The 66,849-nt window shown below is 51.1% G+C and overlaps 5 protein-coding genes and 5 long non-coding RNA genes across 18 annotated transcripts; 7 read left to right on the top strand and 3 right to left on the bottom strand.

Moving 5' to 3' along the window:
- The first annotated feature begins 2,134 nt into the window (after positions 1–2,134).
- On the top strand, positions 2,135–5,469 carry HOXD10 (homeobox D10). Its single transcript, XM_069574289.1, has 2 exons — positions 2,135–3,154; positions 4,497–5,469. The coding sequence occupies exons 1-2, from the start codon at positions 2,200–2,202 to the stop codon at positions 4,772–4,774; spliced, it is 1,233 nt and encodes a 410-aa protein (XP_069430390.1). The 5' UTR covers positions 2,135–2,199; the 3' UTR covers positions 4,775–5,469.
- Positions 5,470–8,066: 2,597 nt separating this feature from the next.
- On the top strand, positions 8,067–10,636 carry HOXD9 (homeobox D9). The gene is made up of 2 exons (XM_069574290.1): positions 8,067–9,315; positions 9,668–10,636. Exons 1-2 carry the CDS (start codon positions 8,523–8,525, stop codon positions 9,907–9,909), a joined length of 1,035 nt encoding a protein of 344 aa, XP_069430391.1. The 5' UTR covers positions 8,067–8,522; the 3' UTR covers positions 9,910–10,636.
- Positions 10,637–15,429: 4,793 nt separating this feature from the next.
- Positions 15,430–18,553, top strand: HOXD8 (homeobox D8). 2 transcript variants are annotated; one of them, XM_069574294.1, is made up of 2 exons: positions 15,430–16,681; positions 17,067–18,553. In XM_069574294.1, the coding sequence occupies exons 1-2, from the start codon at positions 16,138–16,140 to the stop codon at positions 17,357–17,359; spliced, it is 837 nt and encodes a 278-aa protein (XP_069430395.1). In that variant the 5' UTR covers positions 15,430–16,137; the 3' UTR covers positions 17,360–18,553. The 2 variants fall into 2 exon arrangements, with proteins under 2 accessions (XP_069430395.1, XP_069430394.1); XM_069574293.1 differs by having other exon boundaries at positions 15,433–16,681; positions 17,064–18,553.
- Positions 18,554–19,878: 1,325 nt separating this feature from the next.
- Positions 19,879–22,605, bottom strand: LOC138432765 (uncharacterized). The gene is made up of 3 exons (XR_011253971.1): positions 22,429–22,605; positions 21,257–21,317; positions 19,879–20,815 (listed from the first exon to the last, which is right to left on the bottom strand). It is a non-coding gene; the product is annotated as an uncharacterized lncRNA (long non-coding RNA).
- Positions 22,153–26,168, top strand: LOC138432768 (uncharacterized). Its single transcript, XR_011253975.1, has 3 exons — positions 22,153–22,274; positions 22,443–22,809; positions 25,951–26,168. It is a non-coding gene; the product is annotated as an uncharacterized lncRNA (long non-coding RNA).
- A 9,923-nt stretch (positions 26,169–36,091) lies between these two features.
- HOXD4 (homeobox D4) lies at positions 36,092–41,642 on the top strand. The gene is made up of 2 exons (XM_069574295.1): positions 36,092–37,700; positions 38,244–41,642. The coding sequence occupies exons 1-2, from the start codon at positions 37,259–37,261 to the stop codon at positions 38,582–38,584; spliced, it is 783 nt and encodes a 260-aa protein (XP_069430396.1). The 5' UTR covers positions 36,092–37,258; the 3' UTR covers positions 38,585–41,642.
- On the top strand, positions 38,592–58,744 carry HOXD3 (homeobox D3). Of its 7 annotated transcripts, none has more exons than XM_069574282.1 (4): positions 38,592–38,679; positions 53,157–53,259; positions 53,814–54,440; positions 56,548–58,744. In XM_069574282.1, exons 3-4 carry the CDS (start codon positions 53,897–53,899, stop codon positions 57,303–57,305), a joined length of 1,302 nt encoding a protein of 433 aa, XP_069430383.1. In that variant the 5' UTR covers positions 38,592–38,679; positions 53,157–53,259; positions 53,814–53,896; the 3' UTR covers positions 57,306–58,744. The 7 variants fall into 7 exon arrangements, 6 of the variants coding, with proteins under 6 accessions (XP_069430383.1, XP_069430384.1, XP_069430385.1 ...); XM_069574283.1 differs by having other exon boundaries at positions 38,593–38,679; positions 53,154–53,259; XM_069574284.1 differs by lacking the exon at positions 38,592–38,679 and adding an exon at positions 42,515–43,062 and having other exon boundaries at positions 53,154–53,259.
- LOC138432769 (uncharacterized) lies at positions 49,682–50,737 on the bottom strand. Its single transcript, XR_011253976.1, has 2 exons — positions 50,390–50,737; positions 49,682–50,262 (listed from the first exon to the last, which is right to left on the bottom strand). It is a non-coding gene; the product is annotated as an uncharacterized lncRNA (long non-coding RNA).
- Positions 58,745–60,098: 1,354 nt separating the features above from the next.
- Positions 60,099–63,689, bottom strand: LOC138432767 (uncharacterized). The gene is made up of 3 exons (XR_011253974.1): positions 63,035–63,689; positions 62,283–62,688; positions 60,099–61,796 (listed from the first exon to the last, which is right to left on the bottom strand). It is a non-coding gene; the product is annotated as an uncharacterized lncRNA (long non-coding RNA).
- On the top strand, positions 62,387–64,100 carry LOC138432766 (uncharacterized). 2 transcript variants are annotated; one of them, XR_011253973.1, is made up of 3 exons: positions 62,387–62,628; positions 63,070–63,355; positions 63,525–64,100. It is a non-coding gene; the product is annotated as an uncharacterized lncRNA (long non-coding RNA). The 2 variants fall into 2 exon arrangements; XR_011253972.1 differs by lacking the exon at positions 62,387–62,628 and having other exon boundaries at positions 62,960–63,355.
- The last annotated feature ends 2,749 nt before the right edge of the window (positions 64,101–66,849 follow it).

Here is a 66,849-nt window from a genome sequence, read left to right as displayed (position 1 = left end):
CTCCGCTTCCTTAGCCGGCATCCCGCAGCCGGAGCAGTTAGAGGCGCCAGGCTTTTAACCTGACAATGATGTTGTATTTGAACAGCTGCGTAAAGGTTTAAAAGGTCTGTCTCATTGCCACTGAGGAGTTTTTTTAAAAGGGGTTATTGTTTGGGCGAGGGCACTGTGAGGGGACAGCCGAAGCGGTCCCAAGGCCGAAAATAATGTCCATCGACTTTTTCCACCAGGCCAGGGGAGATTCTTTTTGGGGAGGGGTGGACAAAGGGTTTGCTGGAAAAGGTTTTTGTGAAGGAGCGAGCAGGCTCCAGCAGGCTGAGCATCGGGCTCCCCCAAAAAACAAAAGGCAAGGCAGAAACCCAGTTTGCCCACAAGTTCAGTCTCTGGGCCTGAAATCCAAGGCCCGCCCCCGTGACAGGAGTGTGGGGAGAAGAAAACACGGACGCCTCCCCAGACAGAGAACTGGTTTACGATCAGAGTTTCCGGGGCCCTTCTCCTCTCTCGGATGCAGGAAAGGGGATCCAGGAAGCCTGAGAACGGCTCCAGTGCCCTGGCCGGGCCCCTCACCCAAGGCAAACCTTTGGAAATCAAGTTTAAAGCTCCCTGCTGCTGCCCCGAGGCCGCGGCTTCCGAAGGACTGCTCACCGCCTGCAACAGAGAACGAGGGAGGAAGTTGTTGAAGAAGTTTCTCATAAAACTCTGAGTTTCCATGGTGGTGATGGTGGTTGTTCTTTTAATGAGGTCGACCACAACCCCAGACCAAATCCTTTTTATAGAACTTTCCCTCACCAAAGGAAACAGAAGACTAAGGTTCTATCACCTCCTTTTTTCCCTCCCTTCCCTTATCCAAACAGAACCTTCTCAAATAATTTTAGGAATTGCCCCAAACTGTAAAACTCAACTTCTGACAAAAGTATGGCTTTTAATATTTGACAATTTGTGTTAAAACAAAAATTGACCTTCTTGGTTAGTAGCGAGGGGGAAAAATCAATAGTATAATTTTCAATAATTCATAAAGCGAACGCCATTATGCTAAATCTTAACTATTAATCTTATCCTTTACAAAGTCTCGATTGATTTGTTAATAAAATATCTTCCCGTGTGTGGCAACAGCGGGTATAACTCTTTAAAAACCTTCAGAAGCAAGAAAATTACCAAGTAGCCCAAGAATGTAGATGAGAATTTTATTGATCGCCCTGATTCTTCTTAATATGTATTAATAAATTCCACAACCTTTTGTACCTTGCACTTGTCAAAAACCAATGCTTTTACAAAATCCATAAAAGGAAAACATTTTTCTTTGCAGAAGAACCATATGACACCTTTGCATCACTCTCTCCTGCTTGGCCCAGTCAGTTTTCTAAAACTTCTGGAGTCAGAGGGTGAGAGTTTCCCCTTCCTAGAAAACATTCTTTTCTCTCTTCTTCCTTCCTTCCTCTTTGCCCTCTATTTTCAGGGCGTGTGGGGAGGGAAACCTCGGTTTAGTTGGTTTAGTTCTTCCGCTGAGAACCGGGGATAGGGGGACGCTTTCGCGGATGCCGCGCTGCTGGCGAGGGACTGTCTCCAGGCTGAAAGCTCCCAGCGGCCCGGCCCGCAGAGGTCGGGGTGTGGTTCCCTGAAGAGCCGAAGGCTCGAGTAGCCCACCGGGGCGCAGAGGCGCCGGGAGCTGGGGCGGGCTGGCGGGCCGAGGCAGAGGACAGTGCCGGGGCCGGGCCGGTCCTCGGGGCTCCGCGGGGCCGGTCAGCTGCGTGGCCTCTCGGCCCTCGCGGCCCTTCTCGACTCCACTCCCCAGGATATCTTGACGCGTCTAAGGCGCCAGAGCTCTTTCCTGTGGACTCAGGATGGGGTGGGATGTCTCAGAGTCTGGGGAGTCCAACTCACCTTCCCAGGCTGTCCGGGACAAAATGAACCAGGCTGGGCCCCCACCCACCGCCCTGGCCCCGGCCCTCTCGGGCGCCTTCTGCCTGGGTGTGTGCGGGGAATGCTTCTGTGTGCTGGCGCCACGGCGCCCGGGCGTCCCTCCCCGCGTGTGTCCTCCCGGAGACCCCTCGGGCCGAGCCTTTCCTTCCGCCCGCGGGCCCAGAGGCTGGAGTGGGGGACGCGAGTGGGGCGGGCGGGCAGAGCGAGCCCCGGGAGCCCGGCGGGCGGCGGAGAGCGCTGCGCCGGTTGTCTTCAGCGCGCACTATCGCGGGCGCGTAGTAGATGTCGCTGTTGTCCGCGCTTACGCGGCCGGCTGGCCGGGCTCTGGAGCACGTGACCTGCGAGGAGGCTGCGGCTCAAGGCCATTTTCAAATCTCATTGGCTTGGTTGTCATGTGGTCGGCAGAGGCATCCACAATTACACGGGGAATGTTTTCCTAGAGATGTCAGCCTACAAAGGACACAATCTCTCTTCTTCAAATTCCTCCCCAAAATGTCCTTTCCCAACAGCTCTCCTGCTGCTAATACTTTTTTAGTAGATTCCTTGATCAGTGCCTGCAGGAGTGACAGTTTTTATTCGAGCAGCGCCAGCATGTACATGCCACCACCTAGCGCAGACATGGGGACCTATGGAATGCAAACCTGTGGACTGCTCCCGTCTCTGGCCAAAAGAGAAGTGAACCACCAAAATATGGGTATGAATGTGCATCCTTATATACCTCAAGTAGACAGTTGGACAGACCCGAACAGATCTTGTCGAATAGAGCAACCTGTTACACAGCAAGTCCCCACTTGCTCCTTCACCACCAACATTAAGGAAGAATCCAATTGCTGCATGTATTCTGATAAGCGCAACAAACTCATTTCTGCTGAGGTCCCTTCGTACCAGAGGCTGGTCCCTGAGTCCTGTCCCGTTGAGAACCCCGAGGTTCCTGTCCCTGGATATTTTAGACTGAGTCAGACCTACGCCACCGGGAAAACCCAAGAGTACAATAACAGCCCCGAAGGCAGCTCCACAGTCATGCTCCAGCTCAACCCTCGCGGCGCGGCCAAGCCGCAGCTCTCGGCCGCCCAGCTGCAGATGGAAAAGAAGATGAACGAGCCAGCGAGTGGCCAGGAGCCCACCAAAGTCTCCCAGGTGGAGAGCCCTGAAGCCAAGGGCGGCCTTCCGGAAGAGAGGAGCTGCCTGGCAGAGGTCTCCGTGTCCAGTCCCGAAGTACAGGAGAAGGAAAGCAAAGGTCGGTATGAGCAGAGTTGTCACCCCAGCGGGGCGCGCAGCCCCGGAACCGGCAGAGAGAGGGAATACCCGGGTCCCCAGTGCCGAACCGGCAGCCTGGGGCCCCGACTGGCAGGTGCCTCTCCTCCCGTCTTTTAGAGGGGCAGTCTTAATCCCGAGATGGTTTCCTCTTCTACCGCGCTGCCCTGACCCTCCTGGCTAGTCCTGGCCCCAAGCTGATGGCGCCCGGGCAGAGGAAAGGCTTGCCGGGTTTATTTTTCCTGAGCTAGACCTGAAATGCAACAAAAGAGCGCAAATGAGACCTGCCGCTGGTAAACGCAGCCCAGAACCTCCTTTCTCCCGCTCAGATTTGCAGTCCCAGCCATGCCTTTCACTCAATGATGATTTTAAGGTGGTCCAAGGTACCGTGTTCGTGTTCAAGTGTATGCACCCCGCATCCTGCGAGCTTGGGGACAGCAAGGGGAATGAGATGGCTGGACCAGTTGGTGCTTGGGCCGGAGAACAGGGCTCCCTGCCTCTGCGGGGATAGGTAACCTTGGCTTTGTCTGGGGAAAGTGCCGAAAGCTTTGCAGTCCTTTTGCAAAGGGGGCAAAGGCAGAAGGGAGGGAGAATGGAATGTGCATGGCCCACCCGGCAGGGCCAGCCTTAGGGCTGGATAGGGCAGAGAGCCAGGGGCTCTGGCTTTTCTGCCCCGATCCTCTGCCCTAGTGCTCAGAGTTGGGCCACAGCAAGGAGCTACATTTCTCATTTCTGGGAGAATGCTTTTGTGTGGGAACAAGAAAGCACAAGAATTCAGGAAGTTCTGGGGCATAAAACGATGCCCAGGCAGGGCGGAGGTGTACTCGGTTCCTCTGGTGTCTTTTGAAAGAGAATTGGTATCTCTAAGCCTGGCTGTGGGGCTCCCCGCCTGCCTGGGAGAAGTGGGGAAGAAGTGGCAGGTTTGGGGATCTGAGGCAGCAGTGGGATTCGTCGGCTTGTCAGACTGTGGTTTGCTTCTTCCACTCGAGCCCTGTTGTGAGATGATCATTTAGAACGTTGCTGGTGAGATCCTGAAAGTTTACTATTGTACTAATATTTTGTGCAGGTCAGAAAAGTAGAGAGAGAGAACGCTGACACAGACAGCAAGAATACCCACCCATCTGTGTCATTTTGGGTACTTTAACTAACCTGGCATCATTTATAAATATCTTTCAGGGCCCGCCTCATGTGAGTAATGTTTAATGCAAGCATTTCCCAAAGCGGCCTGGCTGCCAGCGGGGTCATGGCCAAGGGTAAATTTGAACAGATTGAGAGAAAAAAAAAATTCTTGATTTTTTTTCTTCTTCTCCCTTTAATTTTGTTAGAGGAAATCAAGTCTGATACTCCAACCAGCAATTGGCTCACTGCAAAGAGTGGCAGAAAGAAGAGGTGCCCTTACACTAAGCACCAAACGCTGGAATTAGAAAAAGAGTTCTTGTTCAATATGTACCTCACCCGCGAGCGCCGCCTAGAGATCAGTAAGAGCGTTAACCTCACCGACAGGCAGGTCAAGATTTGGTTTCAAAACCGCCGAATGAAACTCAAGAAGATGAGCCGAGAGAACCGGATCCGAGAACTGACCGCCAACCTCACCTTCTCTTAGGTCCGAGGCCTGTCAGAGGCTAGGATCGGAGACGGGCGCCGAGTTCCAGGGCCGAGTGCTGGAGGACTGGGAAGGCGGAAACAAAACCTTCAATGCTCTTTGTTTTTTGAAAAAATTTTTTTTTTCCTGCTAGAATGTGACTTTGGGGTCATTCTGTTCGTGCTGCAAGTGATCTGTAATCCCTATGAGTATATATATATATATATATTAAAAAAACTAGCACGTGTAATTTATTATTTTTTTTTCATCGTAATGCAGGGTAACTATTACTGCGCATTTTCATTTGGCTCTTAACTTATTGGAACTGTAGAGCATCCATCAATCCACTCGTCCATCCAGCAATGTGACTTTTTCATGTTTTTCCTAACACAAAAGGTCTGTGTGTGTGGTTAGTCCATGAGCTCATGGCGTTTTGAATACATCCAGTACTTAAAAGTACTTAAATTACATATATATTTAAAAAGATTAAAACCCACAAGCTTTGGGGGGAGGGGGACTAAAAAAGCACATTACAATGTATCTTTTTGCAAATGAGTTTAGCAGTTGTCCTTGGTGAGATGGAATATTGACTGACTTTGCCTTGTAGCCTTTCCCTTGTGGTGCATCTGTGGTTTGGTAGAAGTACAACAGCAACCTGTCCTTTCTGTGCATGTTCTGGTCGCATGTATAATGCAATAAACTCTGGAAACGAGTGCACTCCCTCTGCTTTCTGAAATGGAAATATGTTGTGATGGAGATGAAAGACTTTGGAGAGATCATCTTCCTGTTAAACTGCTTGTTTGGGGCAGTTGCGGGGCTGGTAGAGAGTAGGGGGAGGAATATGGGAGAGAAAAGCTGAAGGGGGCCTTTGGTGCCGAAATTTGGCAGTGGTGGGGGAGTGATAATCCAGGCTGTGCCTGCTGTTTTCCTAGTTGGGAAGAAGGAGGGTCCTGTCTTCCCCTCCCCTCATGATAGTAACATAATTGATTTGTCAGTGGATGTGAACTTTCCTGTAGCCTGAGCCTGGTAAGTAAACCTGTGCCCAAACAGCATTTTCCTGGAAGCTCCCCACTTGTGTGTCTTCCTTTCTTTCGTTTCGGTTGTGTTATTTTTAATACTTTCAGTGGAGTCTTGGTGATTTCTAGCTGGTGTACCATCGTCAGGGAATAGGTCGAAATCAGTCTTGCCCCACCTGGAAGCCGAGGGGCCTGCATTACAGGAGCAAAGACAAGCAGCAGCTTAGCATGCATCGGATCCATTTCTGCTCCCCTGTTCTTATCCCTACCCCTATCCCAAGCACAAGATAGCCAGGCCACAGTGAAGCCAAGGATGAGTGAGTTTTCTCATCCCACTTTGCCCTGGTTTCCTTGTGGAAGGATTTTATGTTCAGTCATTACCTTTTGGTGGCCTACATGAAAAAAAAAAAATTAAAGGAAGGAAAGGTTTTCACCAGTTAATTCTCCCTCCATTTAATTACAAACTGCTGGTTGGAGCCATTGTATCTGGGAGGCAAGAAAATGTACGAAAGGTGACCCAAAGAATTTGCAGATGAACATGACTTCCCATGAAGTCCAATGTTCCAGTTGTTACCATGGCACAGAAAACTCCAGCTGTCTTTTCTCGGTGTATGAGTGTGCATATAGATAGATGGATAGATAGATAGATTGACTAATGGGTTGCAGGATCCTCAGCCCACGAGAGTCCATCCTTTTCTAGTCCTGGCAGGGAGAAGAGGAGAGGCCTTGAGGGGATGAGCTGACAGAGAATTCGTTACCCCAGGTTATACTGTGGTTTCAAAAGGTCTCCAGTAGACTCAAGCAGCTTCCTTGACAAATCCTTGGATTGGATTTGTCAAAGGACAAATGAAAATGACAAATCCTTTTTGTGCTCCCCCCCCCTTTTCCTCTAAAAACAATCTCTTTAAGGAGGTCTCAGCCTTAAAACCCTCTACCAAGAGTCCTTGGGAGACTCAGTAATTATTCAGAGTTTTGAACTTCCTGCCGAAAACAGAGATTATTTTCCAGGTCCAAGAGAGAAAGCTTTAGGGGAGCCATTTCCTAGGGTGGAAGATGGATGGCATCAGTGCCAGGTTGGGAACACTGGAATAGATCTGCCCAGACCTCCACTGGTTGGGCAGGAGAAGGAAGGCAATTTTAGCTTCTCAGTTTACCTCCAGCGATGTGGGGAGCACCATTCGTTGTTGACAAGGGGTCATGTCTCAGAGGAAAGTCTGGGCTACAGGCAGAGGCAGCTCCTCTGGAATAAAATCAGAAAGCCTTTGGCAAAGGCAATCAATCAGACCATAAGTAGCCATTTCCCCCCTTCCTTTCAGGGGCTCAAGGTGGGCTGGGAGCCCCGCAAGGGTGTTCTGGGCAACTTGTAGGGCGAGGAATATATCCTCCAGTCGCCGACGCCCGACTTCTTTTTGTCTCGGCTCCCAGCCGGGCTTCCGAGGCTTTGTACCATGGATTTGGGAGTGACAATGAGCATTTCCCTCAGATTCAAGGCTGCCTAGCCTTACCTTTGGAGACTGGGGGGAAAAAAGTGGGGAGGAGAGAGAGAAAGAAAGAAAAGAATTCGTAAGAGTAGCCCAGGGACCAGGGCATTTTTTAGAGATTTCTGGAATTCACTTGGAGGCATCCAAGTGCGAACCAAGGGGAGCGGCCTGGCCCAGGGAAATGCTGTTCCGATGGCCATTCTTGAGGCAGGGTCGGGGCGGCAGCGGGGTGCGGGCCTGCGCTGCCATTTGGGTTCTGCCCTATGGCATGTTCTCTTCCAGGACCTTTCCAGAAGTCCCGGAGAAGACAAGGCACCCTGGCCGCCAAGGTCCGCGCAGTGCTGACTGCCAGCTTGCGGACACTTCCGAAGGCAGACAGAGCCCGGGCGGTGGCCGCCGGCCGCGCCCAGCCCGAGGGCCAGGCCGCCCCAGCTCAACCCTCCGGCCCCAGCGTGTGCTCAGCCTCACGTCGGGGGTGTGTGTCAGCGCGGGCGTGTGTGAGTGTGGCAGGGGGAGGGGGGCCTTTCGAGCTGCTCCATCCGTCCGTTTTATTAGGGACACATTAATCTATAATCAAATACACCTCATAAAATTTTTATTGAAAGGCATAATATCATTACAGAGGTCTTCCACCTGTTTTAAACAACACGACAAGCTGTGAGAGAGCGTGTGTGGGTGTGGGTGTGCGTAGGCAGGGGTGGGCTGGGGCCGGGAGAGAAGCACCGGGAGAACTCCCCTCGGGCGCCAGGGGGCCGCCTCGGAAGGCCGGCCTGCCTCCGGCCGCGCAGGCTCGCGCTCCCCGCCCCCGGCCGCTCTGGGCTCTGCCAAGTGCTTGGTGCGCCCAGAACTCGCGGCCGGGAGCTCGGAGCCCAGACGCTTGAGGAGGCAGCCCCAGTCCGGACTGCAAGACCGAGGGCGGCAAGAAGAGGCGAACAAATAGTCCCCAGCGCCGCCTGCGGCCGCGGTCGGGGCGCGTGGTCCCAGTCGCCACCGGGTTGGCCGAGTCAGGCCGGGCCGAGCTCGGCTCACGGGCCGGGACCCGTGGGCTCTAATTGCTGCTCTTATGTTGATGATGATTTTTTTTTTTTAAATCACAGCAGCCCCCAGTTTAGCGGACTGATTTACTCCTGGTATTGGTAAATATGATCACGTGGGCCGCGCGACCAATGGTGGAGGCTGCAGCCTGCGAACTAGTCGGCGGCTCGGGCGCCGGCGGGGAGCGGCGCCGCGGCGGGCAGTGTAACCTTGGGTGGGAGCGCGGGGCGCCTCAAAATGTCCTCCAGTGGCACCCTCAGCAACTACTACGTGGACTCGCTCATAGGCCATGAGGGAGACGAGGTGTTCGCCGGACGCTTCGGACCTCCAGGGCCTGGCACGCAGGGCAGGCCCGCAGGTGTGGCCGACAGCCCGGCCGCCGCCGCCGCCGAGTTCGCCTCGTGTAGTTTTGCCCCCAAATCGGCCGTGTTCTCCGCCTCGTGGTCCGCGGTGCCCGCCCAGCCCCCGGCGGCGGCGGCGATGAGCGGCCTTTACCACCCATACGTGCCCCCGCCGCCCCTGGCCGCTTCCGCCTCCGAGCCCGGCCGCTACATGCGCTCCTGGATGGAGCCGCTGCCCGGCTTCCCGGGCGGTGCGGGCGGCGGCGGCGGCGGCGGTAGCGGCGGTGGCCCGGGCCCCGGTCCCAGCCCCGGCCCCAGCGGCCCACCTAACGGGCGCCACTACGGGATTAAGCCTGAAAGCGGAGCGGCCCCGACCCCCGCCGTCGCCGCCGCCACCACCTCCACCTCCTCCACTTCCTCGTCTTCCTCCTCCAAAAGGACTGAGTGCTCCGCGGCCCGAGAGTCCCAGGGGAGCGGCGGCCCCGAGTTCTCATGCAACTCGTTCCTACGGGACAAGGTGGCAGCGGCGGCGGCTGGGGGAACCGGGCCCGGGGCGGGGATCGGATCCGGGTCCGGGGCAGGCGGCTCATCGGAGCCCTCAGCTTGCAGCGACCACCCGAGCCCGGGCTGTCCGCTGAAGGAGGAAGAGAAGCAGCATTCGCAGGCGCCGCAGCAGCAACTTGACCCAAGTAAGTGCAAAAGAAATTGCCCCCTGATTTATTGCTGAAACCTGTAAGGCTCGAATGTGCAAAACTGATAGTTTTACTAACCTATAAAAACGTCTAGACGCCTACCCTAGCCTGGGCGAGCTACACGCATCCATAAAAAAAGCGTCCCATAACCACCTACCCTGGGCACGCGGTTTGTACGGTAAACAGAGCGCGGGCATTAAGGCTTTTTATGATAATTCCCCCCCAAGTTGTGAAAAGCTGCCATCCTTGGTGAAATTAATTTAACGATTTCTTCTCTCCCCCACCCCGTTGTCTCTCCCTGCCTCCCCTCCGCCCCTCGCTCCCCTTCTTCAAACCCCCCTCTTCATAGACAACCCCGCAGCAAACTGGATCCACGCTCGCTCCACCCGGAAAAAGCGCTGTCCCTACACCAAATACCAGACGCTTGAGCTGGAGAAGGAATTCCTGTTCAACATGTACCTCACTCGGGACCGGCGCTATGAGGTGGCAAGGATTCTGAACCTTACAGAGAGACAGGTCAAAATCTGGTTCCAGAATCGTAGGATGAAAATGAAAAAGATGAGCAAGGAGAAATGCCCCAAGGGAGACTGACCCGGCGCGCGCTGGCAGGACTGCTCTGCTTTGCAATGGCAGTGGGGTTTTTTTCTTTGTGGGTGCTTGATTTCCAGAACTTCTCCAGCCATTCGGACATTCCCCCCACCCCATTTTATGTAGAAGTGACTCTGTGGTTGGTTTCTGTGAGGTAATTTGGGGGACTCTGTATTTGCTCGCTTATGTGTTGGAGAAACCAAGTGGCTTTGGGGTTTTGCCCTATCCTGCTCCCCTCTTTTCCTGTTCCGTTGGTTCCTTAGGAAATGCCATATTTTGTGAGTGCACGCTGGTTTGAGGAGTCCTCTCCTGTGTAAATGTCTCCTATATTTCTGAAAAGTGCTGTAGTTTAGCCCCGAGCGCTGCTTAGCGCTGCTCAAGCGGGGGCCAAGCGCACCCAATTTCCGAGAGCGAAGGCAGCGACGACGGTGCGGAGGCCCGCCCGGGCCGAGCCCTGGCCGTGTTGCCCACCGGTTATGAAAGCCCCTTTTCCTCAGGGAGGCCGTGGGCCCTCCACTGAGATCTGGAATGAGGCCAAGAGAGGAGCCCAGGGCCTCCGGTGGGTCAGGGGTTTCTTCTCAGTGCACTGGAGGAGCCGCACTCTCCCTGGGAGGGTTTGGCTCGCGTGGGCGGCCGCGGGTGTAGGCCCTCCCGGTTCCTGCCTGAGGACCAGTTGTAAATGCTACCGCTTCCTACCAATAAATGCTTACCTGATCAAATGGAGCCCAGATGCTGGCCCTGAACACTGTGTGCTTGCTTTCTCTGCCTCTTTTCAAAATATCACCCGTATGGGACTTCTTCCCCATCTCTGGGAAGGATACTCTTCTAAAAATCCATGGCCCTTCCACCTGAGAGGTCTCTGATGTGCCTCTGCGTTTCGCTTTGGTTGGGCAGACTGCAGCATAGAGCACAGCTGCCCCCCACCCCCACCCCGGGGGAGCCCTCGGCGGTCCTGTCCCAGCCTGCTTCCAGTGCCTCGGCGAACTCTGGACCCTGGACCCAGTGTCAGCATTGCAGCAGAACCGGCAGAGCCCATGGACCCCAGAAACCAAGGGACCGTCTTTCTGGGGCTTTGACATACCGCACCCCATATCTCCCTCTGTTCACGGAGTCGCAGCCATTAACACCCCCGCTCCCCTTGCCCGCCCCCCCCCCGCCCCCCACGCAACCAGGGAAAGGCCAACTCAGCACCCTGGGGCAACTCCTCCAGTTGCGCGGGGCTGGCTGGCTCCGGGAGGGCTGAGCCGGTTAGGCTATGAGCTTCCGCCCCTCCCCACAGGAGCCCCGAAGTGACCTTAGAAGATCAAAATGGTCAAGGCTCTCCTCCGCAGCTATCCCCACCCCGCTCCTCCCTCCCCCACCCAGTTTCTGTGTGTTTAGCCCCCAGCTTGGCCCTCTGAGGGTCGCATTCAGAGGCTAAAATGAAGGTCATTGTAAGTGAGGATTTGGGCCCAACACGGCCTTTGCAGGCCCGAGAGGCGGCGGCGCCGGGCGGCCTGGGCTGGGCGGAAGGCGGGGGCGATGGCAGAGTTTTGGGGGGATCCGGATGAAAGAGGGGACTTGAAGGAAAAGCAGAGGGGGGCAGGGAGGGAAATCCAAGGCCCAGATCCGGCAGAAGGTGCTGCGTACCCCCGCCCCTGCGGCCAACCCGATACCTTGGGCTCTTTGAAAACAGGAAGAGCCAAGGTGTCATAAAGCCATCGAGTCGGCGAGACGTCTGGAGGTAATGAGTTTACAACAGGCCCGGCGCTTCGCTTTGAAAGTATCTCATTTTGATGTTTGTGTTTGTGGGAGGAAAGGAAAAATGCAGACAAAACTGGGTCTCTTAAAATCTGGACAATAAAATATAAACAGGACCCCGTTGGACTAAGAAGACGGGCTGGGGAACCCCGGATGAGGTGTGAGCACCTAGGAAATAAAAATGGTAGTAGGGAGGAGACAATACAATTCTGATTTTTAAAATAAGCTGGGTATAGAAGAAGCCAGTGGGTGGCTCTCAATAATATTTTACTATGGCCGCCATCTAGCTCCTTCTTTTTAAAAAAGGAAAATATGTCTGTTATTTGGGGGTGGGAGAGTTAGTGCTCTTGGGTCATTTACTTAGGCCGAGCATCTCCCAGCCGCATGGTGGACCGAAAGAGATGAAGTTACCACTTAAATGACCTTTCACAAAAATATGTAGCCCTCCACTCCAAACACGGAGCAAAAATATTGTTGGAAATTATGTTTGCTTATAGGTAAATTAATCGTTACAGCTGAATTGGAGGAAAGCATTTTTGAAAATGAGAAAAAAGATTAGCCTCTTAGGAAACACCTAAACTGATTAAAGTCTTCGCTTAAAAAAAAAAAAAACTCAAATGGAATGCTTAGCTAATTCATTTCACTCTGATTTTTGATATAAATTTAATATCTCATTTATTGTGCTTAGAAGTTCCAATGAACACAGCCCAACGGGGCCTTTCCAGACAGGCATTCAGAGATAAATCAAAAAAGTTTCTAATTTGCCTTCTATCCCCACCCCCATTGTCCAGTGAAATGGGCCTTAAGCATTAAGATTACAAAGTAGCAAACATTCAGGATCTAATGCTACATGTAACAGCTTTAAAAAAAAAATGAACGAATTTAACTTATGTAGTTTCTTAGCTTTCGAAGTCCATGGTTCCACTGTTAAAAAAAAAAAAAAAAGAGGCCTACAGCAGTTGATATTTAGAAAGTTCTGATCTCGTTGAATCTAGCCCATCCTGTAATTGTGGGCGATTACAGAATGGGGACTTACTGTATCTGGCAAATAAGGGCTGGAAGCTTTTGAAAAAGACACTACTGGAAGCTCTCGGGAGCAGAAATATCTTTGGCATTCAGGAGCCCCTGTTTTCTGCACTTGACTTGTCGACAGTCAAAGAGATGAAAGCATTATTAGTGTCAGCGATCCAAGCCCCAGTCAAACTAAAGAACAAGATTGGAATTGGTTTGAGTTGAATAAAGAGAAGTTAAGCTCGTTCTGTTAGAGGTGGCATTTGGCCACTAGAGAGCGCCGTTGCTCCATTTTGTGATCGTAAAGCTGGCGTTGCGGCGGAAGAAGGGCTTGATTAAAGATACAATCCTATGTTAGATTCCAAATTAGGATAAATTTAACCAAAAAGAATCAATGTGCACTATTACATTCTCTAGAAGTCTTTATTACGTATAAAATTTGGCTTAGTCAGGATTTCAGAAAATTTGGACTATAGCACAGTTGAAAACGTTACGTTAATGCATTGTATCAAAACAGAAAAGTGTAAAAGCATACATGTTTACGAAGTTAATCGCACTCTGTTCCCATTCAGATTATAAACGGAATGCTTGAAGGAAAAAAAATAAAACTGTTTTGTCCCAAGAGGAAATGTTGTCTTACAATGTTTTCATAATTAGGCCAGAATGTGTGTAGAAATGAATTTGGTGTTTGTGTTTCTTTTTCGCCCCCTCAGGAATCACAAAGTTCTAGAAAGTGCTTTGTATTATTGAGATCTGGGCTCTCTCTTCTTTCCCCCCATTCCATTCCAAAATCCACTATTGAGGGTTTAAACACCGCGCGCGCGCGCGCACACACACACACACACATACACACACACACGCCAAACAGTAAAATTAAAAGGCACGATTACAAAGTTTGTTTCAAGGCTTTATTGAAAATAATTACTCTTTTAATTGAGTATTTGCAAGATTGGAGTACAAACCCTTAACTGTCCGAATCAGTTCGTTCACTTAGGGATTTAAAGGAAGTTTTTAACCTGGTGATAACTGGCAGAAAACAACAATAACAACAACAGAAACCGGACCCATCACCACTCACACAGCAAAAGCCTCCTTGCACTCCCTACTAATTTAAAAATAAGACATGCCTTTATAATCTGCAGATTCATTAGCAATCCGTTTACCTTCACTATTTTCAGCTATTCCCTGTAGAAATAAAACATTATCTTGTTATGCCTTTCCGTCTCAACCTTATTTTCTCCATTTGCAGAATAATAATATTCTGTCCACCCGGACTAACCTCAGGATCTCAACCACGAGCTGGGCCACCCCACAAGGGGCAAGAGGTAGTTGTAATCAGTCGCCTGCTACGCCTTTGGGAGCTGTCTGGGGGTTTTTAGACATTCTCATTTGGCGTGAAAAGCCAGCAAGGTGTGTTTAAGTTTTAGCGGGGGCGTCCTCGGTGGGCTGAGAGAGTGTTTCTGAGGTCGGCTCCCGTGGGCCTGGCGCCCTCAACAACAATGGATTATCCCAAGAAAAAGGGTCACCCAAAGACCCACGAAAAAGGCAGAGTAGGCAAAGGAAAACACACTCAGCAGAGACCTATTACATTTATTGGACATTGAACATCATCAACACAGGAGTAGAGGTGGGGGGAAGAAGAAGGGGAAAGAGAAGGCGAATTGGTGGTTTAAAGCCAAGAGGCTTCAGAGCCAGTTTCTAAAATCAGGAATATTTTTCCGATTCACACTCGATTTGCCCACATGACATGGGACGTTTCTCTTCCTTGTCCTTCATAGATTGACTTTTCTTTCTTTACCTTTGGAAAAATTAGTTAACTTTTTAAGTTGAACACGGCGCCTGTTCTCGGCACTAACTTCACAGGCTTGTTGCATGAACTAGAATCGTTAGATGGGCGCCGCCTGCAGCTGCTTGGAACCGGCATTTTCCGAACGCAGGCCCGGAGGCTCCTTGGGGGGCTCCCGGGTGTCAGTCCCCCGACCTCCGCCCGGGGCCACCGCCTGCCGAGGTCCTCTCCACGAAGGGGCTGAGACCCAGAGCCGCGCGTCCTGCCGGAGAAAATACCAGCCTCCCAGCGTGAGTCCTCCTTAGCGGCTTGGAACATTTCTCTCTGCTTTTCTATTTACTCCCTCAGCAATGCTAATGTTCCCCCTCCCCACATTCTTCAGGCTGCCCCCTGCGCCTGGCACTGACGTCTATCAAGGGTGAAATGATGGAAACTATATTCATGGGCATGATTTCCATTAAGTATCAATTAACCTGGGAGCCTCAGCCAGGCATGCAGTGCGTCAAGGGTAAATGTACATCTCATTTCCACAAGGCCCGCTCGGCTGGAAAAGAAGGGCTTACTTAGATTCACTTTGATAATGCACTTTGGTATTGAGGTCACCTTTGTGGCCTTTAATCAAGCCACTTGGATAGGACCTAACTCAAATAATCAGTCCGGATCATCTACACGGCTTGTCCTCGTTCCCTGGGCTGCGCCCGCGTGTCCAGAGGCGCAAAAGCCACGGCCAACCTCTGAGGGGTTGCTCCAGGGGCCGGGAAGGGAGTCATTTGCTCCACAGTCTCCTGGGAGTGGCCTCTCTGCCTCCCCGCTCCCCCACCCCCAAGTGTAAGGCTCTGCGGTGCTCCCGCCCTGCCGGCCATGGCCCGCATTCCCTGGGCCCCGGGGGCACGGCGAGCCCTTGGCAGTGCGGTTTTATGGGCCCCCTTTAAGGCTGGCGGAGGCATCTCCGCGCCAGCGTGAGGCGTCCCGTCGGGTGCAGTGATGTCGCCTCCGCGCGGATCCCTCCGCGCGGTTATCTCGCGACCATCTCGCTCCCTCTCCCGGCAGTGGCGTGGTGTGAAAATGCCTCGCCGGGGCGCACCGGGGCGGCAGCCTCGGCAGCGGCGGCGAGAGCGGTGGGAGGGGGCTGCGGGGGGGGCGAGGTGAGAGGTGGCGGCGGGCAGAGGGTGTTTTTTTTCCTTTTCCCTCCAGAGCGGGGGTTTGTAAACCGAAGCCAAAGAGTGTCTCCGTGGGCCGGGCGCACTTTTTTTTGTTGTCCCGGTGCGCTCAGGGCCGCCTGGTGCCTGAGAGGAAAGAGTGGAGGCAGCGGGGCAGGTCACCGGGGTGTTGGCGAGTTTATTGCGGCCAAGCCGGCGCGCGCCGGGAGAGGCCGGGCGGGCAGTGGAACGCGGGGGCTGGGTGAGGCCCTGCGACCCGCGAGGGAGGCGGCGCGAGGTCGAGGCGGCGGGCGCGAGAGAGGAGCATGAGCGCCCAGTAGCGGAGTGCCCGCGGTTGCGGGGTCTCAGAAGCGGCGGGCGGGCGGGTGGCAGCAGCAACGTAGCCCGGCGGCCCCAGTGGCGCGAGCAGCCGCCCCAGAGGCCCCCGCGGCAGTGCGGTGGCGCTGAGGCGCGCTCCCTGCCAGCTCCGCGCCGCCCGCCCGCCCGGGGCCGCCCTACCTTGGCCCCCGGCCGCTGGCCGCCGCCGCCGCCTCGATGAGTTCGTACTTCGTGAACCCGCTGTACTCCAAGTACAAGGCGGCGGCCGCGGCGGCGGCCGCGGCGGGCGAAGCCATCAATCCCACTTACTACGACTGTCACTTCGCGCCCGAGGTCGGCGGCCGCCACGCCGCTGCCGCCGCCTTGCAGCTCTATGGCAACAGCGCCGCCGGCTTCCCGCACGCGCACCCGCACCCATCGCCGCCGCCCGCCGGGCCGGGTTGCAGTAGTGGGGGCGGCCCGGGTCCCGGCCAGGACTACTTCCACCCCGGCGGGGGCAGCCCAGCCGCAGCCTACCAGGCCGCCCCACCTCCTCCGCCGCCGCCTCCCCCCTGCGGTGGGATTGCCTGTCACGGGGAGCCCGCGAAGTTTTACGGATACGATAACTTACAGAGACAGCCGATTTTTACGACCCAGCAAGAGGCCGAGCTGGTACAATATCCTGACTGTAAATCGTCCAGTGGTAATATTGGCGAGGACCCAGACCACTTAAATCAGAGCTCGTCTCCTTCTCAAATGTTTCCCTGGATGAGACCACAAGGTTGGGATGCAATTTTTTTTTTTTTTTAAGCGGGGAGAGGGGGAGAAATCTGCTTTCATCTCACGTAATTGCTTTAAAACTCCCCTTTTCTCTCCCTCTCCTTTTTCTTCTGGTGTAGCTTACAGTGACTTATTCATGAAGTAGTACAGACTTTTTTTTTCTTTAAAGTAGAAACCATGAAAAGATGATGGGGGTCATAATAATTGCTAGGACGTTCTCGCTGTCCCTCTTGCCTGCCCATGCTATATATTATATCAGACCTAAGGAGAGTTGTGTATATTTCACCCCTTAGACCTGTTTCAGAAACCCCCAGCAACCTGCAGACGCACCATTACATTTTTAATGTTTATTTTCCTCTTTTTTTTCTCTTTGTTTTAATCAGCAGCTCCTGGTAGAAGAAGGGGAAGACAAACCTACAGTCGTTTCCAAACCTTAGAGTTGGAAAAGGAATTCCTTTTTAACCCTTATCTGACCAGAAAGAGAAGAATCGAGGTTTCCCATGCCTTAGCCCTCACCGAGAGACAGGTAAAAATCTGGTTCCAGAACAGGAGAATGAAATGGAAAAAGGAGAACAACAAGGACAAATTCCCGGTTTCCAGACAGGAGGCAAAGGATGGGGAAACCAAAAAGGAAGCCCAAGAGCTGGAGGAAGACCGAGCTGAAGGCCCGACAAATTGACTTCTACCTTTAAAAATTTACCGCAGACTATTAAAACTAATGATCAGCATATGCTGGTGGACACCACCTGTTTTCTTTTTTGGAAAGGACTTTACCTGTGTTTCAAGCTACCTTCATGTCACTGCTCTTGAGGTTTCTGCGCTTTGAGAGGGATTTGGGTGTTTAAAAAAATGTTTCTAGTGTCGCATAGAAACAGCCCTTGAGCTGTCCTATGTAAGAGTAATTTGATACTGACCTTGTAGCTATATTTTTATAATGGTAGTTTTTAATGTCTGAGCTGGTGATTTTGCCTCGACAACGTAAACTTCCTAATGATTAGCACTAAATAATTGAATATAAAATGCTTTATTAATCAAACAAGTGCACTTGAACATTTTAAATCTTTTCTTTATGGTGAGTAAATTAAAAGAAGTTTATTAATTTTAAAAAATTATGCCCGCAGAATATTTACTTTATATTATTTGATTAAAATGTGTTATTTATATTTTTTTCTGCTTTTATAATGAATGGTTCGGGTGCCTTTTGTTTACTCCTAAAAGGTTTCTTTGAGAATTTTGTAAATGTAATATCTCTGGGAAAAGTCTGGGCCAAATATTGAGAAAAGCACATGTTAGCTTAAGAGTGTAATGTATAGTCCTGGCTCTGCAGCTTCCTTAAACTTGGGGAAAATGTTCGGCTAGTGACAGAAGTTTCAGGACAATGTCAAAGTTGACATTTAATAATTTTTCTATAGTTTATACAGATTATGGCAGTTTAATCATCTAGAGTGAATGAATACTTGAAAAGTCAATTATAACATTTTCACTTAGATACTTTTTAGTCTGGCAAGTCACCTTGTGGAACGCCTCTCCTTTCTGAATTTGCTTTCGTTTTGAACTGTGCTTGCTTGGTATCGCCTGCAATTGCTAGATCTTTGTGCTGTGGCCGCTGCTGTGATTCCGGTTTGTGTGTGTGTGTGTGTGTGTGTTTTTTCTGAGGAGGTGCCATATTTATTTTGTATTCTCTTCTCTCTGTTTGCACGACCATTGTGAGCCAACTTGTGTGCATCTCAGATATCGGTTGGTACGTCCTCTGCTGTTCTCCAGGTTGGCCTCACCTATTTGAAACAAGCCTTGAGAGCAAATGCAGAAAAGTCCAAGTGTAAACAACCGCTGCAGAATATAGCTAGCTCCTTAATAAAAGAAATGAATCCTTTTTCTAGAGCTAGTGTCTTTGAGCGCCGCCAATAACCCTTTTCCTGAGTCAGGAACAATCTCCAGGGCTCATGGGAAGGCAGCATCCTGCTAAAGCATCTATTTGATTTTTAAAAGGTGGGAGGGGGGTTACCTGCACCCTTGCTATAAAAATAAATAAATGCGAGGTGGGGGGGGGAGCTCTCTTTCATTTCAGAGAGGCTAGGCTATTCTAGCTTCATCTTGCTCTAAACAACCTTGATAAGATACTGGGAGAGCTTTGAACTTCGCAAAAGACTGGAGTTGTAGGCCCAGTGGGTAGCAACTCAGAGTCCAGATTATACCACAGTTTATTCCATTGAGCCAGCGCTGATGCTGGGGTTTGGGATCTGTTATTAACAAGATATCCATTTTCCATTTGAGGCTGCTCCTGCAGCTGCCATTTTATGAGGGAAGAGGAGGGGGAAGAGGGACAGGAGGGAAGAGGAGAAATTCAAGTAAACTAACATTTCTCTTCACAAAAGGGAAAGCCCCTTTATCAGGTAGACTTTGCAGAATTCTCTTCTTTTTCTAGATGCCTGTATGTTTTTAAAGAGGTACATCTTAATTTCCAGAGTGGCTTTTATTGCACAGGTATGAAAATGGAATCCTATACTTTGGGGCCTGTATCACTTGTTCAGGTGATGGTGGGCTGTTTGCCTGCTGCTTCAAGGACCAGGGAAAAGTTGGCACAGGTTAGGCCAGAGGCGAAGCACCACCTGGCTTTCTATCCAGGGAAGAGGCCATGGCTGTGGCATTTGCTGACCTGAGCCAGGAAAGAGTTTTAAGTCAAGGGTGGCGGCCCAGGGCTTAAGAAACATTTGCACAAGAAGAGACAGCTGCAAACGTGCCTGCTGGATTTGGAAACGTTTTGCTCTGTGTGTTGCCTGAGACTGCTGTTGACTGGTTTAGAGCAAGTGTGCCAAGTGCTTGAAAGCATGGCTAGGGAACAGTCTGGCTATGGAGAGGGTGGGACTAAGCTGGCTAGAAACTGGTGCTGGCTAGGCTCCAGCTGCCCTCCATTTAAGGGATTCCTCTATTAGCAAAATTCACTGTCTTCTACACAAGAATTCTCCCTGAAAATCATTTTTAGAGCCATTGATTTGCGCAAGACTCTAAATGGTGGGGGACCCGGTGCATGGATTAATGTGGAAATCTGTTAAGGAAGGGTGGTAAAAATGTTTTTTCCTCCATTTTGTGCTACTCTGAAAGTGTTGTACCTTCTGGCCCTGTTGGACCCCTAACCTATGGTAAATTCGTAGCTCATGTACACAAAAAGACTTGCAAAAATTAGTACACTTGCGAGTATTTGTACATTTACACATTTGGTATTTTGGGTATATATTTGTTGTACATATACATAGATTACTCATGGAGAAAGTGTTGGTAATTAATGTAGGTATACATGCTTCCTTTTGTAGTTGGGGAAAACAGATTTGTCTTCAAATAAAGAGTCTGTGGAATTACAATCACACCCACTCACCACCTTCTTTCTTGCAGTGGCTAGAAACCCCCATCTGTGTCTCATGCAGACAACTCCCAGTGACGAGTGCAGGAGATGCCCTTCTAATTGGCTCGGATCTGTAAACATCCGCGGGTTGAAGCATATCGAACCAACATTTTTGCTGCAGAAATTTGCATAAATCTTCAGAGACCCCTTCTGACTGCTTAGAGAGTCTGCTTAGAGAGGTCTGTAAATCATTTACAGAAAAATAGGACCCTCCAATGTTAACGCTGATTGAAAAAACCAAGGGTCCTAAGTGATTTGGGTTCTCTTCGTAGACCAGAAACACACAAAAAAAGAAGGTGTGGGTCTCAACGGTTCCTAGAGAAAAGTCAATTCAGGGGCTGCCATTTTGTGAGGTTCCACAAAGCCCAGCACATGGCTTATCTCTGCACAGGGTGAAAAAGTACAAATATGGCTGCCTTTTCAAAAGTGCAGTCTTTTCCCAGCCCTCCTTCCACCAGCTGAAATAGAGGGTCATAAACTCTGCCTTTATTTGGGTAGAGGAAAATTGACAATTGAGGTTTATTTCTCAGAATGTTTCAGAACTAAACAATGTTCTGAATGTATAGACATGTATAGACCAGCATAAAGTGTTAACTGTTTGGGAAGGTCCAACAACATGCTCGATTTTGTGTAATTAAAATATTGTTTAATTATTCTTCACTGCAGAAGGTGTTACTATTTCCCATCCAAACTTGTGTCCTCTGCTTTCCCACTGTTTGCTGAATCCGAATGCATCTGGCGGTGAACAGGGGAAAGAGAACATTTTAATGAACCTGGCTGCTGCTCTGGGTACCTCCAGCAAAGTTGGAACTCACTGACTTTTTCTAGAAAGAATATGACTTTTGCAGACACATGGCAACAGAAGCACTTTAATCAGAAACATCCAAGGTCATCAGAACTTTTTCAAGGGCTACACATAGCCTGCTCCAGAGGGTGCTGTGTGCTTCCTACTTAAGTGTATGACCACTTAGGGACTTGGTGTGAGGATGTTAATAGAGAACTCACACATTGAAACCCTAATGCACATATTTATAAATGTATTACTAGAAGTCCAAAGCAGTGTCCTTGAAAGGATGGGGTTGGGGTGAGGAGAGGTTACCTCTTACAGGCACATTTGAAGCCTGGATGGCCATGCCCATGCATTAATGATGAGGGGAGCTAGCCAAGGATGTTTACCTTCAGCTGGGGTTCTCTGGAGCAGCTTCCATGAGAAGAGCGAAAGGAATGGCACTCCTGCCTTTGAAGAAAAAGAACTATTTTTTTTTTCAAGCCTGAAACTGGGGAGCTGCTTTTTTCCTGAACAAATGGAGTCCCTCTCCTCTTCAATATTGCATTGAATAGGCTCTTCAATGGACAAACATTTTGGGGGGCAAGGGCAGAGGGGCTAGAATTCCATAGAAATGCGAATTGCACTTAGGGGAGACTTAAACAAGGATTTTCAGAGGGTATTAAAAAAGATTGACTCTTCTAGAGAAGACTGTCCCAGGGGGTGTTTCTCTCTAGATTAAGTATAGGTATTGGGAGTTCAAACTGTTATTTTGGAGAAGTTGACAAGTATCTAAAACCATTTTCAGCCTTTGAGCTGATTGGCAACTCTCCTACTGCAGAAACCCCAAGAAACAGGAGGGACCCCAGTTTATGTTGGAGAGAGTTGGGTTGGGGAGAGCACACATTTTCTTGGCCTGCAGAGCCCCGGTTTTCTGCACAAGGTCAGACTGGGTGGCTTGCCTGAAGATGAGAGGGGCAAAAACCGAAAGCACTTGGCTGCTCTTTCAGAGAGGCCTTTTGGTGAGGGGAGGAGAGGAGAAGCCAAGTGAGGGGAGAGTTGGAGGGGTGACTGACAGGATCACCTCCCCAAGGGAGCGCGGCATTCATTCTCCCTGAAACACAGCGCCCAAGGAGCAGAGGTTTCAAGCCAAAGAACCAAAATAAAAAATAAAAGGAAAAGAATTCCTAGAGAAAGGAACCGTGAAGTCTAGGAAGGCAGAGCGAGCGGTGGAGAGGGACACCGAGAAACAGGAGGAGGGAGAAAGAAAGAGGAGGAGGAGGGGGAGGAAGGAGAGCAGAAAAACGGAGAGAGAAGAGGGGAGAGGAGAGAGAGAGAGGGAAAAACATGGCGCTTGCGAGCTGTATGTGCAAAATCCGCAAGGAATTGCAGTAAATTCCTTTTTGTTTGAAGAAAATTTACAACTTGGTAATAGACCTTTTTATGACCTATTTGCGGTCGTCATTGGCTGCGGCTGGTCATGTGCAGGCTCCGCTCGCCTTCACGGCCTTTTTCCTGATTTCCCAGGCGAATTTCCCCCCGCATTCTGCCTTCCTAGAGCCTCACCCCCTCTTTTTCTAACCTTTGTCTCCGCAGAGGTGGGCTCCAGTCGCCGGCTGCGGGATTGCGGGGTCCGCGGCGGCCTCGGCTCGCGCCCGGCGCCCAATTTGGCCCCACGGCCGCTTCGCCCCGGGCCGCGCCGCTGCTGCCTCCGGAGCCGGCGGGGAGCCCGGCGGGCGGGAGAGCCCGGAAGGAGCCCGGGGCGCTGAGGCCCCCACTGGCGCCGGCACCGCCCGCCGGGAGCCGCCGGCCTGCAGCCGGGTGGCCGAGTCGCGCGGTTCCGACGCGGCTCCTTCTCCAACATGAGCGGGTCCCTGCCGCGCAGAGCGCGAGTAACCGGGCAGCGCTTAGTGGATTACAGCAGCCGCCGGGGACGACCGCCGCCTCCAGCTCTGCACCTCCGGTAAGAGCGGCCCCCGCCCCGCGCTCCCAGCGCTGCCACCGAGAAGCTCGAGGCGCCCACCCGTTCGGTTAGCTCGGGGAGCCCAGCCCGACCCCCCACACTTCCCCGGGGCCTGGGAGTGCCTGTCTGCGTCCCCTGCCTCCAGATCACTCAGGTTCTGAGCGGGCGTCCCCTGGGGCCCTGGGTGGGGTCCGGCTGAGCTCAGAAACAGAAGGGAAGCCCCATTTCCTCTCGAGATTATGAGAGGTGGATAGAGGCGTAGATCGAGAGCCTCAGGATCCCCGCCCTGGAAGACTGTGCAGATGGTTTCTGGAGCTGTCAGCTTTGCTGGGGGTCACTACAGGCACTCTGAAGTCTAGAGCAGTATTTTGCGGTTGGTCTGTGGTCAGAGGTACCTGGGAGACTAACAGGTGTTTTCTGAGGGTTGGAGCTTGGGGGTGGGGGTGGGGTGGATTCTGTGTATCCAGGATGGTGGTACGTTTGTTCATCTAGGCTTTGGTGAGTGATGCTGATTTTTAGAGTTTTTGGTTTATTGGGCTCTGTTTATGGGATGGAATTTTAAATACTAACTGCTTCTCTAGTTCTCAGATGATTTTCTTAACAACTCAAGAAAGGTTCCGCACACATCTGTCAGGTGAATCTCGGTTATTCTGTGCCACAAAATGGACGCATGTTTTGAGAGGTAGCAGTAGAGCAGAGGATCAGAAACCCTGGTGCAGGTCTTGGAAAAAAAACAAGAGACGTTTCAGAAATTCTAAGCATGCTTAATAAGTTCAAGCATCGCGTGTGTTTCTTATTTGTCAGAGTAGGGAAAGAGTAGACATTTTGCTCTCTAAATGTACTGTTGTGGTGTGTTTGTGTTGCCTATAAATGAATAGCATAGCAATATTTCCAACTAGACTTCAAAACTAGTGAACCAAAATATCTATGAATCGAAAGAAAATTATTTGCAGAAAGAAATGCTATTTTCTCCTATGGATTTTGAAGGGCACTAGAGGATGCAGTTCTCAAACCCCATTGCCTCTTCCCTCATGGACACGTGAAATATTAAAACCTTAGGACAATCTGCCGCATTGCGCATGGGGTTGACCTGCGCGTTGCGGAGTATTGTTTTTTTCAGGAACCAGCGGAAAAGCCTAACTCAATGTTCTCCCAAATATCCCAGTGTGACCATGCTGGCCTTAAATGCATTTCTGAACAATAAATGATATTTTTATAGAAAGATATTTTTAGTAACAACGGAATCATGCTCGTTTCAAAATGGAGGGCTACAATTTGTGGCTAGTTGATGTGCACAGAATTGTCCTTGATCACTAATTATGATCACTCACAAATGAGAAACTGATGGTTAAGTCCGAAATGTCTGTATTTTGTAAATATTTCTGATAGAGTACTGCTGAGATCATTCTTTCATATTGGTATCGAGCATTACCTACTGAAAAACAGGCCTCTGGACTGGGGCTCCCAAGGCCCTCCCCTGGCAACTCCAGGAGTCCCTAAATTGCCTGGAGTTGCGGTGGGGGTGGGGATGAGTTGTGGCCGTGATGGCCAAGCCTCTCCCTGGGTTCAATGACTGAGCGCGCCCAAGTGACTAGGAACCTGGGCAGTCTGCAGGTCCAATTGCACAGCAGAGGGTGATGTCATGGGCAGATATGGAGGACTAAGGGGTTCTTCCTAAATCCCATAGTAGCATTAAGAGCTTAAATAGTTACATCTAAGGGAATATATACGCTGCCAGTCACATTTGAACTTAGGCCACTTAGTCCAAGAGAAGACTAGTCAACGCTTTTGACACTACCGGAAATGCCCCCACTGGTAACCCAATTTTTAAAAACTTAAACGAAATTTTAAAAAAATAGTTGGATCCAAAGAACTCACAAGCCGGGGAGTGTAATTCCCAGAGTCCTCGAACCGAACCTCTAACTGTGTGTAGATCAGAGAACCAATGGCACCTCCGGGCCTTAGTGTCTAAGGTCAGGCAATGAGCTGGGCTTGCGCTTTCCCGGAGGATCAGGAAAAAGAGCGAAGCTCGTTGTTATAAACGTGGCCAAGCACCGGGTTGAAAACCGAACGTATTTTCCTGTCAGATGCTCCTCCAAATAAATATATCTCGCCAGAATTCTGTTTGCCGAGCTCGAGAAGCAGGGGAAATCGGAACAAAGACAGTATTTCACTCTGGGCTGGCAGGCAGCTGCTAGAGGTATTTACGGCCTTGCCGCAGTGCGACCGCCGGGCAGGGCACGCGGGGGCACCGGAAGCTGGGGAGAAGCCACCAAGAACTCGGAATTCCGACTTAAGTCCCATTTAGGGCCAATTTTCCGAAATTAATGCGAAAAGATACCCTCTTTCTAGGAACTGGTCTCTTGGACTTCATAGTTGTGCAGAATGAGGGAGAAGTACTCTCTGGACGTAGGGAGGTTCCCTCTCCCCCCTCCCCACCCCCAGCCTTGATTAACGACGGGGGAAAAGGCGTGCACTGGATATGAAACTGCTGATCCAAAGGACAACCTTGAGGGTTTACTGGAAGCATGGCGATTTTGTTAGTTTGGCGGAACAGGGCTTGCAGATCAGAAAGGACGCGTGAAGCTTTTAACAGGGTTTCCTGCAAAAGTATCTTTCCTGTGTCTCTAAGATGGGGCGTTCAGGCTCTTCTGCAGTTAGGCGCTGCAGCAGTGTGCGGTGCTGCACACCGCCCAGTGCTGCGCACGCCGCCCGCACAGCTCAGTGCGGGGCTGCGCCTGCCTAGCCCGCTCGCCCAGCGTCCGGCGCATGTGCAGTGAAATAACCCAGCCTGGGGATCCAACCAGCAAGGCACGGATGGGGGGAGGGGGCGAGTGGACTCAGAGCTGGAAGATAAAACCCGATCTCTCCACTCGGCCCTGCCTCAAGATTCGCTCCTGATCTTTCCTTTATTCCAGCCTTCAATCTAAATATAGCCAAACATCTTGCCCTTGACCACGTTATTTTCAATCATCTTGACTCACCACCTCACCCAAATTTAAATCTGTACTTTAGAAACAGTCTGCAAATATGAGCTAGTGACCAGAAGAAAACCAAATCTTTTTTTATGGTGTTAAAGTAAACATGCATACATTTTGTAACACCTTAAACGAAGATTATATATATGTATATAATCCTCAGGGAAGTGTATAGATGTTTTTCAGCCTGGTGCTTCTGCTTTGGGAAAAGGCCTTTCCTCCTGGCGCCTGTTCAAACCGCCAAACTTCAGGCCAATTCTTCAACCGGACCATTCTCGGATCTTGTTACGCCAGCGCAGCACGTTCGAAGGCTCTGTGGGGACCAGTGGCTCAGCAGAAAGCTGTCAAACAAATAATAAATAAATAAACGCACGAACTGTAGGGTTTTTCCGCCTGGGCTCGCCTAATTAACGGAGGATGCACACTTCTGGGTCGCGAGCCTGCTGTCAGTGCTAAGGGTGGGAGTGGGGGTGGGGGTGCCCTCAGGGCTCTCTCGACTCCTTCTGGCCTCCCCCAGGGGAAGGGAGGACCAGCTCAAGCCTCTGGTTCGGGAAGACCTCTGCCCGCGCTAAGAAGCCGGGGCCTCGGGCTTCCGGGACTGCAGCAGTCCCCCTGCTCTGCTGTCTGGCGCCTTGTCCAGGAGGAGGCGCTGTAGGACAAGCGTCCTGTCGGCTACGGAGGCGCGGGAGATGCCCCGGGCGCTCGCGGGCGGGCGCGTGGGAGGGACACTGACCCCGCCCCTCCCTCTCCCCGCCCTCCACCCCAGCTCACAAAGTGTTTTCCGCCAACGAGGATAGTTGGCGATGCGGCGCCCACCCCCAGGGGCGGCTTCCCGAGACTGGCAGCAGAGGCAGCCCGGGGTCCAGGAACCTGGAGGCAGGTTCCGGGGTGGCGGGCCACCTCACTTCCTCCGCCTTCCCGGAGGGGGCGCGATTTCTGCGCTTTGGGCTCTGAAGAGCAGGAAAAGAGGGTCTTGTGGTGGGGCAAGCCACGCCCAATCCCTACCAGCCCCTTCATTTGGGCTGCTGCTGTTGCCACTTTACTTTCTTGCAATTCCTGGTACCTAGAACCGGCAGCCTTGAAAAGCCAAGCGTTCAGCGTCGCCTGCCTCAAGCTGATGGGCTCGCCCAGGCTCACTTAGAACAAGGCCTCGGCCCCGGGGCTCCCTTGAGCCTCCAGATCCAGGGCGACTTCTTGCGTGTGGCTTGATAACCCCGCAGTTACTCATCTCTCCCCCTTTTCACACCACCCTCACACTCTTCTTTACCCACTGCACCCATTTCAGGCCTTTGGTGGGCTCCATGGGGGTGTTTCTCGCATCAGCGGTGACATCCCCAACTGGCTCTGATCCAACCTCACTGTTCCTTGTTGTCTCCTGGCAACACAGCCTTTTGCTTCCCTCATTTCCCTGCGTTGGAGCAGTGATTCTTAATGAAGGCCTGCATTTAAGCCTCTTCTTTATAATGCAGGTTCCTTTGTTTCAGATTTACTGAATCAGGATGTCTAGAACCTGCAGTTTATAAACACTCTCCACCATGGCAGTTAAGATGTATGCTTATGTTTGAGTACTCATCGAGGGTCTTTCCTGTATCTTTTATGATTCTGTGGTCTACAGGGGCCAAGTTCTCGCTACCATTTAGCAATGCCCCGCCCCCTAGTTAAGGGAGCTCTCTCTTTCATTGGGTTTTCTAGGGGATCTTCCTGACCCAGGGATCGAACTTGGGTCTCCTGCATTGCAGGTAGATGCTTTACCATCTGAGCCACCAGGGAAAAGTCATAAGCTGACTAGTTGCTACCAAATTGGGAAAGGGAAGTTGACTGCTTGCTAACTCAGAAGTTTTTTCAAAGAGGTGAATAGGTTCTAGATACAGACCGCTTTCTTTCAAATTTTTTCCACTTAACTGTTGTGTGAGCTTAGGCAAGTAGGGCAAACTCTCTGGGCTTGTTTCCTCATGTGGAAAGCAGAGATAATTAGAGTACCTTCAAGGGTTGTTATGAGGATTTTTACTTACATAGCACTACTATATGTCCAGCACTATTCTAACTATTTTACATACATTAACTCACTGATTAGGCACTTAAAATGGGTTTTTAGCACAAGCCAAACATTCAATACCTGTTTCAATCACATATTGAATAACAAGCATTCAATAGGTGTTTCTTATCATCAGTATCCTTTTTCTGCTTAATAATCAGGCCTAGCCTTTTAGAGCTTAGAGAGACCTGGTTCATGCACTCAGTCCCTGAATTGTACAGAGAAGACAGGCCTAGGCTTGGTCACAGGAGAACACGGATCTGGGGCTTCCCCTGTTGCTGTAGTGGGTCTCATAAGCCCTGCTTCCTTGGGTCTTATTGTCTGGCACCTGCCTACAGGTAGACTTCAGGGCCATATCCAAGAGGAAGGTGCCCTTAGCTCCTTAGTGGGCAGATATCAGGTAGCGGAAGCCTCACACCCACACAGGCACATCCATGACTCTTACAGAAAGCTCAGGTCTTACTAGAGAGCAGGCCCTACTGGCCACCTTCTGGAGACACCCTCCTTACCACCACCCATCAGTCACAGCCTCTTTTACAGCCCCAAGGCAACTACCCTTGTTTTCAGTATCTTGAAAGCTGGGACAGACTGGAAAAGCCAAATGCCAGTGGGCAACACAAAGGAGGCAAGGAGTGTTCCACACCCTTAATCTGCTTGTGTTCCAAGATCTGGGCTCCAGGGCCATGGCTGAGCCACAGCTCCCACCTTGGGCCATGGTGATGTCAAGGTGTGTCTTAAAGAAGCCTGTCCCCCTCAGATCTCCATCAGCCCTTCAATTTTTTGAGATACTTTATATCTTTTAAAAAGAATTATATAAATACTACCTCAGGCTGTAACCCACACATATGTACACCCTTCCCATGCAGCCAGGTTCTACCCCTTACCCCTGGCCTCCAGGACTTCTGACTACAGACTTTTCCTACGAGGGACTCTGCAGCCCTTGGCCAAGCTGCTTCTGCTTAACCAGGAGTCCACCTGGGTCAGATTTTCTGTCCAAACACACCTTGTCCCTCCTGCTATAAACCATGCCTGGCAGAGTTTGGCCCATGAAATTGGGCAGTGCTGCAGTTGCCCAGTCACCCCCATCTCCTGATCCATCTAACCTCTGTTCTTGGTTCTCAATGAGCTTAGATGGCTACCCCACACTCTGCTTTCCTTGGACCCACTGGAGCTTTTTCCAGGTCTGGCCCCCCATTAGAGGTCCTGCCCTAGAGCCTGTTCTTTGGGATGCCACATCTCACTGTTGGAATTGTTACCTCCGGGGTTACCTCTCCTTCCCAGAAGACACCAAGGCAGAGTTCCAGTGAGCAGACCCTACTGTAGGGGGTGGGGGAAGGGGTAGCAGGAGAAGAGTTCCTCTTTCAGCGATAGAGTATAGTGCCAGGAATATGAAATTATATTCTCTCATGCTTGGGACTCCCTGTCCAGCCCTTCTCTGGCTCTTCCCCAGCCTGTGTCCCTAAGTGCCAGGCCTGGCAGTTTCCTTCCTACCCCTGGTCTAGGGGATTCATCTGAAGTCTCATTCCCACTTATCCTGGTTGTGGAGATAGTTTAAGAGAAGAGTTCAACACCACCTCTGGGCAAGAGGCCTCTTGCAAGTCAAGGTCAGACTATCCTTTCCTAGGCCACATAGCAAGGGCCTCTAGGGCAGGCAGAGAACGGACCTTGTTAGGTTTGGAGTGCAGCTGATGCCTCTTGGGCCCCTTCACTTTCTCCTCCTTCCTGGGAGTGGCTCTGGCATCTGGGTTGGGAGAGCCCTGCAGGGGACTCTAGCTCATGGGAGCTCTCTGAGCAGAAACTCCCAGAATTGGCTCTTTCTAGTCAGATGGGGAAGACAGTGCTCAGAATCTCACTGTACCCAGCAACAGGTTTCTAAGAAGGCTCCTACATCTTCTCCCCCCACCTCGTCTTCATGACTTAGCACCACCACCATTGACAGTCCTTGGAAAAGCCCCAGGAAATCGGCCCAAGCTACTCTGCTCTTCTCCCTGGTGCTCAGCCTTCTTACTAGACAGAGTTTGCTCTTCCCCATTCCCCTGTGTCATTCATCTAGAAAAGCCCAAAGTTGGGGGCAGAGGCCAAGGGAAGACTGGAGGAAGGTGTACACTCTCCTTAATCATGTTGTCTGACTATCCTAAGATTAGAAAGTGATTGAAGTTATGTGCCTCAATGTCTTCCTTTCTTTCCTCCTTTCCCCTCAGCAGAGCTAGTTACTTTCCTGTTATCATCTAAATATACAGAGTAGGCTGTATAATTTTATTCTTCTTATGTAAGCCACAGTGAAGACTGTGGGCAAGCCCCAGTCATAATCTTTCATTATCATTCATTCAAAAAATGTCTCGAGCCCAGATTAGGGGCCAGACATTGTTTCAAACACCATCTCCTCAGTCTGGTCTTCTCTTTACACCACTCTTCTTCCATAAAAAGCTCATCACAACTGCCTAGAATGTCATATATCCTTTGGTTAACTCAGTTTTATTAAGTTAGGAATTAAGGAAAAATAAAGAAGCCTTTCCCAAGCCCTCAAACTTTTTAAAAAATGGATTAACAAGGACTTGTTTGGAAGCTGCTCACCTGGTGCTAATAGAGTCAGAAAACAGTTTTTAAAGGATTGATCTTTACTCATATTTTAAAAACAGATGCTACCAACTGTAAAAGAAAAAGATACTTCTAAGTGGGCTAATGGGGTGGGGGTTGGGGGAGAGAAATCAATGCCATACAGTCTGGACTAATAGCTCCCTGCTTTCTATCCAATGAATGTGAAATTAGGAAATGGGTTTAGAAATGCACAGAGAATGGGTGGAAATTAGGATGCAAAGAGATTTTAGTAGATAGGAGTCTCTTTCATAGGTTTGATAGGACTTGCTGATGAGAACTTTCACAAGTGAATTTTATTTAGAAATCTTAGATGTATATGTGCTCTACAAAGCTACAGAGAACATTCATTCTTTTAATCGGAATAGTCAAAATCACGTTTCCACACTGTTTGGTAGCAACTCTGGTGGGCTGTGGAAGGATGCTGAGGAGGGCGGTGTCAATTCTCTTTTCATTCTCTCCCTTTGGTGGGAGCTGGGGGTGTCTTTCCCACCCCCACCTACCCCAAGCACGGAGTCATGCTCTCCGATGGAGCAGTGCTCAGGCCCAAGCTCTTTTCTTGGTTTCTCAGCGGGAGAGCACGCTGCCTCCTCCTCTCAGGCTCTCCCTCTGGTGGGAGTGGCAGTGGGGGGCGGGGAGTGGAGGGGTAAGATCGGGGGAGATAGGATCTTACCCAGCCAGATTTGGACCCCAGGCCCTGTGGTTGGGGCCCTGTGGGACTGGGGACATCTGACTTCCTGGGCTTGGGTTCCTGAGAGCCTCATTTGCTTCCTCACACCCTGTCCCCTTCACACCAGGGCTGTTTTATTGTTTTATAACCTTCTTTAGCGCTTCAGTTGCCAAAGATGCCCGATGAGGCTATTCTCTACTTTCTCACATCACCAAACCCCAAGTCTTGCTGTTTTAAGCAGTTTGGTCACTTGCAAAGGCTTCCCTTCCAGATCTAAGCAAATTACAGAAACCTCTAGGCATGTGGCTACCTTCAACTTTTGCTGAGCCCATTCACAACAATACAGAGCCAAGTGTTAACTCCAACTGCCACCCCCACCCCCAAGCCCACCCAGCCTCCAACCACTCTTTTCTTATTGAAGCTAAAACAAAATCTGAAATAACTTCTGGTATAAGCCAATAGAAATGACCTTTGGCTTTCCTCTTTATTTACCACATCTAGAGCTAGAAAATGATTGAAATAAAGGAGTTGATGGTACTCACAGCTGATGCAGCCAAAGAATCATAAGACATGCCCACCAACCAGCCTTTTCCAAATAGCACTATCTCCCCCTCTAAACAGAGTCCCTGAAAAGATACTATTTGAAAAGACCAGGGTATTGATATGAATATGACTCCCCCCCCCCCCTTGAATCCTAGATATTTGGAACTATTTAAATGTGAGGGAACAGTTGCAGTGAACCTTTATTTAGTGAATAAAAGTTTAAAGCCGAAGGTTATTTATGGTTCTGCAGAGATGGGACCTGAGTGGCTATTTACGAGCACGTGATTCCAATAAACTTTGTTTTATGGCTTGAGAGTTGACAAGCCAAAATATAATTCCCACCATAAATTAGGTTAAGAGCATACAAGTGCAGATGCTTGGTTCTTGGAGCAGCGATAGGAAAGTGAGAGGCTCCAGCTAGCGCCGGGTTCAGAAGGAGACAGGTCTGCTCCCAGCTCCCCTGCCCACTAGGAGAGAAAACCAGTAAGTCACTTATTACTTTTTCCAGGACAACTCCAGGGGTGGGGGATTTCTCTGCCCCATCTTTTCTGCCTGGTGGTGGGGAGAAGTCTCATGGAAGTTAATTTTAGCTTAACCTAAATCAAGAAATAGGATGGGAATCCCCTCTCCCTTCTAGACTTAGAAAGTTAGGAATTGAGGGTTCTCACCTTACCAGAGGAACTTTCTGTCTCTCACCTCCTCAGAGTGAAGTTCTGCTTCAGAAGTGGAATAAAATGGGTAGCCTAGGTGGACAGATATAAAGTTTAAGAATGGAGATGCTCTGCCTCTGCGATTTCTCAGAGAAGACCCCTGTCCCAGACTAAAACTAGAGGCGACTGAAAGCTGGACACCAGCCCCTGTGAGGACCACTGCTTTGTAAGACTGCTTTGTGGGTTCTCCAGCAAAAATGCTGATGAAACGATGTCGTATCCACAGAACTGGGTAACAGTCTAAAGCACTGCCATTTACCTTTAAACCCATCGGTTTTCCTCTTCCTTGGCTATCATTTGGGTCCTCATTTCCCTTGGAAATTGCTCTTTGTTTTGAATTAGAGCAGAAGTGGGACGGCAAGTCCCAGCCTTGCCTGGTCCTTCTTTGGGAAGAAGACAGTTTTGAGGGGGCACTGGTTGGCTGGGGAATTTGAAACCAATCTGAAATTGGAAAGGGGGTGCTGAGTTGCTCCAGCTCGAGACAGACGGGGAGCTGGGGCAAGGGACAGATGCGGCGGCTGCCCCCTCCCCAGTGGACCGGCGCCCACCCAGCCGAGTTTGCAGAAGGAAACACACAAAGGCCCGTTTTCTCCTCGCTTCCCGTTTTCCCACGGGGGAAACCCTGTTACAGGCCGCCTGAGTCGGGCCAGGCAAAAAGTAAGGTTTTGCCCAAAGGGGTGCATGGCGTGGGGGAAGTGATGGGGGCATACTCTCCTACCGCGGGCCTGCCCTTGAGCACTGCAGTCTCCCACTTCGCGGAGAACTTGGCGCAGTTCCTAGGGGCGGGCATCCGAAGCAGGAAGGAGGTCCGGGTATTGGTGGGGTGTCTGGGCCTTGTCATTTTTCTGTGTATCATCCATCTCTGTTTTATTATCCTGTGGAATTTAAGTGACCTCGTTTCCATTGCAACAGGTTCGGGACCGTGAGACACCACTGCTGTGAGTACCTCCCCGTTTCTTCCGAATCGCGAAGGGGCGGTATTGGTAACGGGGCGGGTGTGGGGAGAAGGGCCGAGCCAGGGGCTGTGGGCGGGTGGATAAACGGCCCTTGCCTCCCCAGGCCCGGGTAAGCGAGGGGAGTCCGTTTGGAACTGGAGGATCTAAGCTGGACTCCCGGGAAGATTTTCTGGGGCCTAGTTTCCAGTCACCTAACTAAAGGAACGCGTCGCGAGCACTCGCACTTGTCTCCTTGGGCCTCCCTGGCCCTTCCCGGCCTCCCCAGGCCTCCCCAGCTCGCACAGGTGCAGCTCCGCCTCAGCGGACGCGTCTGTGAAGAGCTTGCAGCTAATTAGCAGCCTGCCCTATTAACAAGTTGCGCCGAGCATCGCCTTCTGCTCGAACCAACCTGCTAAGCACCCAGGCAACGCGATCCCCATTCGCCGCCCAGCCCAGCTTAACCCGGTCCAGCCTGGCCCCGACCTTCTCTCCTTTTTTCTTTTTAATAAAAAGAAGGTGCGGGGGTGGGGGGACGCAACCCGTTACGGCTGCGGGTGTGTTGGGTTGGCCCGCTTCCGGGAAGGGCTGAAAATTCTGAGCTTTATGTGAAAGTCCCTCCTACCCTCTCTCCCGGCCCAGCCCCGGCCTCAGCAATCTGGGTCCCGGGTTGGGGACTCGGGCTGAGGAGGGAGAGATACGGCCCTTCGAATTCACTCCTGCTTCTCTCTAACTGCAATTCGAGAATTTCTGCACCAGAGCCGCTAGCGTTGCAGGCAGACAAGGGGGAGGGGTGTTTGGGGGTGCGGTGGGGGCCAGAGATTCTTGGGGTGTTGGGCTCAAACGTTTGGCTCTTTCAGAGTTGCTTATGCCACGGAAGACAGGTAGGTACACTTCTGAGGAGGCCTGTGAACTGTCCAGGAAGGCTATCTCAAGATGATGGTGGTAGGGAGAGACCAGGGGCCCCTCCCTCATGCAAAACGGAGATGGTTTTATTTTAATAAGAGATGGAATGTGTGAAGATGTTAAGAACCAGGCACCCTCCCTTTCTGGTGAGATGTCCTTTTTCTGGGGTCAGAGAAGGTGAGGCTTGGCTCTGGGCCAGATTTCTGCCCTCCAGCCTGGGCAACATAATCAACTTCCTAGGGACTGTGCCCACACCCTAGGAGTGGAGGACCCACGAAATACAGAGTTCACCTCTACGAATCAGGCTGTCTGAAGTGAAACAGGCCCCCCAGCTCCAGGCCGGAAAATCCGGAGTCCCCAGAACTCCTGGGCTTTCCCTCTTCCTGTAGCTCCCCTGGCTCTGGGTGCTTATCTCTGTGGATGCTCCTTGCTTGCAAACCCAGGATTGGCACCCCGTCGCTGAATACAGCACAAAAAGCCGGAGACATCAAAAGCATTTGTATGGGCAGTTGAGCGGGAGGTGAATATTTAACGCTTTTGTTCATCAATAACTCGTTGGCTTTGACCTGTCTGAAGGAGTGGAGCAATAAGGTGAAATGCAGGTCACAGTGTCTAATAAATATGAAAATGTGTGCCCTCACCCAGGTCCCCACTCATCCCAGCAGGCGCCCCCAATTTGTCTGGATAAAGTCTAGACCCAAGGTACCCAGGAGCTCTTGGCATTAAAGGAAGTTGGGGGAACCCCCTGGGACAAGGGAGTTGGGTGTGGGGGAGTTTCAGAAGGTCTTGTTAGAATTGGCACCCGGGAAATCCCTACAAAATAGCCAAAGCACTGGAACCAAAGGATTGGGGGGAGTGTGTGGGGAGTGTGCACAGTGCAGAGAAGTCAGCCAATTTCGCCAGACTAGGGGTGGGGGGAGTGGAGGGAGTTCTCCCTGTTCCATCAAGGCCCAAGTTGAGGCTTGAAAACAATTTTTGAATCATGAGGGCAAAATAAAAAAACAAAATGAAATACTTCTAGCTTAGAGTTAAGGATCCAAAATCCCCACCCAAGCCTGGGTATCCCTCTGCCCCTGAAATCCATCCCAGTCCTGAGCCCTCTTGGTGCTGTGAATTGAGGAGTGAGCCCCAGACTGCACGAAGCACTAGGGCGGGCACACTTCGTGAACTTTTGTACTCTTGTGTCCTGCTGTCGGCAAAGCAAAAATAATGAAACTTTGTGATATGTTTGTAAATGATTTCGAATGACCCCTCGCCCTGCCCTTCACCATTAGTACGCCAGCCCCAGCCCAGGGCAGCTCCGTGCCTGCAAGCAGTGCCTGCCTCAGGGTGGTAAGCAGCAGCTGGACAGAGAGGCCAGCCGGGCTCAGAGCCCTGGAAGGTAAACGTGCGACTTCTTGGAGAACTAGCTTAGCCAGCCAACCTGGCTTGCCCTGGCAGTGGGGAAAAGAAGGGGCAGAGGACATTCCCTCTTGCCTCTTTTTCTTCTGCCACTAGGGCATTTTCTCCTTTCTGGAAAATACCACTTGATAAGGGAGGGGGTGTTATGTGCATCCGAAAAGGGGATAATAATACAGTCGCCATTCTGCGATGGATTATTTTTCTTCTGTTCTTTTCTTTCTTTCTTAAGAAGACTGTCCTGACTCGTTGGCTGCTTGGTAACCCCGGCTCTGTTACAAGGATGGGGAACTCGTTGCTGCAAATTGCCACCAAGCACTTCAGACTACCTGAACTGTCTCTGAAAGTGAGAGTGGCTGTGTCGGGCTGGCGGCTCCGAGGAGGAGGCTGGGGCTGGCAACAGTCTGGGTACTTGCTCTGGGTGGAACCTGGAGGCAGTAACGTTGTCTATATATACCCTGTAGAACCGAATTTGTGTGGTATCCACGTAGTCACAGATTCGATTCTAGGGGAATATATGGTCGATGCAAAAACTTCACATTCTCCGCAATAGTCAGAAGTGGAGGCCAGAGGCAGCCGACTGGTCAGTTGCTTCTTTCTGTTTTATTACCTTGGACTCCAGGCAGGAGGATCGTCGGAGCCCAATAATGTAAAGTAGCCTTTTCCTGGAGAAGCTCCTCACCTTCAAACAGTTCCCCCCCCCCCCCCCGCCGTGTAAATCCCTAGCTGGTTGCATGAATGCAGGGCCAAAGGATTAGGTTTGGGGGCACTGGGGAGTGAAGTGGGAGTCAGGTAGCCCCAGGATCAGTCTCCTCTCTAGGGGCATAAAGTTGGAGGGTGCCCAAAGAGGGGGCTTGTTGACCTTTACTGCCAGGTGGGAAAAAGGTGAGCCGGAAAGAGGGAGTTTAGGGCCCTTTTAGGGATGCTTTTGAGTGAGGAGGGGTTACCTCACAACCTTCCTGGGCTACCCTTCTGCGCTGCCCTAGCCAGAGAATCAAGGGGGCTTCTTGCCATACCAGCAAGGCCGGATTTGGCTACAAATACCCTGGCCTTCAAAGAAAGCTTGGCAGTTACTCATTGCCTAATTTGATTCAGGCCAGCCAGATTGTAGTAACTTTTGGGTGACCCTGATGAAGACAAAGCCGGCGGGATTCGGCCTTTGTATGGCAGAGTCCTCGCGCTCCCGAGGGCTGGGCGGGCGGGAGTCCTGCCTGCTTGGGGTTCTCTGTCCAACTCAGGAGTCACCTCCTCCACCACCTTTTGATGCCATGCACCTTGACAAATATGGGAGATTCATTCCCTTTTGAACTGTGCCCATTTTGGGGGGCTGATTGCAGGCCGGGTGCATGGAGAGGGCAGTGGAGGTTAGCAAAGTCAGTGGCAGACAAAAGCTGGGGTTACCAGTGGGGAGTGAGGGTGCTGGGATTAGAACTCCACTAACATCTGGTGGGAGCCCTCAAAGGTGCCACGGTGAGTCACTTGATTACACGTATGTTATTTAGTTAAATTTGTGAAAATTATGAGATGCTCACCAGCCCGGTGATAAACTCACTCCCTCGCTATTGGCTGGCCTGGTCACATGGCCGCCAACTTTATTCAGTTGACAGCAAGTAGGAGGGCCCTATGGAAGAAGAAAAAAAGACAACACGAGAAAAATTAGTATTTTCTACCTTCTGAAATTAATGGCCATGAGTTCCTATATGGTGAACTCCAAGTATGTGGACCCCAAGTTTCCTCCATGCGAGGAGTATTTGCAGGGCGGCTACCTAGGCGAGCAGGGCGCTGACTACTACGGCGGCGGCGGTAGCGCGCAGGGGACCGACTTCCAGCCCCCGGGGCTCTACCCACGGCCCGACTTCGGTGAGCAGACCTTCGGAGGTGGCGGCCCCGGGCCCGGCCCGTCTCTGCCCACGCGGGGTCACGGGCCAGAACCCGGCGGCCCCGGCGGCCACTACGGTGCTCCAGGAGAGCCATGCCCGGCGCCCTCCGCGCCCCCGCCCGCACCCCTGCCCGGCGCCCGGGCCTGTAGCCAGCCAGGCGGCCCCAAGCAGCCGCCACCCGGGACTGCCCTCAAGCAGCCGGCCGTGGTCTACCCGTGGATGAAGAAGGTGCACGTGAATTCCGGTAAGGACGGGCCCAGGACCGCTCAGTCTCCACCCCGGCCCGGCGGCATGAGCCCTGAGAGGGGGTGCGAGGGGGTGGGGGCGTGTGGGGTTTCAATGGGCGCCGCAATTACTCTCTCCATAAATTTTTATAGCCAAGGGAGCAGGCCGGGACCATGTGGCTGGCTGTTTGGCTGTGGGCGAAAAAAGGGGTGGAGATGGGGGTGGGGTGGGGGAGGACTCCATTTTCAGAGTGGAGGGAACGCAGTGGAGGAGAGGGGATTTCCAAAATGCCTGGGAATTCTGGAGCTGGTGGCAGGCCGGGGAGACGGGGGTACGTTTGGGGATCCCTGCCTGCGAGCCCAGGGGAGCAGGTGGGTGCGAGGGGATGGGAGGGAGGGAGCGTGTGCGCTGGGGAAAGAGGGCGGGCGGGAGGCAGGGAGTAGCGGGCCAGGGGGAGCGCAGGGAGGGCCCGGCCTCGGGGCGCGCCAGGAAGTGAGCGCCAGTGGCCAGGGGCCTACCCTGAGGCTGGAGCTGACCTTGTGCGATCTCTTTTGTCTCTCAGTGAACCCCAACTACACCGGCGGGGAGCCCAAGAGGTCCCGGACGGCCTACACCCGGCAGCAAGTCCTAGAACTGGAAAAAGAATTTCATTTTAACAGGTATCTGACGCGGCGCCGTCGGATTGAAATCGCTCACACCCTGTGTCTTTCCGAGCGCCAGATCAAGATCTGGTTCCAGAACCGGAGGATGAAGTGGAAAAAAGACCACAAGCTGCCCAACACCAAAGGCAGGTCCTCCTCATCCTCGTCCTCGTCCTCGTCCTCCTGCTCCTCGTCAGCTGCCCCTGGCCAGCATTTGCAGCCGCTGGCCAAGGACCACCACACGGACCTGACGACCTTATAGAAGTGGGGACCCTGGGCCCACCCCTCCCTGAGCTCCTGGCTGAGCCGAAGTTGCGGGGGCAGGCCGGGCCTGCTGTCACCTCCCTGGGCTCTAAGGTACTGTGGGGTGGACCTGGGACACACGCAGGCCTCCCTAAGGTTAGCATCCTGCCCAAGGACAGCCCCCTCCCTGGAGCGGGGATAGGGGTGGGAGGGGGCGGGATTCTCTCTTTAAGTATATTATCAAATGGCAGGAGCTATTGAGAACATAAAACCTTGGCGAGTCATTAAACTCCTGAAAATCTCTGCTGTTGGGTTTTGAATTTGCAAATGAAGGTTGAATGCTTTATCCCAGTGTGAATTTGAACATGCTCCCCCACCCCACCCCTCCAGGGATCTTTGTGGTTTAAAAATGTGCCAGAGTTGAGGCAGAAGCTTGGCTGCCTCTGCTCTAGGTGTTTTCAGTAGAAGCAGGAGAGCTGAGCCAGGATTCCTGAACTTTCTGGGTTGTCTGTATAATTTCCAGTGTGAAAAAAATATATATATATTTTTTGCTCCCGGTGTCCCCGTGCCCAAAGAAATGAGTCTAGAAGGAAGCGGAAACGGGTTGTTTTATGTTTATATTTGCTTAAATATTTATTTGTTGGAGAATTGGGGTACAGAAGTAACTGACATGGTGTTGCCAAAAAACTTAACATGTGAAAGGGGCTGAGTTTCAGGGAGCGGAATCAGAGGTGCGTGGCCTGACTCCTGGCTGGAACTCCACCCCCTCCCCACTCCCAGGAAATGTATATAGGGGGCCCTTAACCCTTCTAAAGGGAAGAGAAGGATCCACTCAAAGTTGAGTTCTTGAATATATATTTCCACATGTGCATTTTTCAGCACTGTGCTTAGAACTAGTTCTGGGTGATTAGAGGAAAGGGAGAAAAGAAAGAAACAAATGGTCCAACATTTTTCTTCTGGGGAAAGAAAACAAAACCTCCATGTTCTGGGTCATTAGATAATGACTGAATTTTCTGTTCCAACTGGATTCCGAATGTCCCCAAATATTTCACGTAGCAGTATTTTATAGGAATTGGTATATGGCTGGTATGGGAGAAGGGATGTACATTGGGGAGAAAGTGGAAAGGTGAGGAAATCTTGCTTTTTAAAGAATGGAAAACTAACTGAATCTAGAAGTCCACAAAAGTTGGTCTTAGGGTTTTTTCCCCCTAAGTTTTAATTTTTCAAAACAAATCTAAGGAATTTCTCAACCTGTTAATTAGAAGCGGAATTTGTAAAAGTACCAAAGTTTTCAGGCCCTTTCTGCTCCCTTGCCTTGAGAATAGTGGTTTAAAAATAATCACTCTCAAACAACAGGAGAGATGTTCTTTAGTCGTTTTTCTCTTGCCTTGCCTGCGAAGGATTCAAAGCTCATTTTTCTAAAATGTTGACCCTTAAGGATAAGGGGAAAGAGTCAAAGGTAATGGCCAGAGTTCATAGACTCAAATGAAACAAGGCTTCAGAAGTTTAAACCCCAAAGCCTCGGGCTCCAAAAAGAAACCCCTGGTTGTCCCTTACCAAAAAGTGACAAAAGTAGGGAGGGAGCAGGAGGGAGGTTGAAAAGGAGATTCAGAATTGGGGCTATTTTTCAGTGCTTCAGAACACTTTAGAAGGCTTCAGAGGTAATTTTTTAAATATATTTGAGTGTAGAGGGAAAAAAGACTTCCTCTCCGGGCATGTTCTTTGGTTCTGTGTCTCCTGAGAGCAGGTATTCACTGGGGTCCCTAGGCTGAAATTCCACTTCTCTAAAGTATCTTACAAGCCTTGGTCTTTTGTATTAGACCCCAGGGACAGCTCTTTGTTCCTCCTTGGGGTGAGCCTGGCTCTCAGACTTGCACATGGCAATACTTGAATATCGCCACGTCGGGATATTAAAGATGGATATTCCTGCATTATTTGCATCATTGTTTCTATGACAAAAAGCACAGAGTTCATACATAGTCAAGATGTCTTTTTTCTGATGCCCTCACGTTGAGAAGCTGAAAAGGTATTTTACTGAAGTTCGGCTAAATTACAGAATCAGGTTCATCCAGAGGACAAATTTTCTATTCGATTAGCTGTATTTCAGCCGGGAGGACTGACCTCTAAACCCTTAACCTTTTGGACTCTAACTACCCTTCTCTTCTTTTTTCCCCCCTCTAACATGGAGAGTAGTCTTTGGATGTAGCATTTGAAAAGAGCTGCTATCTTTAGGCAAGTTGGAAAGTTGCTCAGATTCTTCCCTAAAACCCAAACTTGTTAATACATCGAAACTTCTCCTTGTGGGGAAGGGGTATATATTTCACAATGTTCAACTATATATGCATTATAAAAATTATTATATAGATTTCTTCCCTTCCTAGAAGTTCAGGTTACTCATCCCAGCTTCAGACCAAATGCCAAACTACTTAACTGCCTTCACTTCTGCCCTAGAGGAAAGCCAAGAGGTATATTTGATGAAGAAAACCCAAGTTCCTTATTAAAAATAGCCCCACTACTTTGGAAAGTAATTTTATCAGAGAAACAAATTCTTTGTTTATAAGTCTCAGTTCTCCTTCTCGGCTTCTAGGGATTCTCTTTTGAAATGTTAATGGGGCCTGCAAGGCCCAGAGGGCAGCCCTCAACCCTGAGGTCCCAATCAGACCCTCTTGTCCATTTGGGCCCACAGGAGTGGGGCGGGCAAGAAGCAGGGCCCCCCAGCTGGCCAGGGCAGGGAAGGAAATGAGTTTCCTCCTGGGAACGTGTTCTGGAGACCTAGGTGTAGACAGGCTCAGTGCCCATTTGCTTTTATTTGTTTCCAGTTTGTTCCCCCAACTATGAGCCAGAAGTGTTTGTTTTAAGGGTTTTTAAAAATGGTATGCTGGGATAGTAACTGGGGAGGAGTGAAGTGTTTGCTGAGGACACTGCTTCTCAGACTCCCATCTCACTTTGTCCATTGCAGCCTTTTGTTGGGAGATGACATTGTCTGTCAGCCCCATGGTGTCTGTTCACGCAAGATGCTTTCTTAATAGAACTGATCAATGTTCTGCTGCCACTGATTAAAGTATTATTTATACTAATTGTTGCCTGTAGTTTTGATGTAATTCATTGATCTATATTTGAAATAATAAAAGGTGTAGCGAAATCTCCCTTCTGTTTGGTGCCTCCACAGAAGCATTCTTCATTAGGTGTTCTAAAAGCTAATATCCAGTATAAACAATGTATTTTATTATTTTCTATAATATGCCTGATGTGTGAGGGTTAAACTGTGTAAGGCGTAGAAATTCTACCATTTTCTCCCTCCCCCATACCTACATATTCCCAATTTGGCTGTTAAATTTTGTGTGCATTGGAAAGACAGAGGCTGGATTCAGGCTGGGGTGGGGGCGGAGTGGGCATTATTATTTTTTTTAAAGGAAAATAAGTAACTTCCTGGGCTAAAAAGAGGCTCCAGTTTGGCTCTGTGCAGGCTCAGGTCAGCCCCAGACCCCCCTCGATCTGTGACATGGTGAGTGAGAGATCTCCTGGCTCCCCAACTCTAAGAGTGTCTGGTGCTGGGCTCTGGGCCAACCTGAGGATGGCCGTGGCTGCTCGGATCTTACCCTTCTGGCCGCCAGTCTTGGGCTCCTACTTCTGTGCTGTTCAGCCCCACTGGGGCCTGCAGCAGCTGCCCCTCCTCCCCCGAGCGCCCCTTCCGCCCTCCAGATGACAATAAACACTCCCCACTATAAAGAGTGGCGCGCGCTATTTTTTTCACGAGGGCTTTTCACGTCTTGGCCTCGCCTTGAAGAGGGGGCCAAGACAGAAGTCCCAAAATAGATGGAGGGGAGCTTACTCTCGACAGGAAATGAGCAGAATGCAAAAAATCAGACGTGTGTCCTTAATATATGTAAGGGCTCGCCTCAGACGCGTGGACATGTGTATTTATAAGTGCGCAGACAGAAGTTTAAATATTCAGACACATTTTATGATTGTCCTCTGCCCGTCTTCTGGCTAATGGCTCCTCCTGTGCCCACCAATACATCAGTAGGTCGTGTGTATTGAATCGCGGGCAGGGGTGAGGAGGAAGCGAGTGCTCAGCCCAGCCGGCCGGAGTGCAGGACTGTAAATCGGGGACCCCAGGCAGTCGGCGCTTCCCGCGCGCCCGCCATGTTGGGGAGCCCTCCCTGCCCCCCGCGCCGGGCTGGGCGGCCGGGGCTCGCCGGCGGCCGGGGGAGGGCCTTTCATAACCCGGAGAATTTTCAAAGTGCGAGGAAGATGATAAGAATAGATTTCTACAAGTCCCGACCACGTGATTGGCGAAATAATTAATTCAGCACGTCCCTTAAGAAACACGGAGTCGTCATTAATCTGCCACGCAAAGGGCTCTCTCCTACTTGGAAAGTGCAGGGATCCCAAGAATATCACCCACCGAGGGGGGCTGCGCGGCGCCCCCAGCCCTCCACCCTCGGCCCCCGGTGGCGGCGGCGGCGGCGGCGGGCGCGGGAGTGCAGCCGGCAGGTAAATATTTTGGCGACTTTTATTTCTTCGGATTTAAATCCTTAATGAACTTAGCTGTCAGGGCCGCTGACAAATAGTTCCCTTTGCTTCCTGATTTGGAAGCGTGCGCCGGCAAGAAGTTGTTAGTGGCTTGGATGGTGACCTTTGGTTCAGCAAAGCTTTGCACTTATGAAAAATTACTAAGAGCGGCCGAGTGTGTGTGAGAGAGAGAGAGTGTGAGGGTGTGCGGGGGGCGAGGGTGCGCGCGGGCTGCTCAGAGGCGACAGGAGTAGTAAAGACCCGCCCGGCTGGGGGACGCGCCTGGCGCACGCGGGCCGAGGTTGCCCGGTCGCCTGTGTCTACCGGGAACAATGGTCGCTGTCACGGCATCTGCCGCCTATTCTTAAACCGGTGAGAAAAGGCCCCGGCCCTCTTTTCAAGCAAGGGTCGTAAATTTTTCTGTGCGTCATAATGGAAGGCTATAAAATCGAGTTGAAATTTTACCCCAGGCAGATTTTAACCAACAGATAATGATTTCCGAGTTGCTTCTCCCACTCCCCTCCCTCTCACCCCAGCTCTACTGCTTCCCTCACCCCAGCAAGGAGTCTGTCCCTCTTCCCCCCATCTTTAATTTGGGGAGGAGACCTAAAATAAAGACAGGGAAATTCCCTGCCACCGAAGGAGTGGGAGACCCTGGGGTGAGGGGAAGCCTGGGGGAAGGGAAACGGGTGTGTAGAGTCGGGGAGAGACCAGGGATGAGATGCTGGAGCCGTCTCCCGCTGGCTGGTTTCAACCTTTTTTCTCTCCAACTCCCGAGAAGCTAGCTGTCGGGTCCCACGAACCACCCGGCTCCCACCCCACCCCACCCCACCCCACCCCACCCCAGCTTGCCGGAGGTCCATGCTGGGGGCAGCAGCGGGCATTCTCCTCCTCCAGCTCGTCACTCCGGCCCTGATGCCTCCTTTCCTCTAGTTGGCTTTGAGGATGATATCGGGAGAGCTGGGGGCTGGCTGCGTGTGGTGGTTGTTTTGGGATTGTGTGTGTTTTGATTTCTTTTTTGGCGTGTGTATATTTCCCCCATCAGGACAGAGACAAAGTTTCCTCCGTTATGAATTATACATTCAAACAATAACACATTAATTCAATTATTCAAAGATGACAAATGTTTATGTGCTTTGCAAGTGACTTTGGCGCAGATTCTGGGCGCTTTCTCTGAGCTGCTTGCGTTTTTTTTCAATGAGAATTGGCTGTCACCCTCCTAACCTCACACCCACCCCACCCCACCCCACCCCACCCCACCCCACCCCACCCCACCTGGACATACCCTGGTAGCTCCAGAGAGGAACCCACAAAAAATGTCCCCAGCCCGGCTGCCAGCAGCCTCCCAAGGCCCGGCTTGGCGGGCACCGGCCCGGGCTATTTTATCAGTGTGACAATTGCCCGGGTTGGTGTGATAAATCATCGTAAGTAATTCCTGAAAGGGTGCGAGGCTGTTGGGGGCCGGGCGAGGACTGTAAATCTTTCCGGTTTATTGCTCTATGAACATATGCTCCGATTGAAGAAGGCTTAGATCCTTTCCTGGAGACAAATTCCCGCAAAGGGGCCCCCCTCTTTGGCTGGAGATTAACACTTGCTGCGGGCGGCTGCATGGCCCCTGGTGGGAGGCTTGGGGGCGGGGTCCTCCGGGTGAGGGTGGACGGGGGGAGGTGGGGGCACCCACTGTCCGGCTCCAAGAGGCGCCCTTAGTGGGCCTCTAGCTAGGGCTGGCCAGGTGAACAAAGGAGGGGCTCGCTGACAGGTCTGGGGGCTCGAGCCTGTGACCTGTTCTCCGGGACTTTCCTGTGCTTCTGGAATGGGAGGGCGGAGGATCTTACCCCCTTCTCCCCGCTCTTGTACGGTGGCCCTGCCCATGCGCCTACCCCTGTCTGAGACCTCGCAAGTGGCAACAGGGCATCTGCTCCGTGCCCGATGCCTCTGAGAAGAGCCGGCTGTGAAAGCGGGACTTCGGGGATGGAGTGGACACCCCCACATGGTGCGGGATTCCCGGTGCGAGTCGAGCTGGGGTAGTGCGATGGGGGCTCACTGCAAGCCGGGAGCTGGAGGCTGGCTGCTCGCCCTGGCCAGGAGCTTTTTTTTTTTCTTTTTGGCCCGTAGCTTTTAAGCTCTTCTTCCCACATGAAGAGTTGTTACCCTTGTTACCGTAAATTACACCCGACCACTCAGAGTGTGCTGGAAATCTATCCTGATTTACTATTTCTAAAATAGAAGCTCCCTCTTCTCCCAGCTAAGCCCAGCTGGGACTGATCCCGCATCTCCCTTCGCGTTCTTGGAGACGTCGCAGGAAGCGGGAAGCTGCGGCCTGCTGTCGCTGGGCCTGCGGGATCCATGGGCCCTGCCAGGACCCGGAGGCTCACAGGTCGCGGCAAATAGCGGCTCCACGCCTCCGCTGCTCCAGGCCCCGCCGGACCCGGGTGAAGTTCGCCAGATGCAGAGAAGGGAGAACGCCCCCGGTCTCGGCCGATGCTTATGCGCGTTTTCTGGCTCTGAAAGTGTAGGCTCATTGGCTGTGTCCGCGGAACGAGCCAAGGTCCCAGATTATGGTGGTGGTGAAGAGGGGGGTTCCTCGGGGTCTGTGAGCTGGAGGCTCTCAACTTTAGGATGGGAGCCTGCGCTGTGCCACAACGTAATTGCCTCCCAGGGGAGGGGACGAGCAGCCGGTCCGCCTAGGCTAGGCTGCGCCTTGCCCGGGTGTTTGAGGATGCGGGACCTTGTACCGGGCGCGGCTGGGGAGCTTGGGGAACCTGGGCCTCTGATGCTCCGCAGCTGCCTCCACAGAGGCCTGTAAGAAACGCAGCTTCTAAAATTTCCAGTCCCCGGGCCAGCCTGGTGGAAGGCTGGGCCAAGGTCAGAGGTCGTGGGGGGGAGAGACGCTCAGCGCCCCCATCCCACTGCCAGCGGCCAGGCTGGAGCTAGGTCATTCCCAGGCCTCGGGATGGGGGCTTTCCTTCCGCCCCAAACTCGCCGTGGTCTGCCCAGGGGAAGGGACCGAGATCCCACGCCTCCTGCCCCTCCTCCCAGCCCCCAGGCCTGGCTGCGCTCCGGGGCTGGATGGCGTGAAAGTTTCAGCCTCAATCAGTACAATCTTCCCTCGGGGTCACGTGAACAAATATGCTCGCATTTGAAGGCAGCGTCTGTATTTCCCGACTATGAGGGGGTTTCCGGGGCTCTCTTCAAATCCAGAAAGGTCCACATTCCGAAAGGAAAACAAACCCCAAGCTCTGGGGGGCCTGGGAGGGCTGGGCAGGAACCCAGAAGTGGGTGGGGGCGCGGGTGGCCGCCGCTCTGGGCCTGGGAGCGGACAGGCAGGCGGTGGACCGGCGGGCGTGCAGCGCAGGCAAAGCCAGCTCGGGGACTGCGAATTCGTTCCTCCTACGTTTATTGGTAGTTGAACCTCAGCCTGGTTCCGTTCTACCGGGAATTCCGTGTGCTCTGGTATATGGCCGCGTCTTGGAGCGCGCAGGACCAGGGTTGGGACAGCGTTGTCTGCAGACAAAGGGGGAAGGCTAGCTCTGCCCCCCACTGGAGCCCACTCTGAGGCCGAGGACACCAGGTTTATGATAAATTGGGATCCAGGTAAGCAATTGCATGACAAAATAGAAATCTCTGGGCACAGGGCTGCTTGCTGCCCTGAATGGGATACTAAATATGATTTATTTTGTGTAATCTGTGATCTTGATTATTGCCAATTGGTGAGGCAGCCCGCGTAGACCTAGATACACTTCTACATATACATCCAGGATGGTGATTAATCCTAAGGAGGTTCGCTTTGTGGGGATGTTCCCCGCCTACCCAAAGGTTAGGGGGACATACTACCTTGCCAGGTTGGGAGGGTGGCCGGTGGCATAGTGGCGGGAGGTGGCAGTTTGAGGAGGGGGCTGGTGAGGGGACTGGGCGCTGGAGGAAGTATTTGGGGGTAAATGTACAGTTATGAGAATAGGTGGAAAATGGAATGAATAAAAAGAAACTTAAAAAAAAAAACAACACTGTCACTTCCAAAGTAAGATGGAGCATCATATTAATTCCGTGTCTTGAGCTGCCTGGCTGGGTGCAGGCAGGTTGATTTATACGTATTTAAAATAAACTCTGTGAACAGCCAGCTCCCTGTATTGTTCTAGAAGCTAGCTCCACATACGCACGCTTTTTATCCTCTTACTGTTGGCTTAATTTTTTTTTCCTCTGTGAGGTTAACGTGCTATTCAAGTTTCTCCCCCAAATTCAAGAGAACCCCCAAACTACCCGAAAGAATTTGGGGGGCACCTCCACAGTCCTCACTAATCTGGTTTTTGACTGCAGTAGTGGCAGAGAAAAGGTTTAGGGCTTCTGGGTCCTTCTTAAAGAAACTGAAATGACAGCTAAATAATATTTTGGTTCCTGCATCCCATCCATCATTTTTTGTATTGTGTCCTGGATGTGGGAGCACAGGACAGTTCTTCCTGGGTCTTTTCCCCAGGCCCAAAGCCTGAGGAAGTGGCCCCATGAGTGAGCGGCTCCTAGCTCCTGGAAAACTGCTATAGGGCTAGGCCAGACTGGGCCTCTGTGGGAAAGGGACCCAGAAAGCAAGGAGCACTCCCTTAACCTAAGTTGGGACAGGTCTCAGCCACAGAGGAACAGACTCCCAGGGTCCTGGCCATCAGAGGAGAGCAGTAAAGTTGTTTGGTCAATGGCTGATGCTTCGCTCCATCAGAAGTTAAAATCGCTGGACATTTTTCTTCTCTTGCTGCCTTGGAGCTGCACGCCTGCCAGCTTAGTCAGCTGAATCCAATTACTGCGAGCAGCATTTCATTTGGCCCCGTGGAGCACTCACTTATAACTTCCCCGAAAATTTCAATAATCCGCACCAAGGCTCCCTATCCAAAAGGCTTTTCCCCTTTTCCCGGGGTACTGGTAGAGGATGGGATACATGGCTAGGTCTGCCAGGACCAGCTCTTCCTTGACAGCTCTGAGACCGGGTTCCTTCCTGCTCCCCGGTTTCTGGCTGTGAAAGAGGTACTTGAGCTGGTGGCTCAGAGCCAGCCGGGTAAAGTCTGCAGAAGGCTGGGCAAGCAGAAGGCTGAAGTTAGTCGGACCCGTGCTGGTTGGTGGGTGGGCTGGGGAAAGAGCCTTCGAGAAGACGATGGGGTCTCTGGGCAGCCCAACTTTGGCCACCTTGGGGTCCTCTTTGCTTTCCCCTTCCCAAGGTGTGCCCAGAGCACACAGCACAGCCCAAGAACGCCCGGGAGTAACTTACCCTGTTCCTCCGCGGCTGGGAAAACAAAATCTAGCTACAGGCATGGGGGAATCGCGGCACTGGGCGGCCTCACAATTTAGATCTTCTGAGGGGAAGTGCATAATTCTGAAGAACTCCCCCCACCAAATAAATAAGAAATAACTAAGCTCGAAAATTGACCGCCCACGTGAATGCATCATATAAATGGCTTCAGGACCCGCTGATCCGGTCCGAGGGCTCGAGTATATCGTGTTTCCACCGCTCAGCCCTCTGGCCCGGCTCCGTGGAGTGGGCCCTCTGGGTTTGGGACTGGCTGGGGAGCTGAAGCCCGGGCGCGGTGTTAGGAGCCCTACCGGTCCGGGATCTCTCCGAGGCGCTTCCGTTGGGTGTTCATTAAGGGGTGAGTTATTGCCGCGCGAGCCAAAGGTCACTTCAAAGGCTTATGGCTCCGCGCTCTGGTCTTTAGAAGGGCCCTGAACGCTTTGTGTGGGGCTTTCCCCAGCACAGTTTAGTGTTTGCAAACTACTGAGTCGACAAATTGCACAGGGCAGATACAAGAGGAGGGGACTGTGGCTCTTCTTTCACCTGACCAGGGCGGGCACCCGCTGAGCACAGGCAGTGGTAGGTAGCTTGGTCTGTTTTGGGGTAGAGTGGAAGGGGTGTTTGCTTCTTTGCCAGTTTTCAGCTGGTTTGATCCCTACCCAGTTGTGGGCAGCCCAGGCCAGGAATGTGGTGGGTACTGACTGGAATAAAATAAAATCAGGGAAATCGTGGTGGATACAACGTACAAACCAAGAAATAACAACGCAGCTCCCTCTTCTCTGTGGCTTCACGTGGGAGCCTTGACTAGGACCTACCCAGGCCCATCTACACATTTGCCCTCCTTCTCTGGTGCCCTGAGCTGTAGCCGCCCTCTGTTCCAATCCTGCAGTCCCTCCCTTTTGCTCCTTAGAGGGTGGGCTTGACCCGGGGGATTGGGGAACATGGGGCTTTTAGCGCTTGGTTGGAATAGGAGGAGAGGGAATGGCTTCCCTGTGCCTCTGACCCACTTGGCTCACCCCCTGCGCAAGGTCTGGTCCTTCCCCACCGCTCTGCCTCCCCTTTCTCACATCCAGTCAAGGATTGGGGTGTTAAAAGCCACCTGCTCCCCAGGAGCCAACCAAGTCTCCTTTCTGCCAGAAGGTGCCTGGAGTGGCTACAGACACCATATAAAATAGTGGCATTGATTATGACACCCTTAAAGGGAGTAATGTCTCTCCGCATGTGTTGGTAAGAAAGAACTAGCCGCTGCTGAGAGTTTTCCATTTTGTTCCAGATCATCTCAACAGAATATCAAAAGGAACTCGAAGAGCCTACAAAGAGTTAGAGACAAAATTTTGAGAATACACACACACACAAATTGTGGTGAGTGGTGTGATTTTTAAAAGTAATTTCCACTACATTTCCATTTGTCCTGCAACTCAAATTAGCCGTCTCAGGATTCATACATCAAAACATAAAACAAAGGGCCGCTTTGAAGTGGATCACCTCAGTGTGAACTGCCGCCAGTTACATGATAACCGATCATCGGTCTTCAAATTTATGGCACCTTAATAGGGTGAGCCCAGTGCCTTAAATGCAGGGTGTATTACATTGAGTTATCTGGGCTAAGTAAGAGTGATTTAGAAGGCGCGTCCAGATCCTCCCATAGGGCAGAAGAGCTCAGGCTGAGAGATCGGGAGAACGTGGGCAGAACACTGCCCCATCTCTGTGGTAAATAGAGCCCCTTCTTAGCAAATAGAAAAAGTAGTCGTTTCCAATGCCAAAGTAGTAGAGCCAGCAGGGAAGGAAGAATCGTTGCCCGGTTCCAGTGAATTAATGGGGATGCCCAGCAAGATTCGTGTCTGCCAGAAAGAGATCTGTGGGTTTCCAAGGCCCTGATTCAGGTAAAGCAGAGAAGCCGGCCCAGTTCGAACCTTAGAGGAAACAATAATAATTTAAAAAATGAAAGGAATAGAAGCAACCTCCACCCCAACGCCTACCCCTTCTCTTTCAAGTTGCACAGACTAATCCGACCCGTCCTTCATTTTACCACGATCGCACCTCTAGTCACCACCGGGCGACTGCAGCCGCCTCCCTCCCCAGCCCCCTCAGCCTTTGCGCGGCCACTGAGGGCGGCGGGCGAACGCGGGCGGGGCCGGCCTCCGTGCGTCCGGCGAGCCTCTGGCCTGGCCTCCAAGGCTGGGGGGCGGCAGGTCTCCGGTCCCTGGCCAGGCTGCGCGCATCGCGTCCCGCGTCCGGCCGCCGAGCAGAGCTGCTCCAGGAGGCCCGCAGAGGCCACTTTATATACTCCCCCTACTCCCCGGGAGCGGGGCCGGGAAAACTGCGGAGCAGGGAATTCTTTTGCTGCGCCTCCTCCTACGCAGATCCTGTTTTCCACTTCTGAAAAGTGCCGGGCCTTGGGAAGTGTTTTTCTTTTCATTCCTTACTGAAGCGTTTACTGCAGCCGTGCTCGCAGTCATAAATTTTGCTACAAACCACAATGACAGGTGCATTGATATGCACCGTGAGAGCTCCAGCTGCTTAATAACTCCGTCCCCCAGCCGCTTTGAGCGCCTTTTATTTATTCGGTATCATATTTAGATATTGATCCCGGGCAGAATTAAGTGCAGTGAGCAAGTATCAGGGTTCGGCTGATTCGGAGGCGCAGAGGGTGCGGCGGGGATCCGGCGGTGGTGGCTCCAAGGAGGCCGCCTCCCTTTCGGCTGAGGACCGTTTGGCCCTGCATTCCCGGCCGGCGGTTGGGCCTCCGAGCTGAGCTGGGCAACTTCCCGGGACCACGAGAAAAGAGCCAGCTAGATCCCATTTGGCGCGCCTGCCCTAGGAGGAGCCGAGGATGGCGCCGGCGGGGTTCTGGGGTGTCTGCCTTGGCCGGTGTTCCGGGCCAGGGGTGGGGGCAGGATTTGAGGGTAGAGGAGAGGAGGAGAGGAAAGGGCAGCTGAGGACTTCGAAGACCACCCCTCCCCCTACGCAGCTTAGTCTTCACCCCAAGGCATTTGGGTCCCGGGGCCCAAATGAGCAGAGGTACCAAAGGGCGAGAAAAGAAAGCCCTAAAGGGAGGGGGGGCGGCTCGAAAAGATGAGCCACTGAACAGTTGACCATTGTCCAAGTGATTTATGACCCGTTCCTGCTTCTTAGGTTCAAGCAGAGTTCACAAGGAGTAGCGATTTCTGGAAAGAAATAAGCTAGGGCTTCTTTTTAAACCAATTTTGTAACAATATTCTCAGGTTCTGTTTTAGGAAAGGTGACTTTGGAGCTTTACATTTTGGGGTGAGGGAAGAGGCTACAAAGTCCTTCTCAGTGAGGAGAGAGCTATTGTCCTCGCTTCTGGGGAAATGGACATTTGGGTGCAGGATCATCATGGAGTGACCCTTGAAATTCCTTAAGACAATGAAAACAGAAGAGGGAGAACAGACTCTAAGCTTACTCATGGAGCTGCCCAGTATTAGCACTTTTGAGGTCTGTACACAGACCTTTGTCTGGGAATATGCCATAGGAACAAATATATATGTAAAGCCATCTGATTCAAAGACTTGGCCAGTTACTAAAGAGGCTATTTTACTATGACTAGTCTACCTATCAAGATAAACTTGGTCACCCTGGGAGGCAAGAGAGGGGAAGTTTTGCTTCCACTGCTGTAGATGGAATGACAGAAGCAGCATCAAGTTCTGGTGGTCTGCGTATCATGAGTGACCATTTTGACATCCAAAGAGCCCAAGGTTTAAGACTGGAAGCAGGATCCTAGAAAAATTATGAGATCTAACCAAAGTCAGAGTAGTCTTTTGGCCTGGGGACAAACACATATAAATATTAGTCACAGAATGAGGATGTAGCTTTCCATTTAATATTCAGTAGCTTTAATAGTCAGATAATGATACAGAAAATGAATGAAAGAAAGATTAAGACCAGCTTTATTTGGTAGATATCCTAACTGCACACGTTTAAGAACAATAATAGAAACTACTCCTAAAACATTACATCTGACTATTCTGTTATTAAGAAGCACTTCTCTTATCAAGATTAATGGTATGCTCACTTATATTTTAAAAGAAAATGAGCAACTATTCTACCAAATAAAGCCTAATGTGAAGAATTTAAGAAATTGAGTTAGGTTGTTTGGTGAAAATGGAAGGGAATGGATAAACGGAGTTGTAGTACTAATGGTCAAATCCGTTAGGCCACATAAGTTGTCTAGATAATGTGGTCTGTCATGATGACTATGATGGAAACCAGGGAGTTTTGGGGAAGGAGAGTTGCCTGAAAGGTGAGATCAAGAATTCAGATCTAGGAGCTGACCAATGAGTTTTCTTTATCAAGCAGATGAAAGTGGTTGAATAGTGCTAGTTACACTTTAACTCATTAGGGGCTTTCAGAAGGAGAAGGGGGTAGGTAAGAAGATAAACCCCCCATCAAGAGTCAAAGGACACAAAAAGGGTAGAATTTTTCTTAGTTTTTTATTATTATTATTATTCTAATTCTACATCCATTCATTACGCCATAAGAGGTCTCTCATTGGTTGTAGGTTGGAGGTGGAGTGGAATGGCTGATCGAGAGCAGAGGTCTGTAGTAGTATCTATTCATACAATGGATGCAGGATTAAAATTATAAAGTTAGAACATAAAGCATTTTCTATTCACCCATGCTCCATGCATTTCAAATTCTAAGTCTCTTATTTCCAATGATGCCTGTTTAAAAGTAGTGGACTACAAAGTAAAGCATCTAGAAAAATGTAGAAGAGAAGAAACTTCTTTAGCCTCAAAATAACTCTGGGAGTCTTTAAGTCTTCTTCTTGGGTTTTATCTCCTAGTAGGTTTCACAGTGCTGACCCATGTGCTAACTGGCTGACTCTGACCCATTCACCGGAGAGTGGACTATCTGGGTCTCTGTGAAAGATGCTGTAATTTTGAAACCAGGTGGGGGAGATACTTTTTTTTTTGAGAGTGCCAGCTGTTCTGAGTGTTAATAGGCTTTTCTTTTGCCCATCACATCCCTGGGATGACCTATGATTAACTGATTGATCCATTCATTCATTCACTCATTCAGCATGCATTTACTGCACTTAACTGCATGTGGGGCATTGGGCTAGATGTTAGGAATATATAGGTGAGTAAGACACAGTCCCTACCTGCAGAAAGCTCAAAGTCTAGTGAGTGAATCAGTCATTAAAATGTATAGGCCATAAGTGCTTTTCTATGCAGTTTCAAAGGCTAAACTGACAATTTTGGAGAAAGAAAATTGTATCTGGGAAAAAAAATTAACCCCTTCCCTTGGATGAAGGGGAGACTTATGGTTTATGAGAAATTCCTTCTGACATTTCCAAGGGTTCAAATAAGTTGAACTTCATAAAAGTCCCAGATCTTCCTCCTATGAAGTGTATGGGAAGCAGAGAGCCTGGGCTAGTCCTTCTGTATTGACTGGTCTTGCCAATGACAGTCCCTCTGGGACCTCTCACTTTTCTTCTTTGCAGGTTATCTGGAGCCTGGGGCTGCCCCAGCTCTCTCAGGATTTGGCAGACATTGGAGGTGGTGGTGAAGGAGACAGTGGTGGTCAATGTTATTTGAGCAGGGTCAGCAGGCCCCAGAGGTTCCTGAGTACATGATGCAGAAGGCAGCTTACTATGAGAACCCAGGACTCTTTGGAGGCTATGGCTACAGCAAAGCTGCTGACACTTATGGCTATAGTGCCCCCCATCAGCCTTATCCACCCCCTACTGCCAACTCCATGGACACTGATTACCCAGGCTCTGCCTGCTCCATCCAGAGCTCTGCGCCTCTCCGAGCCCCAGCCCATAAGGCAGCTGAACTCAATGGAAGCTGCATGAGGCCTGGCACTGGGAACAGCCAAGGAGGGGGTGGTGGCAGCCAGCCTCCAGGTCTGAACTCAGAGCAGCAGCCACCACAGCCCCCTCCACCGCCACCACCACCAGCCCTGCCCCCATCCTCTCCCACCAACCCTGGAGGTGGAGTACCTGCCAAGAAGGCCAAGGGTGGGCCCAATGCTTCTGGCTCCTCAGCCACCATCAGCAAGCAGATCTTCCCCTGGATGAAAGAGTCCCGCCAGAACTCCAAGCAGAAGAACAGCTGTGCCACTGCAGGTAGCCCTCTGAGGGGCCTCATCTCTGGGCTTTCCCCAAGACTGACCCCAAGAAGCTAGCTCTCCTAGGAATTAAGAGGCTCAGGGCTGGAAGAACAACTTTGGAGGCCATATGTGTAAACTCGCAATGCAGAAATTGTCGAGGGTTTTTGGCCATACCACATGGCTTTGAGGGATCTCAGTGCCCTCACTGCGGGCTGCAGGGATTGAACCCAGGCCATGGCAGTGAAGGTGCTGAATACTAACCAATGGACCACCAGGGAGTTCCCTGTTCTTTCTTTTTAGTGTCTCTGGTTGTGGTCACATCCTTACAGTGACAGGGTGCTGATGTCCACTCCAGGCTGCTGGCACCGCTGCTGGACATGTCTCATAGTTATTCACAGACAGCTCTTCCTTATACTGCCCCAATATCTGGACTGCTGGTCATAACTCAACTCCTTCCAGCCAACAGATCTTCAAAACTTGAAGATAGGTACTATGATCTCCAAGCCCAGGGGGTGACATAGCCCATATCACATGAATCCCACTTCCCTAAATTAATAAGAACTAAAAGGCTATTGAACACTATGTTAAGAATCATGTTAAGTGCTTTATAAGCGCTGTCTAATTTTCCAAAGAACCCTTTGAGGTAGGTATATAATAAAACATCCATTGTAACAGATAAGGAAAATGTTAGAGATGATAAGTCACTTGCCCAAGATAACTAAACTACCAAATGGCACACCTGGGGAATTCCCTGGTGGTTCAGTGATTAAGGACTGTGCACTTTCACTGCCGAAGGGCACAGGTTCAATCCCTGGTTACGGAACTAAGATCCTGCAAGCTGAAAGGCACGGCCAACCCTCTCCTGCCCCAACAAAACAAACAAAATAACATGTACAAAAACCAAAACCTCAAATAGCATGTCTCAGGCCACTCCCACTCAATTCTCCCCATCCCAGGAAATCCCTAATGTGGAGGCACATATCCTAGGGGAAGAGGCTGCACTCTGAAACAGGAGCAGCCTTGGGTTTTTTCCCGTGGAAAGGGAGACTCTGGTGTTGAGAAAATTTTCCCTACGTCCATTGAGTCTGCGTGGAAGAAGAAGGGCAGGACTAGCAGCTCTGAGACCTTCTGCCACTCTCTGCTCAGCTTGCTGGATTCCTGAACTTTTCTGGCCTTGTGTTCTCTGATGTACTCTTTATCTTCAGGTAGATGAACTTGCTCTCAGGTCCAGGGCTTGCTTGAGGTGTAGTTAGCTTGGGATGTAGTTAGCTTGTTATCAGATCTCTGGTTTGCCTGCTGCTCTTTGGGGCTGCTGCTCCTAGGGGGAAAGTGTCTTCAAGTCTTGTAAGCTTCTTCTCCTTCTGCCCCTCCTTCCCAGCTGCAGGCCTAGGCCCTCCCTCCCAGGAGAAATCCATTTGTCTTCCTAGGGGGGGAGTGGATAAGCTGCTGAGAGGTGGCAGGGGTGGTGGAAACCACTGCTGAAGCTGCTGCTCCCAGCATGGCAATACTCAAAATATGCCCAGCCTGGCCTTGGATGCCCTAAAACTCTGGGGCTATATTTTCATGGTATGTCACCTCCCTGCATTTGAGTACTGGGCCCATGGGTGCAGTTGAGCTGGAGTGAGCTGCCAAGATCGACACCCTCATTCCATGCCTGGGGTGCTTTGCCCAGGAGCCAGCCTCTGAGCAAGGCAGTTTGAGGCTGCCTCCAAGATTCCCCCCACCTACCTTCCTAGCAGCAGCGGCTGGAAAGAGTGTTCAAAGTGAAGTCTGGTCCTTCTTTGACAGGGTGGGAGGCCTTACCAGCTGCTACTAGTCTCTCATTAAACTCCTCCTCAGCCTTGGGAACGGGATGATGGACTAGGCTGAAGGGGAAGGGGTGGGCTGAGTGAGTTGGACTTCAGAAGGCAGATGGGAGTTTCAGGTGCCACTGATAGGCCTGGGGCCTTTGAGTTCTGGGAATCTCTTGGAATCTCACCGCTCTAACGCCCCTCCCTCGCTCCAGCCAGGATTAAAGTGGGGTAAGGGGAGGAAGAGGAAGGAGTCAGGGAAGCACCCCTCTACGGCCCAAGGTGTCCCCACATCTCCCGCTCAGCGACCTCTCTCTCTCCCTCCCGGCCCAGGAGAGAGCTGCGAGGACAAGAGCCCGCCGGGCCCAGCGTCCAAGAGGGTGCGCACGGCGTACACAAGTGCACAGCTGGTGGAGCTGGAAAAGGAATTCCACTTCAACCGCTACTTGTGCCGGCCACGCCGCGTGGAGATGGCCAACCTTCTGAACCTCACCGAGCGGCAGATCAAGATCTGGTTCCAGAACCGGCGCATGAAGTACAAGAAGGACCAGAAGGCCAAGGGCATCCTGCACTCGCCGGCGGGTCAGTCTCCGGAGCGCAGCCCGCCGCTCGGCGGCGCCGCGGGCCACGTGGCCTACTCAGGCCAGCTGCCACCTGTGCCCGGCCTGGCCTACGACGCGCCCTCGCCGCCCGCCTTCGCCAAATCTCAGCCCAACATGTACGGCTTGGCCGCCTACACGGCGCCGCTCAGCAGCTGCTTGCCTCAGCAGAAGCGCTACGCGGCGCCCGAGTTCGAGCCCCACCCCATGGCGAGCAACGGCGGCGGCTTCGCCAGCGCCAACCTGCAGGGCAGCCCGGTGTACGTGAGCGGCAACTTCGTCGACTCCATGGCGCCCGCGTCCGGCCCCGTCTTCAATCTGGGCCACCTCTCGCACCCCTCTTCGGCCAGCGTGGACTACAGTTGCGCCGCGCAGATTCCAGGCAACCACCACCACGGACCGTGTGACCCTCATCCCACCTACACAGATCTCTCGGCCCACCACTCGTCTCAGGGACGCCTGCCCGAGGCCCCCAAACTGACGCATCTGTAGCGGCCGCCACCGGCCCGAACTCGCGGCGCGATTACCTCTTTGGTTTTGGTGGCGGGGGTGGCGGGCGGGGCCCGCGGGGCAGCTCGGTGACCCCCCACTCCCTCGCTCTGGCCCGGTCCGCTGCCTCCCCGTCTCTGGGCCAACAGCGGCCGAGGCGCAGGCGCCTGGGCCTCCTTTCCAGGCGCACACTGTTTTGGGTGACTCGCCGTAAATCAGCCGCAAGGATTCTCCGCTGTTAAACCCGACAGTGCCACATACTGCGGACCGAGGGACTCTAATCTGGTAATGGTGTCCCGAAGGTAAGTCTGAGATCCATCGGCGGCGCGCCTCGCAGAGGGTCCGGGCCTAGCCCGCGTCTAGTTTAGTTGCGGAGACCTTAATTTATATGCTTCTTCCCGTCCCATAAGAATTGCATCGGACTCAACGATCTGTATTTATTATTTGAAGCGAGTCATTTCGTTTTCCTGATTATTTATCCTCGTCTTAATGTATTTATGTGTATATTCGTAGAGTTCTCCAGCCGAGTTTAGGAACGCGCTCCCGGGCCGCGGGGGGCCACATATCACCTCTTTAGTCCCCTTGCTCTAAACTAGTTGAGAGAGTAGTTTTGAACAGTTGTAACCGTGGCTGGTGTTTGTAGTTGTAAAGGATTAAGACCGCAAATTGTCCTTCACGGGTAGAGTCAGGCGGCCCCATGGCATGGCACGACACTCGTTATTCTTTCCCCAACAGCCACAGCCCTCGCCACAGTTTATTGATTTCAAATTGTCTGGTACTATTTGAACAAATATTTAGAATAAAAAATTTCTCAGTCGGAAGTGTATCTGTGTTAATCACCCACACTTGCAAGTAGGTCTCTCTGCCTTTATCTTGTGCACAATCCCAGAGGAACCCCGCCTCCCCCCCCCCCCAGGCTAACCCTGTGAAACGTTGTTTCCACTTACTTGGAATCTAGTACACAAATTGGTTCTGGGGAATACTTGATTATTTTCTAGCTATTGACTTCAGAGGGTGCAATATCTGAAGATGCAAACCTAGAAATGTTCTGGGTGGGATGATCTGGGTAGGGTGTTTCTCTGCTGCCTGTTTTACTGTTTCTACCGCCCTCTTTCTAGATACAGATCCACCTTTTTAGGTTGCACTTACATTGGGGAGGCCAGAGCTCACTTTTCTGCATTAAGTAGTTAAAAAAACTTTGAAAGAAAACTGACAATCAAAGAAAAGATACAAGAGAAGTCATAAGAAGAATTGAACAATGAAAAAGCTGAGATGCAGAAAAAGAAACGATCATTTGAAGCCATGCACCTAAGCTTTTTCTGTCGGAAATGCCCTCACGATTTTTTCCTTATAGAAATCAGTGGTTCATTTCTAAAGAAAACAAACGTTCCCCACGATGTAAAGTAATAAAAGTTTCATTAATGGAACATACTAAGTATAAACACTTTGTTTACTCCTGTTTCTTTGTACAAAATGGGCAAAATGTCTTCGAGGATTTACAACCGTTTTGTAAATATTAGCGTGGTTTTAACTGGGGCGGACTGCTTAGACCGGCTTCTCTAGGAGGAGGCACTCGGAAAACGCCTTCAGATAAGGTTCGGTTCTTTTGTATTTCAGCAAAGTCGGCCCATGCATCTCTATTTGATTTGACAAATAATGCAACTCCTACTACATCCCCGGTGACACGAGGTGAAATTTCTATTGTGTGGAAATCATTTAACTTCTAATCTTCTGGTGGAACAACAATCGTTTCTATTTGGATGTTTGTGTTTCGCTAAATAATTATGGCTCAAAATAATATTTAGTTTCCTTGTTCCTTTGTGCTGTTTTTAAAATGGCATGTTAGATTGGGGGCGGGAGGGAATTATCCTTTTTGCTAAATTTCACTTTATCTGAGCAGGTTTAAAGTATACATGTTGTAGAAGTGTATCAAAAGAATAAATGACTTCAACCGAAGGGATATTTTACCCACGTTCAAGGCTTAAAATTGTTTTTCTATGAAATTTGCATCCATAGGCAGAATTTCTAATTGTCTTGTAAGAAATTATTTTTTAAAGCTATTAGGGAAATCAAAGGAGAGCTTGCTGCCTTGCAGGGATTACAACAACCTTTCTTAACTGGCTAAATATTAAATAGATGAATTGTCAGGCTGTTTAGATTCAGCCCGGTTTTCCCCTCATCTCCTCTTCCTACCATAAATAATAATAAAAATACATAATGCATCACGGCTCCAGGCGTTTTCCAGCGCGGTGTGTTACCGCAGGAGTATCTGCTGAGTCTGCGGGTGTCTGCAAGGCCCCAAGTGTCATCTGCGGCTTAGGGTTTCATGGATTAGATTTTAAACGGTGTCTGGCCCGGTTGACATCAGCCTCCTCTCCCACTCAGGCTCCAAAGAAGCGCGGGGTTGGGAGCTCCCTCTCCAAGCAGCTGCAGCCGCCCCAAAGCACACCCTCACTAGCAGAGTGGGAGTCCTCTCCCACCTCTGGAAAAGGTTCCCCGAGGCTTCCGGGAGCGACTCGAATAGATGTGTTCCTGCCCCTGGCGTGAGCGTCATGTGATGACCACACTCGGTCGCTCCCGGCGCGAGTGGGGGCGGCGGCCAGTCTTGGGAAGGCCCTTCCCGCGCGGCCGCCAGCCAGGGCGAGAGCGGAGCCCGCGCACAGCCATTTAAAACTGCATGAATTATAAACAAGCTGCCTTGTCCTTCGCCATAAATTCTGCTCTTTTTGAGCCTGCAATTAGTGTTAGGAAGCACCAGAGTCTAAACACAACCAAACACCCTCTGAAGGGTCCAACTGCCCGAGGTTGCAAAGCTTTATTTCCCACTGCCACCCCCGCCGCAGCCCGAGATTTGCGCAGTCTCCTCCCCCACCACCGCCGGCGGTACGCAGCCGGCTGGGTTCCCGCTCCGCGAGAGAAGGTCACAATAGCTGCTCTATCGGCGGAGGCGCCCGCCTCCCCCTTCTCGGGTCTCTGGAAGGCAGAGAAAGGACGGTGGGGGAGGGGAGCGCGGGCCCGCAATGGCGCCCCAGGCCCAGGCCGCTCCTTCTCCCGCGGAGGACCTGCAGCGGGAAGGGGCGCGTCTGCAGCGGAAGGACACCGCCACTCCAGACCGAGGCTTCTTCCCGGGAGCGGCGCGCGGCCTCCGTTGGGAGCTCACCACGGCCTCGAGGAGGCTGCCTGCTGGCCCCTCGCCGCCGAGCGCTGCTGGGTCGAGGGGGCCCGCAGTAGCGGGCCTTCCGGGAGCAGCGGCGCCATTGCGAGTGCGGCTTCCCACGGGCCCCGCGGCGGGGAGGCCGCACAAAGGCGGCAAGGCGTCCGACACCCGCCGGCGGGGAGGGGCCGGCCTCGCTGCGGGCCTTGGGCTGGGGAGGTTAACCCCTTTGCCCAAGAGCAGGAAATGGTTCTTTGGCTCTGGCCGTGGCCGGTTCTGCCTCCCCCTAACCCCTTACTTAGACCCATTGGAGGGAGGTCTTATCAGGGAGGTTGTGGGCGATTCTCCTGGGACCAGAAGAAAGGGGTCAGGGCTCCAAGCCCAGGCCTACGGATGGGGGTGGAAGTCATTTGGGAGCCCCCTGGTCTGTCTTGCCAATCAAACGTGAATTAAAGCAGGGTTGAGATGAAGTAGCTGGAATGACCAGCTGCAGAATGAGAGCTCGGGGTGGGAAAAGATTTAGGGACAAGGAGACCCTGCCCTGGCTACCAAAGAGAAACTCAAGACCCAGCCTGCAGTGGAGTGAGAAAACCCTACTGAGTTAGCCAAGGGGATAGGGAAGTTGCAGAGGAAAGGTGGCAAGAAAGGGCGATAAGGCATTCTACCTTCTGGCTTTCAGACCTCAGCCTTATCTAAGGACCTCACAGAGAAAAATCCTTCTCAGATGGAATCATTTGTTAACTATCCATTTGTACCATTTCTTTGTAGAGGCTTCCAAATAAGAGAGGGAGAGAATACAGAGCAAGTGCTTGCCCCTTGGCGCATCCGCAAGCTTAGTCCCTATCAGAGACGCATCAGCGAAATTGGTTTCCCAGGCCCCAGAGGCTGCTAACCTTGCTGAAAAGCATTTTTTAAATTTGTATCTATAAGGAGTACTTTAAAGGTGGTAATTAACCATAGTAGTTACTCATCCCTCTCCCTCCCCCATTCTGTACTGGCCAACTGACCCTTGAGTGAAGTGATCTCAGCCAGCAGGCTTGAGCACCTAGGCTCCCCATCTGTTGAGGTTTTTCATTAAGGAGAGTGAAGTGTGGGTGTATGAATAACAAAGGAGAAACCCAACATTCTAAAAAAGTGTTTCTCTTCTTGACCTGGGGGAGCCAGAAGCCTGTTTACACCATGGATATTCAAGGGACATCCCAGGCCTGTTTAGACTTTATCCTGAGAATTAGTTGAAACTGCCTCCTGAAGTCAAGAATGGGTTAATCCCAGTTACAGAATCCAGGAAGGTCCTCTTCATCTGGCAACTCTTGGCATTACTCTGGTCCTTCTTTCAGAAACTGGAGGAAAAGAACAAGATGAACAGCAGTTCATATTAAGTAAATAAGAGAGACAGAAGGCTCCAGTTCCCACAGGCCTATAGTCTGATTACTTCAGGGCACTGCAACTTTCTAGAGAGGGGATGTAGCTATGGCTTGGGTGAGCAGGCCTATTCCTTGACACTTCAGGCACAGGGAAGTGAGGCTGAGTCGCCAGCTGCACCCACAGCACCTCTGAGAACTGGCTTTCGTGGAGCTCTCTTGTAGAAGGGTCTGGATGGAGAGAACAAACATGGGGTAGATGAATCCTGTGCACTTACTGCATTGGTGATGCTGGTGGTAGAGAAGATCATTACAGAGGATGAAATCTTAGTTATCACTGCTCCCTTGTCTTCTACTCCAGCTACAAAGCCCTTTATTTTGGGTGCCCAGAGTTGCCCAAATGCATTTATTATATGCCTGGCCCAAAACCCATGCCTAAACATTTCATTCAGGTCTCATACTCACCTTGGCAAGTTGGGAAAGTACAAAGACAATTCAAAGATCCATTTTCAGGCCAGGCCCAGCCTTCTGAAGCACAGTAAACAAAAGGTTTCCACACATGAAGAGCCAAGGTTAATAGATGTCCAGTCATGTGCAGTAGCAGAAGCAGGTGTTGGGTTCCCAGAAGATCAGCCTGGTGGGAGATACTACAGAAGTCTTGTCCCAGATCTTGTGGTAAAATCTCTTCTTCCTGCTCATTGCTCAGTCGTGACTCTTTGCTACTCTGTGGACTGTAGCCTCTCAGGCGCCTCTGTCCATGGGATTTCCCAGGCAAGAATATTGGAGTGGGTTGCCATTTCCTCCTCCAGAGGTAAGTCTCTTGAATGGTTCCTATATCTAGTTGGGGTCATTTTATATGGAAGAGTAAAATCTGGAAAATCATGAGAATAGGATTTTAACATTAGTAAGAGCCCAAAGAGGAGATCTTGATGGAAATCAGGATGCATGGAGAACCCTGGCACAGAGGCAGTGTTTTAGGTGGGGAAGCCGGGCTAAAATCTGTCTAAGAGTGCCTGTTGGACCAAGGCCTTTTTGGAGGAGGCGACGAGAGTCCCTGACTTATCAGGAGACAGGCAGAAGGCCTTCTGATGGCTCTGCTGGTAGGGAAGCTGCCCTAAAATGCCACACACCCCCATCTCCACAAGGGCCTGAGGGCCAAAGGACCGGGAAAGTGTCGGTTGGGTTGAACTCCAGGCAGTGGCAGAGCCAGAACTGACCTCTTTCACCCGCGTCTGCTAACCCCTTGGGGCAGCAACGATGCCATCTCCGTCGCCGGCAAAAACACACAAAGGAGGCTCCCACCCAGGCTCGAACCTGGGGGCACACTGGAGAGAGGGCCGGCGTGGACCCCGAGTCGGAGAGCCTCCCACCCCCACGGGGAACAATAGCTGCCGCCTCCCCGGGGCGGTGGGGCGGTCGCGCCGCACAAAGGCCGGCTCGGCCAGCGCCACGTGACGCGCGCTCGACCCGCTCTCCCGGCGGCGCGGCGGACGGGAGGGTGTTCCGACCCACCTAGAACACTTTCCGAAAGACAAACGGTGAGTTAATCACCCAACCGGCTGGCGACCGCGTCCCCCTGGCCCGCGGGGAGGCCAGGGGAGGGGCTGGGGTGAAGGCCTGCTCTGCGTGTGTGTCTAGGCTGGGGGCGGGAGAGGTTAGTTCTATTAAGAGTTCATCAATCACCGGTGTGCACTTTTCGCTCGACAGCGGTTCCTCCTACTTCGGAGCAAGTCCGGGCCAGCTGGGATCCGACCAGAAACCGCAAGCGGAGGAGACGCGGGTACGCAAGCTGAGCGGTAACGGAGGGCGCGACCTGCCGCCCTGCGCTCTGCCGCGCCAGGCCCGAGGGTCGCGCCGCCCGGTCTTCCCCTCGCCAGGGACGGCAGCCGCCCAGCAGCCCCGCCCGCGGGCCAGGCAGGGCGCCGGGTGCCCCGAGCCTCCCGGCCCCACCTCCACGCCCCACCTCCGCGCACTTCGCGCTTGCCCCAGTGACACCCTTCACCGCTGCTGTCCCCCTAGAAAGGGACAAACCCGTCTCTGAGGGCAGGACGAGAAAAAACCTCAATAGGTGGGAAGGTTCTTGCAAACACTTTTATTTAAGAGTTTTATAAAGGATGTCCTGAGGGATCAGAATTCAGGGGAGACGCTGAACGAATTCTCTCATTGTCCTTCAGGACTATTTCCTATTTGTATGGGAGGAAGGAGGTTAAGAGCCCCTGTTGAACTTGGAACTAAACTTGAATGCCATTTAAAATAACCATTAAAATACACTTAAAACACTAACCACAATGATATGCCTCTTCTTTCTTTTGTGATATGAGGGAAGGCTTGGAGTAGTTTTACTTTAGCTCTTGGGGGTTCATTTTAGAAACACCATAAAGGAGCAGACGACAGCTGGGGGCGAGGGGCAGGCCTCAGTCAGAGCTGTTCACAGCAGGAAGGCCTGGGTGAGTGGGTGGGGAAGCACCCCCTCTCGAGTGGCACCCGCTGTCCTCTTTGTCATAAATTCTAAGAGAGTTCTGGGCTACCCTCTCTTTTTAACTTTTGTTCTCAGTGATATGAGATGGGAAGTTTCTCAAGTTAATGTGTTGTCTCAGCCCACAGTAAAGAGCCCCTGGAGGACAGAAAGTTCCAGCTCTCTCCCTCTCCCCTCAGTCCTCTTCTCTCTCACCATCCTCTTGGGTGGAAATAGCTTGTTCTGGAGAAATGTTCTACTATCATTTTCCTCATGGATATAAGCTGAAGCCTTAAGGCCTCCACAGTGTCCTGAACTCCTCCAGCAGTTAAAATACGGAACCTCTTGTTCTTGGTTCAGAGTCTTCTGTCTTCAGCAGTGCCTACTGAACAGTTCCTACATGTACTGTGCTGGGCTCTGGGATATAAAAATTGAGTCACTAATGGCATATGCTTTTCAGTCTACTGGGGTAGGAAAAGAATTAATCCTAAGATTAGTATGACAGATGCTATAACATAGGTGTGGCCAAAATGTTCCTGGAATAAAGGACTCATTAACAGTATCATAGTGTCAAAAAAGGCTTCTCAGAAGAGGTGAATTTGGGTTCCTGAAGTATAGGAATTTTTTAGGCCCAAGAAGGAGTGATCTACCAGGTGGAGGGAGCAGCACATACTAAAGCAGGGAGGGAAGAAAGAGCAAGGTATGGACCTAGAACAAGGGGAGGAGCTCGGAGTGAGGCATCTGGCTGGACAGAGAGGCTGTGTAAGGGCCACGGAAGGGCACCTGGACTTAACATGTAGGCAAGGGAAAGCCACTAAAGGTCTTAAGCTGGGACATGTGGTCATTTGTTATCTATATTTGGAAAGCTGACTCTAGGGGGTACTGTGTCTGGTGGGAGAAAGGAGAGATAGGAAGCGGGAAGAACAAAGAAGGAGGCTGCTGCCATAATCCAGCCTAGAGAGGGAGAAACTTAATAAGGATGAAGAGGAGAGGCATTTAGGAGGAAGAATTCAGAGGACTTGGTGATCAATTGGATTAGTGAAAGAGGAGTTGTGGATGCTAATCCCTAGGTTTTGATTTTGACAGCCTAAGCAGGTAGTCAGTTATCCACCAAAATGAACAGTGGAGTGGAAGAGAAGACTGCAGGGGAAATGAATGAGTTCAGGTTTAGGTCTCTGTTCACTGGTTTCTGCTTTGCTAACTGATGCACTGTGTGACCCTAAGATATTCACCTAATCTTTCTGGCCTTCACTTTCATCATCAACGGAACAGTCAATAAAGATATCTACAGGTTTATCATTAGTAAAGCAGTGCATGTGTGCACTCCCAAGCGTAGGAATTATCTTTATCAGGTCTACAAAAAGCTAAAATCTAGGGAAAACATCCTCTTACCCACCCCCATGCTGATCAATACTTAGATCCTGGGTGGCCACTGAGAAATAAGTCTCAGGGAAATTAAAAGCAACACCCTGCTGCTTCCCAGATACTGAATTCAAGCTAATGCTTAGGACTAGGTCAGATCAGATTGCTAATCAGAGTCCCTCAGCTTCCAGAGGGTACTCTCCAGGGGAATGCAGAAATGTGGTCTTGGTATCAGACCACTAAAGAGGGGGCCTCTAAGAGATGTCTGAAAGCTTCTGTGCTTTTTTATACCATGTGTCTTTCAGGGAATGCTTGCAGCCACCCATTCTCTTTAAATCTTAGGCTTCCTTGTGTTGTATAGGGAAGTGTTGAACATCTGACCCTAACCATTTACATTGAACGTGACTGCAGTAAGTTGTTTCTTTTTTCTGTGTCAGTATTAGCATTTGTAAAATAGAATTATAATAGGATCAGGTAAGATAAAGAAGAATGATATTTTTGGAGGTGCTATAAGGGTATTATCTTTCACTTATCAGATTGGCAAAAATTAAAAAAAATCTTTAATATCCCACTGACTTATCAAAGGTACGAGGAAACAGGAATTCTCATATGTTACTGTAGAAGTATAAATTGATTCACTTCTAAAGAGAGTGATTTAGCAATATATAGAAACATTGCCAGTACACATATATTAGATTAAGTAATTTCATGTCTAGGAATTTTTTCTAATAGGCAAAAAGTTGAACATGTGTCTTAATACCAAAATGAAAATAAATGCCCACTAATAAGGGACTAGCTAAATAAATGGTGGTAGATGTATACAGTAGAACAGCGTAAAGGTGTAAGAAAGTAGAAAGAAAGGATCTTCAAGATATAATGGGAGGGGGGAAGCATGGTGCAGAAGAGTCTTGTAATATGTTATCATTTGTGTAAAAATGTGGGGAGATATATCTCTAACTAGATATTTATCTATCTATAATTGTGAAGTAGAAAGTATTTCTGGAAAGATATACTCATAAAATTGGTGAAGAAACTCAAAATTGGTGTTCATGTGAAGGAGAACTAGGTGCCTGGGGACAGAGGTGGGAGAAAGAAAGGGTACCCTTTGAATCTTGAATCATATAAATTTAAACTTAATAGCTACAATAAAGATAAAGGAGCAAAAAAAAAATCAGCATTTTTTTTTCAGCCGTACCACCTGGCATGTGGGACCTT

Source organism: Ovis canadensis, chromosome 2 (assembly GCF_042477335.2).
Source record: "Ovis canadensis isolate MfBH-ARS-UI-01 breed Bighorn chromosome 2, ARS-UI_OviCan_v2, whole genome shotgun sequence".
NCBI classification, from domain to species: domain Eukaryota; kingdom Metazoa; phylum Chordata; class Mammalia; order Artiodactyla; family Bovidae; genus Ovis; species Ovis canadensis.
The sequence above is the reverse complement of the archived record's forward strand: the minus strand, read 5'-3'. Positions and strand labels throughout refer to the sequence as shown.

What these genes read in the sequence shown, in the direction of transcription:
- HOXD10 (XM_069574289.1), top strand. Translation starts at nt 2,200, where the DNA reads ATGTCGCTGTTGTCCGCGCTTACGCGGCCGGCTGGCCGGGCTCTGGAG. An exon ending in ACAGGAGAAGGAAAGCAAAG is followed by an intron (nt 3,155 to 4,496) that starts GTCGGTATGAGC and finishes TAATTTTGTTAG; the next exon opens with AGGAAATCAAGTCTGATACT.
- HOXD9 (XM_069574290.1), top strand. Translation starts at nt 8,523, where the DNA reads ATGTCCTCCAGTGGCACCCTCAGCAACTACTACGTGGACTCGCTCATA. An exon ending in GCAGCAGCAACTTGACCCAA is followed by an intron (nt 9,316 to 9,667) that starts GTAAGTGCAAAA and finishes CCCTCTTCATAG; the next exon opens with ACAACCCCGCAGCAAACTGG.
- HOXD8 (XM_069574293.1), top strand. Translation starts at nt 16,138, where the DNA reads ATGAGTTCGTACTTCGTGAACCCGCTGTACTCCAAGTACAAGGCGGCG. An exon ending in TCCCTGGATGAGACCACAAG is followed by an intron (nt 16,682 to 17,063) that starts GTTGGGATGCAA and finishes TGTTTTAATCAG; the next exon opens with CAGCTCCTGGTAGAAGAAGG.
- HOXD4 (XM_069574295.1), top strand. Translation starts at nt 37,259, where the DNA reads ATGGCCATGAGTTCCTATATGGTGAACTCCAAGTATGTGGACCCCAAG. An exon ending in GAAGGTGCACGTGAATTCCG is followed by an intron (nt 37,701 to 38,243) that starts GTAAGGACGGGC and finishes TTTGTCTCTCAG; the next exon opens with TGAACCCCAACTACACCGGC.
- HOXD3 (XM_069574282.1), top strand. Translation starts at nt 53,897, where the DNA reads ATGTTATTTGAGCAGGGTCAGCAGGCCCCAGAGGTTCCTGAGTACATG. An exon ending in GAACAGCTGTGCCACTGCAG is followed by an intron (nt 54,441 to 56,547) that starts GTAGCCCTCTGA and finishes CTCCCGGCCCAG; the next exon opens with GAGAGAGCTGCGAGGACAAG.